The 60948-nt window shown below is 40.7% G+C and overlaps 4 protein-coding genes and 1 long non-coding RNA gene across 7 annotated transcripts; 3 read left to right on the top strand and 2 right to left on the bottom strand.

Moving 5' to 3' along the window:
- Positions 1–8508: 8508 nt before the first annotated feature.
- On the top strand, positions 8509–14059 carry LOC124271975. The gene is made up of 5 exons (XM_046707143.1): positions 8509–8705; positions 8969–9088; positions 10692–10773; positions 13309–13467; positions 13835–14059. Exons 1-5 carry the CDS (start codon positions 8568–8570, stop codon positions 13942–13944), a joined length of 609 nt encoding a protein of 202 aa, XP_046563099.1. The 5' UTR covers positions 8509–8567; the 3' UTR covers positions 13945–14059.
- Positions 14060–24924: 10865 nt separating this feature from the next.
- LOC124271979 lies at positions 24925–28070 on the top strand. Its single transcript, XM_046707147.1, has 5 exons — positions 24925–25065; positions 25333–25446; positions 26567–26648; positions 26844–27005; positions 27821–28070. Exons 1-5 carry the CDS (start codon positions 24931–24933, stop codon positions 27904–27906), a joined length of 579 nt encoding a protein of 192 aa, XP_046563103.1. The 5' UTR covers positions 24925–24930; the 3' UTR covers positions 27907–28070.
- A 4061-nt stretch (positions 28071–32131) lies between these two features.
- On the top strand, positions 32132–35896 carry LOC124271980. Of its 2 annotated transcripts, XM_046707149.1 has the most exons (6): positions 32132–32253; positions 32856–32961; positions 33196–33309; positions 34404–34485; positions 34688–34849; positions 35679–35896. In XM_046707149.1, the coding sequence occupies exons 2-6, from the start codon at positions 32902–32904 to the stop codon at positions 35762–35764; spliced, it is 504 nt and encodes a 167-aa protein (XP_046563105.1). In that variant the 5' UTR covers positions 32132–32253; positions 32856–32901; the 3' UTR covers positions 35765–35896. The 2 variants fall into 2 exon arrangements, with proteins under 2 accessions (XP_046563105.1, XP_046563104.1); XM_046707148.1 differs by lacking the exon at positions 32132–32253 and having other exon boundaries at positions 32789–32961.
- Positions 35897–39022: 3126 nt separating this feature from the next.
- LOC124271962 lies at positions 39023–59834 on the bottom strand. Its single transcript, XM_046707133.1, has 12 exons — positions 59782–59834; positions 59347–59422; positions 57187–57458; positions 54879–55093; positions 53857–54079; positions 52501–52740; positions 45066–45143; positions 44077–44131; positions 43201–43472; positions 42003–42214; positions 41108–41297; positions 39023–39387 (listed from the first exon to the last, which is right to left on the bottom strand). Exons 2-12 carry the CDS (start codon positions 59373–59375, stop codon positions 39167–39169), a joined length of 2007 nt encoding a protein of 668 aa, XP_046563089.1. The 5' UTR covers positions 59376–59422; positions 59782–59834; the 3' UTR covers positions 39023–39166.
- Positions 51163–52314, bottom strand: LOC124271981. 2 transcript variants are annotated; one of them, XR_006897192.1, is made up of 2 exons: positions 52288–52314; positions 51163–51933 (listed from the first exon to the last, which is right to left on the bottom strand). It is a non-coding gene; the product is annotated as an uncharacterized LOC124271981 (long non-coding RNA). The 2 variants fall into 2 exon arrangements; XR_006897193.1 differs by lacking the exon at positions 52288–52314 and adding an exon at positions 52207–52247.
- Positions 59835–60948: the final 1114 nt, after the last annotated feature.

Below are 60948 nucleotides of genomic sequence, written 5' to 3' on the forward strand. Positions count from 1 at the left end.
ACACAAACCACCAGGCTTACCTCACAGTGGGAGAAATGTTAAGCAAAAGTAAAGTGAGTGAAATATTATTTGGTATATTGTGCGTGGCATGGTTCCAGTTGGAGGTGCGTATATGCTGGGTAGAAAAGGACATGCTGTGTTTCCTGTTATGTGATTGTATAAAATGCGTAAATATTCACGCATGGAACAACAATTATGGTTTAATATGCCATTACAAAAAGGTGATTATGTGTACATTCCATGACAACTGATGTTCGGTAAGGTAATTAATTCACACAATAATAATAATGTTAATTTCGAAAAATTTCTGCAAACAAAAGAACATCAGGGGGAAAAAGTTCCTTCCGTTCCCCCAACCCTAAACCTAACTGTAAACCTAAACCTAAACCTAACTTAAATTTTGGACTTTGTCAATTTTGTGAGTTCTCTAGTTATTGTTGTGTTAATTTTTGTTAATAATTTAAGTATATATTAATTTATAAATATTATTTGGGATGGGGAAACGGAAGGAACTATTACCCATCAGGTCAATATATACAGTGAATACCAATATTAGCAGCTGGTGAAATAACAGCACTAACATGCCCTCTGCTACACCTACACATGACTGTTTCTTATGGGGAAAGGGTGCGCAGTATACGTAAGGCATCAACGTGAACATGCCTACGTTTATGCGTTCTTCAAAAGATAGTTTAAAAGGCTTGCCTACCTGGTCTTCTGTTGTCGCCCCATGCTATGTCTTGGCAGTGAAAACTGCCTCTGGGAGACTTCTGGTCCACTGGACTTCGTGTCCCCAGAACGTCTTCTTGGCAGGCTCCTGCTTCCTGAGGTCGTGTTGGAAACCCATTGGGAACCCCTCGGGAACCCCTCGGGCAGTCCTTTGCCCCCCCAGGTCATCATACAGTCCATACCGCCAGGTGACGATGGCGTCCTGGGCCCTAAAAGTAAAGGTAAAGAATATTTCACATCGCTGAAACTAGCTGCACAGAATATATTGAGAACATAAACAAATAAGCGTTTGTCATGAATATCGAATTAAAATATCGCAATACTTTACCAAGACGCGGCTCCACCCAGTACACCGCCCCCAAGGTGATAAGGACAGGATTCGCTGTCTTGGAACTACCTACTGAGGGAACTAGTAATTGTGGGTTAGCCCTAAGTTATGCCAAGGGAAGTCCCTATCTATCCTATCACCTAAATCTACCAGCAATGTCAGGGCTTACCTCCGGTGGATGCTGTCCACGTCTGTAGCGACCATAACTAGCTCGGCCGAAAAGCAGTGTCCTGAATGACGTCAGTATGTGTTAGGGTTCGTTTTATGTACTTCAAGACTTAGGGAGCAACCATTTGCTTTTCAGAGGGTAGGGTGGTTACCAAGAATGATCAAACCCATGATTTACTGCATAATCAGTATTTGCTTGCCTCACACTGTCGGAAAGGCTATATGGGACTCGAAATGTGGTAACAGTTCCTCCCGTTCCCCCATCCCAAATAATATTTATAAATATACTAAAATTATTAACAAAACTTAACACAACAATTACTAGAGAACTCACAAAATGACTAAAAGTCCAAAATTTAAGTTAGGGTTAGGTTTAGGGTTAGGATTAGAGTTAGGTTTAGGGTTGGGGGAACGGAAGGAGCTCTTTCCCGAAATGTCTGTTTGGAAACATGAAGTGAAATATAAATTTATAATATTGTTTATTAAAGTTTTACCTGATGTACTTTCACCTGCTTTTCAGAAGACTATGTTACATTGAAATGACTCAAAATACGGATAGTTAGGTGTATAAAAATTGTGTACATGTTAATGTTAGACGAAAATAAGTTGAGTTTATAAATATGGTTTTTTTAAATGCTCAACTCAAACTTCACATCCCCAACCCAGTCACCCCGTTTGAAAATGGTTGCTCCCAAATGTAAAACCTGTTTGAGAAAGGACGTACGTAATTTTGTAGAACATAGTGTACATATCCCAAGCCAGGTTCAAACGCTCGCTTGCGACCAAGCGTACTGCTGGAACAGACAAAGAGCAAGTAGACAACTTACATAACATAATCCCAGTCCCCGAACCCGAAACAATGGAACAAAATAACTCAAAGCACCTCAGTGACAAGCCTAAACACAGAGAAAGTTTAACGATTTAACATAACACGAGGAAGATCTGATAATAATTTCCTTTAGGAAGATTACTGGTTTCTTTATGAATTTTGTGAAGTAAATATATTTGGTTTCACATAACAAACGGTTGATATGATGCAGGTGTCACTCTTTCTAAATTCAAAATACAAGTAAGACCAATAGAGTGGCACAGGTGTATTGCAGGTGTCTCTCTTTCTCAATTAAAAATTAGAAGTAAGACCAAAAGTGACACAGGTGTATTGCGGGTGTCACTCTTTCTAAATTCAAAATTACAAGTAAGATCAAAAGTGACACAGGTGTATTGCAGGTGTCACTCTTTCTAAATTTAAAATCACAAGGTGTGAAGCTCATTTCGGGTGTCCCCCCACCGTAATTGTGCTGAGATATTGCTAAAAGCGGCGTAAAACCAAACTCACTCACTCACAGTGTTGAAATAGCTCCGGAGAACATATTACATAATCAATCAAGCTTGCCCCATTATGTCCAGTGAATGTAAAATCACTCACACCCTGATCACCCTCACATCTTCCATTCATTAAATAAATGTATAAAACTGCCCAAACACCTCAATAAATTTTACGAATTAGGATAGAGTATTTCTATAAGTACAAGAATGCCTCCGGACAGTCTACCAGCTGCAAATATTTTCTCAGCATCCTTCGTATAAATGATATAGTCAGCAAAAAACAGATTTCAGATCAAAACCGTTCATCCATGTTTCAGTCAACTCGATGATTTCATGTGATTATATAAACCGACAACAGTCATGATCATCAAGCTTTGATAAAAGTCCGGACACATTCCAGAATACAAAGTGCATTTTTGAGCAAGTATTTACACAACTATTTACACAACGCGTTGAACGAAGTGCCGCAGAATCAGATAGGCCCTGACGTTAAAGGGTAATGTGGGATTTTGATACATAGATCAACTAACACAATGGGTTGAACGAAGTGCCGTAGAATCCCATAGACCCTGACATTAAAGGGTAGTGTGGGATTTTGATACATAGATCAACTAACACAATGGGTTGAACGAAGAGCCGTAGAATCACATAGACCCTGATTTTAAAGGGTAGTGTGGGATTTTGATACATAGATCAACTAACACAATGGGTTGAACGAAGAGCCGTAGAATCACATGGACCCTGATTTTAAAGGGTAGTGTGGGATTTTGATACATGGATTATCTAAACCAGCCATTCATCTAGGTGCTTTGTTGTAAAGTTCATAAGTAAAGCAGAAGGTTTCCTTAATGACGCGTCTCGGACTTAAACTGAAAATTAAATTTAATTGTTGTAAACTACAGCTAAAACGAGCACAAGGGGCGCTAATTATAGTTCATTGTAACCGACGTTCGTTCTGCGCATTTCGACTAAAATATTAATATATATGGCCATTCAATAATGGACAAACTCGAGGAAGATGCAGTGATCAAGTACTTGCAGCAAAGGGGTTAACACAGGGGCGGATACAGCTTTTTGAGAAAGGGGGGTGGGGGGTGCACGCTATTGAGAAAAGGAAAGTGCACACTTCATTTCCACCCGAGTTTCAATGGTCATTTAACAAACTTTCTGGACAAAAAGAGGGGTGCGCACCCATGCACCCCTGCACAACCAACACCATAACCAAATGTTTATTATTCAATCATTTTTCTGAGTGTAATTTTGTCTCAGTATTATTCTTTTCTTGTCCGACTATTTCAAATATGTATCCAGCTATATTGGAACCGTGTACTGGAGCGGCGTTTATATAAGCCACTAGGCTTGTTCGCCTATCCAGGTTTCTGCATTGACGGAATAAAAATATGTTTAAACCACATGCACTGCAGAATGTGAAACCACATGTGCGTGTCAAATGTACATATCCAGCGTTCACAAATGCATTACTATTTGAATGTCACTGCATGCATAGACACGAGAATTAAAAAAACTAACAAGACTGCGACAGGTGAAGTGACTTTATAACAGTCGGCTGTTCCATGTGTGTCGGCCACTCAGCAGGTTGTGTGTATATCATTCGACAATATCGAAGCAGGTAATGCTACTCGTGGTCAAAATGTGTTACGTCATTCACGGTAAAACCTTCAAAAAGGTTTCACGTGTCAGTGAAGTACATTTCAAACATGACACATCGGCAACAAACAAACGTAGCTGATGTAATTTTAACTTGTACCATATATTCCCGTGTTTGTATCCAGCCCCGGGATCATGAAAGTGTCTTAAGTCTGAAAATTGCTTAGCACGAAATTTGTCTTTTTAAAGTTTGGTTGTATTTGCTTAGCTAAGACCCGGACTAAGACTGGATCATGAAACGGTCTCAGCAAAATCTTACCTGAGACTAAGCTTAAGTTGAAACGATCCCGGGAAAGTCCTCTGAATATGCAATCTATTTCTCTTAGAACGAAGCCGACGAACGAGTCTAATCACTTCAGCCATCTTTACTGCTACAAATATTGTCTTAAGTCTACTCAGGGGCAGTCTTTGGACATAAGGTCAAATTTGGTCTTAGATTTTAGATTTTCTCAATGATGGAGCTTCGTGATCCCCGATTTAAGACACAATTTAGTCTTACGTCTACATTTTAAGAATTAAGACAAAATGTGGACATAAGACACTTTCATGATCCTGGGGTCAGGGGACCAGTTGCCTTGCCTTTGCATGTGTGATTGGTGCAACCGGTGTGTCAGGATAACCTAAACTTTTCGCCATCACTGGTGTCACTGTTTGATAGTGGTGTTTATGCTTTCCTTAAATATTTTGAAAATACGTTCAAATGGCCCCAAAGAAGGGAAAGCTATTTTCACTGAAAGAGAGTTTGCTTTAAATAACACGATTTGTCACACTGTGAAGTAGTATTTCCCATTGTGAACATGTAGATAGATTTGATGACATTAAACTTTACACATTGTAAACTACGGCTGTAAGGATTTCATCACTGGCGCATGCATTCGTGACCAAGTCGTGTTATTCAGGGACATACCGAATAGCGACTCGTGCCTCTCTGGAAGGATTTCATATTGGTGTATAAACATCAGAACTACTTCAAACAAGAACGATTACTCAATTCCAAAAGTGATAAACATTACAGAAGCAATCGAAAACTGCTGCTTTTAAAAAATTAGAATATTTTCACCTGTTAAAAAGTATATGGTGATAATGATGATGATTTTTGTTGAATACACGTTCTTATGTAACTATTACCAGTTGTTCACTTTGTATTCCCAACTACGGTTTACAAATGTTTTTGTTTTTTTAACGTTTCATTTCAGCCGTAATAAGAGCAAATACTAACACCAAAATTGTTTAAATATATATCTCGAAGTGGAGAATTTATGGAGAGTCCTATCATGAATTACCAGTTGTCTGAACTTGCATGTTACCTTGCTGCCATACCCCAGGTTGAATTTAAGATGAATACGCTGACAAACTGTGAAGGAACCAAGAAACGTCAGACTGAAGTATGCCCAGTGAAGTGAAAAGTAAGCACAGTGATTAAGTTTAAAGTTGTTAGTTGTTTGAAAATATACTGAAAGGCAATAGAAACGTCGAAATATTGGAAATGATATTTAGGTATCAATGGAGTATTTAACCTATTTATTTAAAATAAACACCGGAAGTCAAGTTTTAGGAAAACATGAAGCCTGTTTGTGCCCAGTAAAGTATTGTTTGAGATTGAGGTTTGAAATGTTTTTGCTTGTGGAAAGGGAGGAGTTCGCACAAACACAATATTGAAATCGAGATGCACGTGCATCATTCAGGCATAAATTGTCGGCTTGAATGGCAATGGTTCACTTGTTTTCTGAACGCAGCAGCTATGGCTGAGTTAACGAGAGATCAACGACAACAAGCTATTGGACGTCTAGACGCTGGTCAACGTGTTCGAGTCATTGCTAATGACTTCAATTGCAGCGTACGAACGATAGAACCTTCTTAGAAACCCACATGGGTACAATGTGGCAGAAGCCCATTTCTGGTGTCCCCGCCGTGATGTTGCTGGAATATTGCTAAAAGCGGCGTAAAACCAAACTCAGTCAGTCAGTCAGTCTTAGACACCGATACAACGCCACCAAGATCACTGGTCGACCCCCTGTAACAACACGTCGCTAGGACCGTCATATCGTCCATCATCACCTCTCGTTAACCTAGCCATAGCTGCTGTGTTCAGAAAACAAGTGAACGATTGCCGTTGGCAATAATGGCTTGTCGGAATGACACGAGTAGTTACGAATGTCATATTGCAAGTTGGCGAGCGCAAAGGGAGCCGGGAACCATCTTAGTACCGAAAGTAGCGCCTTCACTACCCATCCTCTATGGTAAAACATACTTACTCACGGTTTGTATGGTCATGTGACAATACACGAACAACATACCGGTGTGCATGATGCAATGCACACTGAACTGACATCATGCTGTTCTAGAGAGCACACAGATGGTTCGGAGATAACAAGATCCAGCCCCGCTTGGTTGACCCAGTATTTAATCTTTGAATGTGTTTCTAATTTGACAGTGTTTGAGTCTACGACATAACATACATGTAAAGTGTATACAGACACACAAATAACTTGAAATTGACGGGTAATTGTGGTACATTAGAGTCGGGGTAAGGTCACCATGTGACCACTTTGGTGTCATGTACAGTGGACTCCCTCTAAACCGACATCGCTAGGGACTGGTGTCAAATGTCGGTTTCGAGGGGTGTCGGTTTGGAAGGAGTTTCTAGAAACTCTTAACAAGCACTTAACATGTAATTATCTGTTTGATAGGCATTGTGGAATTGGAAATGGAACTGGATTCTTATCCCGCTTTTCTACGAACATATTCAAAACAATCGGTATGCAGAGTAGACGTATTGAATTATGTTTCACAATCACTTTGTATCTCGCCCAAGAAAAGTTGACGAGTCTATTGTATCGTAGGGAGCATGACCCTTGTTTTAGTTAATCCGTTCCGTTCCGTATGACTGGTGGCCGTATGAAAAATGGGCATATGATGGGATACAACCGGCATTTCAAACGTTGGTGAGTAATTAGACCACCTCTCGTACAAGCGTGTTGATTGCTAAATGCACACCATGTTTTGGCTGATCCAATCTCTTGTGAAATTACAATGTCGGTTTAGAGAGAGTCAATTTGCACTAAAAACATGTTTTAGGAACGGATTTGAGTGTCGGAATACGGATGGATGTCGGATTAGAGGGATTTTGTTATACGATATTATATAGGTACAATATGTCGGTTTACAGGGAATGTCGGATAAGGGGCATGACAGTTTGTAGTGAGTCCACTGTATATGTATGCGTTTGTGTGTCTAATTGTCACAATAATTGTAAGGATCAAATTTTACTGTCATTACGTCAGCAGTGTAATTGTAAAGCAATTGCATATATCTCACGAAGGTCATGTTTTCATAACTGCATGGTAACATTCGTTCGTGTTAATTACAAATATATACGTGCAGTTTTCGTTGTATCAGTCTACGAAAATCCAACGGCGATGGTCTCTTTTGACAATTAGGCGTTTTCTTGAGTGAGTGAGTGAGTGAGTGAGTTTAGTTTTACGCCGCACTCAGCAATATTCCAGCTATGTTGCGGCGGTCTGTAAATAATCGAATCTGGACCAGACAATCCAGTGATCGACATCATGAGCCTCGATCTACGTAACTGGGAACCGATGACATGTGTCAACCAAGTCAGCGAGCCTGACCACCCGATACCGTTAGTCGCCTCTTACGACAAGCATGGGTTTCTTGATAATTATAACATGCCATCGCCAATTATGTACGCGTAATATTCGTTATGTCAGTTGACGAAAACCCAGCAGTTATTAGATGACTGTCACAGAACACTGACTGACCAAACGAATGAAAGAATATTACAGACAGAGGGCTTAAGGGTCTAATGAAGCCAAGGTTTGAGAGGCTAAGTCCAATCTCCATATTGAACAACAAGGAGAGTTCAATCTCCATATTGCTGTTGTTCCTCTGCCTGAAGGGGAGTTGATGGGTCACGGGTCACTTTGAAGAATATCGTCCGCAGGTGAACATATTTATACATACATGTATTTATACATTCCAAGCGCTTCAGGTAAGACTCCAGCATACTGCGAAATATGTACTGAATGTTAATCTTACACTGATAAGATGCGTTTGGTCGAACCAGTTCTATCATTTGTTTGTAATGAGTAACCTACACATGTTGGCCCTTAAGTTAAAACTAATCACCATTTATCTTAAACGGTTCTCTGTTCGGTCACTGGTTTCACTTCTCACGCATCACGCTAATCTGGAACATTTGTCTTCTAACTATGAAACAATAGAAAAACTGTTCCTGAATATGACAACTGATTGTATAAACAATCGCGCAAACGTTCCCATAGACTATAAAACTGGCAGTCAGCTTGTTACAGTTATACCATTCTACGTCATGATGTCCACCAAGCTGCTTCTGCTGGTCACTCTATCTTGTCTGGCGGCCGTCACGGCTCATGGAACATTTTGTTGTATGAGTGGTACATGGTCAGCAACGATGTCGGACATCCAAGTTATCGCCAGTGGACAACATGTAAGTTGATGTTAGCGTCATTGTTATGTGCACCGTTTGCAGTTTGTAACAGTACAGGTGAATGAGTTGTTCACAACATTGTTGCAGCGATAACAATATAGACGCAATTCCTCAAACACCTGACAACTATTATTATTGTATTTGCACAAAGTTATCAAAAGAAAATCATCAAAATGCATCATGTAAAATAGTTTGGAGATTCGACCATATTGACACGGTTCATATATCCAGTATATTTTTGTATATTTGAATTCATACTTCAGATAACGTCCGACTACTACTACGACAGCTACCATCTGACCGTCGCCATCCAGTACTACGACTTCGGAACGTCCACGCGTAAGCGTGTGTTTAGGAACAGGGTTGTTACAGACTACGCGAAGGTAGTTCCATACATTTCTTGATCGGGTTAATATGTGTGCTTGCCTATCAGTTTCAGTGTTTCTAATACCTATCTCTCCAGCTGTCTCCTCAAGCATGTTACCTGTTAAGCGTTGGATCTTTATCTTATAATCTGTTCTTGTACCTACAGTTCCTTGTTGTGTGACTCGGGTATATCCCAAATTGCAATAGCTGTGGTTCCAATTTCTAATTGCTGCTTAATTCACACAACATCCCCACATTTCTTTGAAAATTTGTTCACATTGGATCCCACAGTTCTTTGACGTTTAGTTCAAACTGGATCCCACAGTTCTTTCGTGTTTAGTTAACTCTGGATCCCACAGTTCTTTGACGTTTAGTTCAAACTGGATCCCACAGTTGTTTCAAACTGTGTTTTTCGTGTTTAGTTAACTCTGGATCCCATTTAGTTCAGGATTGTTTCTTTCGTGTTTAGTTAACTCTGGATCCCACAGTTCCTTGACGTTTAGTTCAAACTGGATCCCACAGTTCTTTCGTGTTTAGTTAACTCTGGATCCCACAGTTCTTTGACGTTTAGTTCAAACTGGATCCCACAGTTGTTTCGTGTTTAGTTAACTCTCGATCCCAGATCAGTTGTTTCGTGTTTAGTTAACTCTGGATCCCATAGTTCCTTGACGTTTAGTTCAAACTGGATCCCACAGTTCTTTCGTGTTTAGTTAACTCTGGATCCCACAGTTCTTTGACGTTTAGCTCACACTGGATCCCATAGTTCCTTGGAGTTTTGATGTCACTGGATCCCACAGTTCTTTCATGTATAGTTCACACATGATCCAACAGTTCTTTGACGATTAGTTCACATTAGATCCAACAGTTCTTTCATGTTTAGTCCACATTGGATCCCACAGTACTTTCAAGTTTAGTTCACACTGGCTCCCACAGTTTTGTGGTGTTTAGTTCACACTGGATCCCACAGTTCTTTCGTTCTTAGTTCACACTGGAGCCCACAGTTCTTTGGTGTTTAGTTCACACTGGATCCCATAGTTCTTTGGTGTTTAGTTCATACTGGAACCCATAGTTCTTTGGTGTTTAGTTCATACTGGAACCCACAGTTCTTTGGCGTTAAGTTCACACTCGATCCCACAGTTCTTTGGCGTTTAGTTCACTCTGGCTCTTACTGCGAATTGTTTAGTTAGCATTTATTCCTGTATCTCACTAATGTTTACTTGACACTGTATCTTGGTATCTACGTTTCATTAAAGTTTAGTTTGGTTTAGTTTTGGCTCAGTTTCGTTTTTAAAGTTCACTGTTGTAAGTCTCAAGGGTACATTGGCATGGGTTAATCAGCTTCCTGCGTTCCATTTCTGCTTCTGCGTTTATCATTGTAACCGTTATAAAAATAATAACGTTTACTCTCTATGTTAGCGTGGTGGTCGGGTAGCTCATCGGTTGAGGCGTTCGCTCATGACACCGAAGACCTGGTTTCGATTTCCCACATGGGCACAATGTGTGAAGTCCATTTCTGGTGATACTACTATAGCATTGCTAACAGTGACATCAAACTGAACTCACCCAATATATGTTTGCACATGTGATATATACGTGGTAATTGACTCTGTGATGTTTCAGAGAGTACGCTACTACATTGCGGCTGATGGCACATGTACAAAAGGAAACATCACAGAAACCATGCTCCCAAACTGCATCCCAGGTAGGTGCCTTTGACAACAGTTCCTTTGATGTATAATTAATGTTCACCTCCTAAACTACGGCTATCAATAACATCTGTGAAACTGTTCACTGTTACAATTGCCTATTATATTTTATTTTCAAAACACTCATCTGTCTGACGTGTGAGTGTTTGTGTGGAAACGATCGAACCATTTACGCACAGAGTTAACTAATAGCCTAACGTACTGTCAGAAATAGAAAAAAACACTTTTTTTTTTTTACATTTATATCGATAATTTATGTAGTTAAAATGTGAAAGTGTGCAATATATGTTTAACTATGCTCGGTCTAACTACCGCCTTATTGGTAGGGAGATATGAATCGTGAAAAAACGGACTTCACTGAGGAGAGATTAGTGCAGAAATGAGCAATGCGTATTTTTCTACGTCCAAGGGGTCTTATTTGGAAAGGACCGCCTCCTTGGTGTAGTGGTTAGAGCGTCCGTCCGGAGAGCGAAAGGTTCGATCCCCGACCGCGTCATACCAGACGTTAGTATATGGTACTTGTTGGTCCCTACCTGGCGCTCAGCATTAATGGGTACAACAAGGACTGGTCGGCTCGGAGTATAATGTGTCTGAGTGGGGTATTCATGCTTCACTGCGGCATGGTATCTCCACCAAAACAAGGGTCTTTCGGCACCACATTCGGCGAGTTTGTCGATCACGTTGTGTCAGGATAGGCCGTATGGTGGGTCGTCGTGGTCTGATCCCGTGATGACTTAAACGTTGTCGAACTGTGTTAGGATGGATACGGATGGGATGGTTCGGGCAGTCATCGCTGCAGTCTGAAACCTGTGGCGAAGATGGGTCACCCTTATCCATCTGTCCTGTCTTGGCGTTGTTACACGTGGACGTCCAGAACGTGGCCGATCGATGACGTCATTTGTGTTCTGGTAGCGTCTCACCAGTGCAGAAATGGTGTTCTGGTGGCAGTGGAAATGTGCAGCCACTTGTCGTTGAGACATTCCCCCACGGACCATCCCAATGGCCTCATGACGTTGTGCAGAGGTGGCCTTGGCATGCTATGCGTTTCAATAGCCGTTTAATGTTTTGAACGATTGCAAGGGCAGGGGTTGAGCTTTCCAAAGTGACAGTATTGTGTGGCATTCATTTGCTCTGTTTCTCTTTCCCGGAATGCACGTGCAACAACGTATTGCACGTCTCAAGGACGAACCCACTGACGTCACAGAACGTGGCACGTGCATGCATGTTGGATACATATCACTAAGCTCTGAGTTTAAATCCTTATGTGTCTACACAGGTTTGATAAATTTAGATTTTAAATTTTTATATGCACAGTTTCTTTATGTGCCTAATATATTTATTAACTGTGTGTCATACTGAATTTTTGAAATAATAGAAACCCTCAAACATTTTGCTAGAACAGTGTATTTATCAAACGAATTAATCTTGTTATGTACAATTGTGCCACCCCGATAACAGCGAAAAGCAATTAACCGTGCAGGGTAACCATAATTAAAACCTGATTACAGGGCTGAAAACTAGTGGTGTGACGATTCATCGAGCCATGTACCGCCGATACAGTGAATCGATACAAACTTTTACAAGGTTGTATATCCCGATACAATACTTCACATGAGCCACGATACATCGATGTTTAACTTTGAATATTGCCGAATCGCGATATCTGTCGAGAACAAATACTTACGTTTGTTCAAGGATTACAATACGTGCTTACTTATTTTCCCTTCATAAACATTTTCTCGGAAATTCTTGCGCCAAGAACTGTGTCAGTCATAGAGCTCACATGTTATCAACATTCACAAAGTCCGTGTATAAACTTATTATCTTGTTTCCGAATGAACATTGAACAACGCTGGCGGAATTTGACGAAAAACTTTAAAATTGGTTTTGTTTTGATCTTAGGGTGTTTTATAGTTGGTGTTAGAATTTAGTATCGTGATATGTATCGTATCGCCACCCTTACATCGGGATTCGTATCGTATCGCAGCTTCAGTGCACGATACTTTGGCAATATAAAATTTTAGTATCGTAATAAATCGTATCGCAGGTTGTATGCCAATATCAGCACTACTGAAAACTCCACGGATGTTTGATGCAAAGGAACGTTGACGACGTCAGAATTAAAAAATGAAACATATTCGATTTCGGCGATTCTTTAGATCTACGACGTCAAGTAAACGTGAAAATGAGGAAAATAGGAACGGATTTGTTGACGATATGAAAAAAACACAAGAAAGACTTATTCAGATATGAAAATATTTGAAAGTAGTCTGATGACAGACTTCTAGGAGGGGTCATTTTGGATATGGACGGGAACACTCATGATCTCTACATAGCAATTTGTTATATTTGAGTTCATTTTGTATCAAGTATTAAATATTATGACCTTGGGTTTTCCATATATATATTCTCATCTCCCTCGCCGTGTATGTGAGTTATCGGTGTTTCGTGACCATTCAGGGCATATGACAAAGGGTCAAATAATCTACCTACGTATTCTTTTATGTCTAACACCCTCTTCTGTCATCCAGTCACATCTACATACCTTGGCACCAGCTATATCGGTACCAAGAAAAATGGGGTGAAATACGACAGTTGGCAGATAGCTCTGGCAGGCCTCAATGCCACTGTGAGCTACACCAACCCCGACTGCATCCTAGTAGGGATGGCGGTCGTTGGCACACCAACAGGTAGGTACCCATTGTGTAAGAATCCGACAAAATCCGCTAAAATTGTGTTATACATGTATATTAAATAGACATTTGCTTTAGCTTTGAAAATACCTAAATATTTAGAATAACATAGTTACATCTTTTGGAATTTTTACTTTTAAATTTGAAAATAAGAATCATCTCCCTCCCGCCAAAACTGTTTTTTGCACCAGTAAAGAACTGGAAATTTCATTTTGTTTGCACTGTTCAACATTTGCTGAGGACCAAGGGATGTTTCAAGTAAAACCTTTGCGAATAGTGTGAGTGAGTAGTTAAGTCATGAAGATACTTCAAAACTGATGGCATGTATTCACCTGGTTTCTTAGAAAACAATTGTTTGTTTCAGTTCCAGTAAATCAAGCGCTCTTCTTCAGCGGATACAAGCTCGGCATTCAAAATCCTTCTGTCTTTGACGTTCCAATTTCCTGTTATCGTCCCAGGCCCAGGCCGATATAATCATGGCTCGCCGTTTATCCGTTATCACTGCCCATCTTATTGCTGCTACTGTACAAAATAGCATTTCATACAGATATGAATAGGTTTCTGTGACAATAAATGTTTATAGCGTTCAGTTCTTATATTCATTTGTACATTTGAAATGCATTATGTTTCAGGTGTATCTAGTACATTGTGGGATTTCAATTCAGCTCTGTTTTGGAAACAAGAATTGCATGTTAATAGATTACCTTCGTCCGGATGATAACGCTAGTACACAAACAGTTCTTGACCGTGGCCATTTATTGGCACGATTATGAATGGGGCATCCTTACGTTACCCGTTTGCAGAAGTGTGCGCACGCACGCACGCACACACACATATCCTCATCCTCATCCTCATAGTCATCATCATTTGGAAGGTAACAGTTCTGACCATGCGATGCTGGCAACGTGCTGAACATTTACGAGTCTTGTTTAGGCGTGCACACGTCAGAATATTGTTACCAAAACATGGCATGTTTTCAATCTGTCATCAGATTGTAGGTCCGATACCAACAACACACAACGTCGATGGTTGCCACTATGGACGCCCATGGGCAACAAACCCAATCATGGAGATTCTTGACAGAACGGTGACATTTGCTGCAAACGGACACTAAGATAAGGAACCAGTGGCAACAGGTATGTGGTGGAAACGTTCGTTGGCAAATAGTCCCATGGCGCAGACGGCGTGCACGACGTCCGCGTGTCATCCCACAACATACTGTACGTCATTTGATGGGACGGCACTAGGCTAATCGACGTTTGGCTAATATAATCTTTTCTGGCAGATAGAAGTTCACTCTGAACCGTCGTTTTCATGGTTAGAGATTGGATACGTTGTTGACTGGCGCTTTGATCTCCAAAAATATATTTTGATAGAAGTTTAATCTGAGAAGAGGAGACCCACTGAAGTGAAAATCGCAACGGCCATGGGACAGTATGTAAAAAAGCAATAAAGGAGTTTTCCGATTCCAAAATGTTTCAAATTTGCTGATGACGGAAGGTGAAGAACGGGACATATTGGAAATCGACCTGAAAACTCGTGATGTCTACATGACGAGATATACCCATATATGTGCGGTGTGACATGGATGTCGGGATGACTTGAAAAATACAGGGTCATGATCTTGTTGTATGTCAGAATGTCAGTAGTCGTTACAACGCCCTCTTCCTCCCCCAAGCCGCAGCTAAATACCTAGGCTCCAGCTATATCGGTATCGAGACCAATGGGATAAAATAGAACGCCTCACGAAGCAACTTTTACTAAGGATAACCTTAACTCCCATTCTTAATTTTGCACTAAGGTTACCTTTGTGACATACGATCAACTTAGTGCTTTGTGAAAGGAGGCCCTGGACTATGCGATATATCTGTTAAGCATGAGCGAATGTGAGAGAATTTACACAAAGGGCTAAGGATATTTATTCTCAAATGTGGAAACATCAATTATCAACTCTGAGTGAAACAAGGTTGTATCTTCATATTAAGGAAACTCTGTGCATCGAGAAATACTTAACTAACATTGATGTTAAGAAGTTAAGAATTGCATTTACACGTTTCCGTCTCAGTTCACATATACTTATGATTGAAAAGGAAGATGGAGTGTGCCTAAAATCCCATTTGCTGATAGATATGCCCCTTTTGTACTAACGAAATAAAAGATCACTTGATTTGTCCAAAATATCAAGAAATACGCCAACAATATTTACAGAATATTCTATTTAAAAACATAAGTATGTTCAAATTTATCAAATTGTTAAAATGTGAAAACAGGTTTGAAGTATTTAAAGCTACGAAGTGTATCGTTTACACATATCCTCACTCTTGGGCAATAATGATAATAATATGATTGTTGTCAATATGCGTACCTCGCCATCTGCACAGGCAAGTATACAATTGATCTAAACTGTATTGGTCTTTGATCTTGCCTCGCCTCGCCTCGCCTCGCCTTGTTATATACTAAACCTTTACATAAACCTCGAGTTGTTTTTTTGTTTTGTTTTGTTTTGTTTTTTAATGATGAAATGATGGCGTGTCTTTTATTTATGGAAACATTTTCGTGTATTATTTCCCCATGATACCATGTCCATGGATGCAGTTCCGACATCGTTCTTATGAACGGAGAGTCGCAGACTCCGGGATGATGACGTGTCAATGACGTCATACTGTCTTCTCCATTTCCCGGTTTAAACGTCACCCGAGTCGTCGTCCATATCCGTGATTATATGGCGCTCTTCTGCATGGTCTTCTTTGATTGTCTGGTCCCAAGACATCTTCTGTATTGGGAGCTGCATTCCCGACGACGATGTTGCATGCCGCCGATGCACCGTGACCACGCTCCGGAATGGAGGGTTTTCTGCCCAAGGTGTTAGGTCAAGATCTGGCAGGTCCCTGCATCTGACCAGAGGGTTTGTAATATAGTCCGTTACATGGAGTGCATATGGCTAGATTAGAGCCAGTCTGGCGTTATCACAGACAACCTTGGCAATCGTCACAGACTGGAGAGAGCGGAGCTGACCTATAGAGAAGCGGACTGGATCTATTGCCCTCTCGTACCAAAACCTGTCCCCCTCTTTGAGGAGCTGGAACTAAGTGCCAATGATGCATGCATCAATTGGTCCGACGATACCGCGTGGGAGGTGGCGTTCACTGATGGCGCCAGGGAACACATCCACGTCGGCAGTGTGATTTGTATGGAGAAGTGTCATGGATTCACTTGTATAGCCGTTCAAGAAGCCGAGCTGCGTCACTTGGATCATCAACAAGCCCGTTGAACCCAGTTCCAAAGTTGAGTTACATTCCAGAGCATACTCCTTCCTCTACTTTTTTTTCATATATATTTGCCGGACCGTTCAATAATGATTTCAGGTGAGGTCTACACATGTGACAACTGAAAATGGCATTGAATTGAGACGAATGCTATTCTTTCATACCTCAATGTTTCCCACCAGTTAAATATTTTGAAATTAGTGAAATTAGAATTTATAGCTTTCTTTTTTTTCACCAACCAACAGGAATGTTTGGGAAATAGGAAAGTAAACCAAGACGATAAAGTTTACGTTAAATGATAAAAAGATATTGCCCTTCCTCCAGCCAAATACTGAATGTTTCGGCCATGGAGACGGTTCATCGTATTCCTAACCAGATATTTCCTTACACCAATATGTTGGAATGGGTTGGAGGAAATCTGCAAGAACTGACGTTGGTCGTCAGCGGTAATATATGGATCGGATACAAGACAAATGTTATGGATAACAACTTCTATATTTGTTTCACACGACGTTTCTGGGCTAGGTCTTGGCCTTTCTTCAGGCGGATTATCATTGAAGGAGGGACAAGAAGTAGCCAAGAAACGTAGTGAGAAACAAATAAGGAACATTTGTCTTGTATCACTACACCAACAGTTTACTTCTAAATGCCTTTGTAGAATTACTTGGATCGGATGGTCAAACCCGGTTACTGCCTGGGTCGTTGCTCGTGTCAATCGGTGGATTGTCTGGTCCGGATTTGAACAGTACCAGACCACCGTCATAGCATTGCTGAAACATTGCAGAACGTGCCTGTGACGTGTTATTTCAGAGGATGGTAAAATGGATGCCATGGGATGATCAGGTTTCTCATACAACTGTTATTTCAGCTCAAAGTAAATTATGTATGTACATTCATACATACATACATACATACATACATACATGCATGCATGCATGCACATACATACATACATACATACATACATACATACATACATACATACATACGCACGCACGCACATACATACATACATCATTACATACATACATGCATGCATGCACATACATACATACATACATACGTACGTACGTACGTACGTATAGCGCCGATATCCAGCTCAGCTCAGCTGCTTAAAGGCGCTTTGTGCTCTACTTCAGCAGATATAATCTGGGCATTCGAAGTCCTGCTGCTGCAGTCCCATTTCCCTGTGCTTTGGGACCTACATGATTCTACTTCACCTGTTAACCGTTGTCACTGCCGATTTCGATTTTGCTACTTTAGAAATTAGTATTTCATGCAGATATAGGAACAAATATGAATATGTCTCTGTGACAATAAATGATCTTCAGCACTTAGCTCTGATATGTATACACATCACATATTTTTCAGACGTATTAAGTCCACTAATTTGAAATGGTGTTCATTTCTTAGTCTGTTAATGAGTCGTTTCCTTCAACGAATATCTACTTAAATACAAAATGAAAGTTTTGAAACACATTGGTCCATTTCGGATGGTCCCGCCAGTAGACACACAGTTTTTTAAATGGCGTCCATTGACAGGACACGGAGTGGGGCCTTCATCACATGTAATCCTTAGAATGACCTAACGGACTGCTTACTTGATGATTACTGGAAAACAATTTTCCAGGAAAGTTTACTGACTTGATAAGCTTCACATTTAGTTGGTATTCAACAATAGTAAATCGACTGCATTCACACAAATACATTGACACAAATAACAATAACAAATAACAATGATGCATGAACTACAGGTATGCATGCGCCCTTTGCAAGAGTAAATTAAATACATGCAAATATACCCTGCAAAAATATACTAAGCGTCATTGATAAAGGGTCAAATGATATATAGCACAAAAATAAACAAAAGTTTCTCGGAAATAATAGAATGTTTAATGTGTTGACAAACCTGACACATCGTGACATACACACAAAACAACATCAGCAAACATCAGTTGTATAAACCAACCCCTAAAATTAAAATAACAACATGAAGCACTCGGTGATTCAATATCTTGTGTACCCTCCTTGCGCATCCAAGACACAGGCACACCTTGTTATCATGCTCCTTATCAAGTTCATAAAGAAAGCTTGCGGAATCGCATTCCATTCCTCTACTAGAGCTCTGAGGAGTCCTGGTAGATCCACTGGTGCTGGGTGACGTGTGGACACACGTCGGCCGAGTTCATCCAAGGCATGCTCAATTGAGTTGAGATCTGGCGAGCATGCTTACCACTCCCCACCGCTCTACACTCTGCTTCCAAAAGAAATCCGTAACTATGTTGACCCTATGAGGCCTAGCGTTGTCGTCTTGCAGTAAAGAGGGTCGACTATAAAAATCATGCATAGCTTGCAGGAATGGTACCGCTAAAAGAGCCAGGATGTCGTCCCGATAATGCTGTCTGGTAAGATTACCGTCGACCACGTGCAGTGGAGTACGTCCAGTAGGAGTTATCCCTGCCCGAACCATGACCGACCCCCGTCCAAATAGGTTATACGTGGCCACGGTTGCATCTGTGATTGGCTCTCCACTGCGACAATAAGTTCTCTGCCTACCATCAATGCCGACAAATTAAATCTGCTTTAATCTTTGAAGAGCACACGAGATCATTGACGTTGATTCCAGCGGCCGTGATGTCTACTACATCTCAAATGCGCCTGCCGGTGACGTGGTGTTAGTGGTGGACGAACTGCAAGTCGCCTACAGCGGAGTTCGGCTGGCCTTAAACGCCAACTAACGGTGCTGCTGGATATCCCTACATTGTTGAAGTGTTCTGTCTGAAGATCCACTGCGTTAAGGAATTTGTTACGCAACGCAGTGTTAATTATGTGCCTTTCATCTCGCAACAGTTGTGACCTGGTCGAAGGGCATAGTCCAAGGAATATTTAATGTGTTGACAAATGTGACACATCTTGATTTCAAACAGGTAACTGAACAGTGAAAAAAGCATCAATGCATATGTATTGTCCTCCATTTTCCATGGGTAGAGCGACTTGTACGTGCAAATCATCGACGTAAGGTGGCAGGTGGATTTCCAAATTGACAATTGAAATACAGAATGTGCCATTTGTAACAGAATGTATAGGACGTTAAAGGACGTAATAATGGCATTTCAACGGCCTGGTAAAAAGATTCAGTTGTATATATTTCATACAGAAATGAAGATTTTACAACTTTTAAGAAATAGAGTTACCAATAGCTTGACCCTTCATTAATGACGCCGAGTACTAGTATATATGAACTGCAGGTATATATGACTAGTAACATTAGTAGATGAATTACACACATATATACCCAGTAAAAATATTAGATGAACGTCATGTATAAACTCCCTGAAATGGGAGTAGATGACTAACCAACGTTGTGTGGCTTGTGCTTTCGGTTGATGTATACTCAGAGGCAAAAGTTGTTTGTTAATATCAGCAATATTCCAGCTATATGGCAGCGGTCTGTACATAATCGAGTCTGGACCAGACAATCCAGTGATCAACAGCATGAACATCGATCTATGCAAATGGGATACGATGACATGTTTGCTTAAAATCTTATTAAGATAGAATTTCGGCGTACGTTCGGATGCATTTTGGATATGAGAAGTTTTAAATAAACTTCTTAAAGTGATTTGCACCATAACACATAATAACACTGACACGTAAATCTGTTCTTGTAGAGTTGGTTGCTCAAAATAGAAAGACATTACACAATGCACCAGACTATACATAGTTCACCTGTTGGTATTAGTTACGACTCCCTTTACACCATCAAGTGACAACATACAAACACAGTACTTTGACAGATATGTATTGATCAAAATTTATTATTTCGAAAGGAACAGAAAGCACTTTGGGACGACACATGAACTTCGGTTGTGTGAAGCTACAGAACGTGAAAACCAACACGATCCTGAACAACACATACCACGCCAGTAACCTCAAAATCTACTCCAGTGACCCACCCACTAACGACAACGCCAAAAGCCCATTCTGTTGACGATCCGAAGCGACTCAGAGATGAACTGAAGTCAGGCTACCATACAGACCTCACTACCAAACAAATCAGGTCAACCCGTTTGTTCAACCCTATCCCACAAAATGGTCGAAGGAATTTGGCGGCTGCATTAAGCCTGAAGTCTTCAAAGGACATTTATTACGGAAGATCAACAGACTTGACAGCACCCCGACGGACATACAGAACCAAAGGCGACGGCAACCGCTACTTCCGCTGCATCAGTTACAGCCTGACAGGATCCGAAGACAGTCACAGCATTTGCCTTTGCAAAAGTTTCGTTTTTGGTTTAACGCAACACTCGGCAATAATTCTGCAAGCGTCTGGACCAGACAATCCAGTGATGGTGAGCATCCATAATTATATGTGTCAACCAAGTCAGCGATCCTGACCACCCGATACCGTGAGTCGTATATGGGTTCCTGAAGACCAATTCTAATCCGGATCTTCACTGATCAAAAGTTGTGGTGGTATGACATTCTTTCGTCGGTAATGTTGGGAATAAAGCTTCTGATTTGAACTAGTGACAGAATGTGAAAAGGATCGAAGAAACGCAACAAAACAGTTGTTTGGGTTCGACATACCAGGCAACTGACTACTGGAGAGCTATAGGTACGCATCGGTCCTCTATCTCGCAAAGTGACTTTATTGGTCGATTCAATGTCCATAGAAATACCATTTGTCACTTATGACGACATTTACAGCAAAACAAATAAATGTTATAGACCTTCCTCGATGTGGCCACCAACCAGAAACGACCCCATGTTCAGACAGGTGGATTTGAACCACGCACCCCGGACACAGGTTCCAACCACCAACCCATACAGTCCATACCATACCTAGCTACATTTTGTATTTGCGAGACCAGTTGCTGCGCGTCTACCGCATCCGAGCTAAACGCCCAGGTTAACGGCAATCCTGACGCCAGAACATCTCCATCACGTCGACGTCTCCAGTGGAACTGACAACACTTGCGATGGGAGAACGTGTGTGAAGAAGAATCACATTTCTTTCTTCACCGAGATAAGGCAGGACACGTGTCTACATGTGAACGTTACATCAGGCCATTTGTTCTGGAAGCATACCGTTTGGGAGTGGGGGCCGTTGTGATCTGTTGTTGGATAACAGTTGCAGGACGCCAATGGTTGTGACTTGAATGCTGTCAGGTATCGAGAAGAAATTTTACCAATGGCCACTTTATCGTTTTTGCAACAGTACGACCTTGGGGGAACGTTTCTATACAATAACGCCAGACCCCATGCTGCTGTATAGCAGTATAGCAGCATGTAAGTCAGAACAGTATCACTGTGTTACCCTGGCTCACATGATGCCCCGATTTGCCGCCTAATCCGAATCCTCCAACAACGCTGCAGGAACACCGCCAAATGTGTCCTCGGATACGGAATGATCTTCCCCGGGACTTGTAGTGTAGTGACCTCAGTGAGGCGAAGGTGCCAGGCCTGCGTCGATGCATAAGGTGGGTGCACTCGTTTCTGACCGTGTGAACTGGCTTGTGAACCCATCTGCCAAGTTCGCTGTTCTTATGTACTTTTGATCGTTACGGTACCCTGAAACATTGGTATTACCATGTAACAACATTTTGCGGCAGTAAACGTTTGACACTGATTCTGTTTGTTGTTTGTGTATCTCCATAACTTTTGAACTTTAGAACATTACATTGCACTGAACTGACCTCATGTTGTCCTAGAGAGCACGCAGATGGTACAAGGTCCAGGCGCGTTTGGTTGATTCAGTTCTTAATCATGGAATTTGTTTTTAATGTTATCGTAAAAGCTTCCGGAAGAGAAATGTCCACCATTACCAGGACCACAACAGTGCAGTTGGTGGCAGTAGTGTGCCATACGTGGACTTTGATGTGTTTAGACTTAGTGCTGGAATGTACTAAAACCCTACAGGCGTCTCCGGTGAGACCTGGAACAGTATCGAAAGATCTGGTAGGATTTCTGGGTATATAAGGAGTTAACTCTTTCCTCTCTTCTCACACTACATCCCAAACCACAAGACGACCAGCATTGTATACTGAACCGCAAAAGAAACGCAAGTTTATTTAGAAATGTGAATATTTCTGAATCTGTGGAACAAACAATCTTAACACTACGAAAAAACAACAGACAAGTGATTGTTGAAGAAATGATCTCTGGTGAAAACAACACTCAAGTTTACTGTAAAAGCATATGTTATCACTCCACCCTCACACACCAAAAATGTCACGAAACAGTGTGTCAATCAGTAGCGCGTGTTACCACCATTGGCTGCAATGCAGGCAGCACAACGACGTCTCATCGAGTCAACAAGTGTCTGAAAGAAGGCTTGGGGAATTTGATTCCATTCCCTGACCAATCTGGCTTCCAAATCTCTAAGGTTTTGAGGTTGAGCAGCTGTCTGTATCCGTCTACCAATTTCATCCCACACATGCTCGATTGGTGCCATATCCGGGGACAGAGAGGGCCAGGGCAGTACAGCAATGTTGTTCCCTCTGAGGAAGTCCATAGAGACCCGTGCAGTGTGAGGGCGAGCATTGTCCTGCTGGAACGTCTGGAGCTGAGGTTGGGCCTGGAAGAGCGGTACAGCGTGGTGTTGAAATACCTGGTCTCTGTAGACTACAGCAGTCACACGTTGACGAAACACGTGTAAACGTGTTCTGTGGCGGTAGCTGAAGCCACCCCATACCATGAGTCTTCCACCTCTCCAGCGGTCAGCTTCCACAACGCAACAGTTGGCGTAACGTTCATTACGTCGTCTCCATACACGTAATCGGCCATCGGCGTGGGACAAGTTGAATCTGGACTCATCAGAAAACAACACTTGTTGCCATTGTTGACGTCGCCAACGCTGGTGTTGTCGCGCCCACTGTAAACGATTTTGGCGGTGACGTTGCGTCAGAATCGGTCCGACGTAAGGACGGCGACATCTGATCCCTGCTGCCCTCAGACGACGACGAACAGTGTCTGCAGAGATGTGACGTTGTGGCCCTTGAATGGTTGCAGCTGTCTGTGTTGCTCGTTGCTGTCGGTTACGCAGATGAGTAACCCGGATGTGACGATCTTGCGCTGGCGTTGTTACCCTGGGACGTCCTGAACGTGGTCGGTCTGGAACATTACCGGTTTGACGATACCTTGCGGATAGTCTTGTGATTGTTGTCACGTGACATCTGAAGTGCCTGGCCACTTTAGTTGGTGTGGATCCGGTCTGCAACATTCCAACGGCGATTCATCGTTGCTGTTCAGTTAGACGTGGCATGTTTTCTCCGCGTTGTCACAGTCAATTTTGTGTTCTATGGTGTTTTTTGAATGACCTGCCTTATAAAGCTTCAAACTGGAGTGAAATGCACGCATTTTTGTGTGAAACACAAAAACTTCATGCAAAAAACACGAAAACATGAAAATGATTGCGTTTGGGCGATATGGTCAAGAATCAGCGGCAACAACGGCAAAACCATCTTCGAATGCTTGGTTCTATAATGGTATACTTTGTTGTCCTAAAAGGAATGCATTTGGAACGTATGTTTTGAAAATAGTAACTTGCGTTTCTTTTGCGGTTCAGTATATTTTAGGATGATCATCGTACTTTGGATGCCCTCTGAGTAGCTCATTCTTCCAAGTTGAATAATCGTTGAAAGGGGAATACCATCCCTGTCTTTGTTACGATGATCATTTCTCTTGTATTATATTACCTTTGAATTTACACTGCTGCTCTCTGGTGTACTGCCATAGTGATACCTTTGTAATGATTTGTAAACTTCGGTAATTTTAGATACCGTTGGTAATTACACACCATTTTCTTTCCATTTTGTTGGTTTCACACCTAGACCTTTTACGGACTTGTTCCCGGTTAACCCTTTCGTTTCAACTTGCAAATGAACACGTAGCATACTTCAGTGATTGTTTGAAGCTATGGAGGTTGACAGAGGGCAATGTTGTTTCTTTCTGCTGAGGAGCCAGGAGAAATCAGTTATGGAATAGTTTCCAACTGTAGACATGCTGAAAGTCAATACATTCAATTATTGGAAAATATCCACACAACGTGAGTCTTACGCCCACTGAAGGAAAAGAACTATGTTCCTGAATATAGCAATGGGATGAAAAAACAATCGCTCAAACGTTCCCAGAGACTATAAAACTAGCAGTCAGTTTGTGACGACAGTTTTCTTTCCTGTTTTTTGCCCTGATGTCCACCATGCTGTTTCTTGTGGTCAGTCTGTCTTGTCTGGCGGCCGTTACGGCTCAGGGAACACCTTGTTGTATGGCCAGTAAATGGTCAGCAACGATGTCGGACATCCAAGCTATAGCCAGTGGAAATATGGTAAGCTGACTTTAACATCATTTTCAGGAATACATTTTATGTTTCCAAGTGTGCAATTCCTTGGATCAAAACCCTACATCGGTTATGTTTTAAAACCATAAGTGCATTTCCTCAAACACCTAATTACACAAAGCAATATTCCAGCCATATTACAATCACAAAGCAACACCATAATGTGAGACATTGTGATGTTGATGTTCAAATCTAACTGGTATTTAGACACGTGCGCGTTACCCCTTCCTTTATTTTACATATTACATACTTCAGGTTACGTCCAACTACTACTACGACAACGACAACATGGCCACCGCCATCCAGTACTACGAGTTTGGAACCCCAACGCCTGTGTTGAGGAACAGGGTTGTTACATCATACTCCAAGGTACTTGTTAAATGCATCGTGTAATCCATGTGACAGAGTAATATCTGTAGCCTATGAGTGCGTTTCTATTAAGTTCAACAATTCTGATGTTTATCTATCCAGCTATGTGTTGCCGCCTTATCGAAATATCCCTCTTTCACATTATCTGTTTATGGGTTGGGTGTTTGTTGCCTTATCAGGTCAAGAGTTCTTGCTGTGTGACTCAGTAGACTATATTCAGCTTATTAATGTTGTTTCATTCTGGTACCAAAGGTTCACTGACGTTCACATTGCTGCTACTCTAGTTCCTACTTCTCTAATGTTCATCCTGATTCCTGCAGCTCATGGACGTTCACTTTGGATCTTGACCGTTTATTGATGTTCAGATCCTCGCTCGTTTCCACAACTATGGCCGTATACTTTACACGTGTCTTTTCTGGACATTGATGACCTGTTCACATTGGTTTCTACTGCCCATTGATGCTTAGTTCACACTGGTTAAAACTGTTTACTGAAAAAAAAATGGTCCCCACAGATTGTTGCCGTTTGTTTATTCCTACAACAAATGCAATGTTTGGTTCACTTTGGCAACTACAGTTCGTTCACATTTAGTTCACCCTGAAAATTGCAATTCAATTATGTTTCATTCACATGTATTCCTCCAATTCACCGATGTTTAGTATTCTTTAGTTCTATTTCGGATTTAGGTCACTTTCCTACTTACTGCTAATTGAGATTTCGTTCGTTCTGGTTCTTACAGCTCATGTGCTCTCATCACTAATATTAGGTTCAAACTGGTTCCAATCACAGTTTACTGATTTTAACTTCTCTCTGGTACCTACAGTTCACTGAGGCATGGTTCCGTCTGGCACATACAGGCCACTGGGATTTGGTGTAATCGTATTCTGACAGTTCACTGTTATGTGTTTCAACTCATTTCTTTACTAACGTGGTTTAATTGGGTTCCTTCCTTCTGTTTCTGACAATTCACTGATGTTTGATTCAATTGTGGTATGATGAATCCAGTTCCTAAAGTTCATTGCTGTGTGGTTCATTCTAGCGAACATTGTACAATTGTGTATATTTACCTGATGTTTTCGCACCTTGGGTCATATAGGTAACTGACATTGTGACCTTTCAGAATGTACGCTACAACATTGACGCTGACGGCGCATGCACAAAAGAAGACATCTCAGATACCATGGTCCCAAAGTGCATCCCAGGTAGGTGCCTTACATAACTCTGATTTTCTTGTAGATTTACATGTTTTACCTCCTAAACTCCTGTTACCATCTCTTAAACATATCACAGTTACAATTGTAGTTTAAGTGTTTAAAGTTATGTTTTGTCTTGAATTTGCACGGACGTACTCCTTCATATTAAACAATTATTAAAATACCCCCTCTTCTTCCATCCAGCCACGGCTACTTACCTTGGTTCTAACTACGTTGGTACTGAGGAAAATGGGCTGAAGTATGATGGCTGGCAGATACCTCTGGGTAGCCTCAACATCACAGTCAGCTTCTCCAACCCCGACTGCATCCCAATAGTTCAGGCTGTCACTGGCACAGCATCATCATGTAGGTACCCAATGTGTATATACAAGCATTACATACCCGGAATATAAGAAATTTCGGTCAAACGCGGAGTTCATTGTTCTATGCTGCCAATGTCATAAGTATGGTGCAATGACTCACCATCTTACTGCAATCTTAGCAGGTTTTCGCTTAATGGGTCCGGCCCGAGCGATAACTACCTATCACATTTGCGTTTGAACAATCGGATTGGACGATCCGACAAAAGGTGTTATTAGTGAATATATTACTTTTTCACAGTGATGTGGTTTGAATATTCCTATTAAGATATAAATCAGGTTTATGTATCATGTGTAATATGTATATTTGTGTTTATGTATACCTCAAGTGGGATTGGATGATTTGCCGAAAGAAACAAGAATTGTTAATTATTCAGGAATATTCAACCCAGCGATCTGGATTCGTGTGCCATTCTTGGTAGATGAGGGCTGGACTTTTAAGTTCAATGAATTTTGCTATTGATTTATATATTTTGAATTATGGTCCACAGAAATATAAAAATGAAGGTCATGTAGGGTCATGTTCTTAACCAGATATTGTTTTATACATCAACTTCACTGTGGTATTATTTACACAAGTAGGTCGGAGTAGGTTAGAATAGATCTCTTGCCAGCTATGCTGGTTGTATTCGCCGACCAAATGTATCTGTTGTTTAGCCTTGGTAATAATTTATTGTGTGACATTTTACGTCGACGGCGTCGATCTTGGATTCGAACCCGAACCCGTGTTTGACGGTGTCTTAACTCAAAAGTGACTTCATGATTTCGTCAAGGTGTTTATACTATAACTGTTTCTTTCAGCTCCAGTTAATTTAGCTCTCTTCTTCAACGGATACAAGGTCGGCATTACCAATCCTGCTGCCTTCGACGTCCCAATTTCCTGTTAGACCAGGAACTACGGTAATCACAATTCACCGTTGATCCCAGGTTAATGTCCCTTTCAATTCAGCAGCTTGGTCTTTCATGTAAACATGAACAAAATGAATACTAGTATGTATCTGTGACAATAAACAATAGTTGCTCTGATCTGTTCATGATGCATTTTTTCACATTTATTTAGTTTGTTTTCTAATTTGGGTTTCGTTCATTTCTACTACACAGTTTGATGTAGCATTTCTTTCAGTAACTATTTTCAAGTATTTCATGTCTTGTAACAGCTATTGATAGTGACGACAACATAAACAAGTTTTTGATTGTCACCATTGTCGCCAGTGCCCGTTTGCAAAATTGACATCCAGGATTATAACTGAAACACAGCATTTATTGACGTGATTTTCATATTCAAGCTGAAAGTTTCAAAAATTCTATAAAAACCTTCCTAGAAAATACTCCAAAGTATAACCTGAATCTTAAGCCATGCATATTCTTCTTTTATGCACTAAAACTGTTTTAATCATTTGTATGTATATAATATTGTAACGCTTTGAGCATACATTATGTATGGAATTCAGCGCGATAAAACTACACATATTATTTATCATAGCTGACTGATTTATGTATGCAACAGTAGATGGTTCATCTAACCACCCATACTACAATGCTAAGTATTGAAATATGCTGATGTTCAAACGGAAGCATAGACCTGGCATTTTGGGGTTATTATTTTGACAGACTTTGTGTGCCTGTTGCCAAAACATAACATCTGTCCTTTACAGTGTTGTGCGTGGAAAATGATGGAAATTGATTTTGTTGAATCGCATGTACATTTTATGCGCCTTAATACAAACGCGCACATCAAATATGTCAAGATTATGAGCAGCGGGTCGAGAACGAGATTTTGGAATGTCCCAAATGTGAGCATCGAACGGCTATATTGCCAGAACGTTGGACTGTACAAAGCACACCATCATCAGACTAATGAGGCGCGTCAATCGGGCTGGACAGACAACTGACTGTCAGAAGTGGAAGACCGAGAGTGACCACGCCGCAAGATGACAGCAATGGAACACATGTGCAGGAAGAGTAAATCGTTGGGGTTTCTTGTGTTGTTAAAGCATCAATTTTGTTGTGTTTTTTTATTGGTGTGTTGGGTTTGTATTGCTAGTTTTATTTTATTTTATCTTATTTCTATTAATGTTTATTTTTTATAGAAAAATTGTTTGGGATGTGTGTGTTTCTCTTTGGTTGCTTTGTTGTTTTGTTTTGTGTGTTGTTGCTTTTTGGGGAGGGGCTTTTATTTGGGGTTTTGGGGTGGTTTGGGTTTTGTTTGTGACCTGCAACAATAGCAGGTTTAACCTCATATCATTGTACCTGTTTGACCTACAAAACACATGAACGCCACCGGCGTATCTGTGAAAGTCATCAGCCGGAAACACCAGGTGTACTACATTCCGGTTTGAAGCTCACTACGTGTACAGACTTTGTCCCTGGTATTTGGACAAATATGAAGAACAGGGTCAGAGGTCCACTTTACATCCAGAATAGAAGAGAGTTGCCTGTGCCACCAGTGAATGTCCAATACAGTTGCTTGTGCCATTTAATGTCATCAAAGGAGTCATTTGAACCAATTTTGCTTGTGCCAACTCCATACACCACTAGTGAATGTCAAGTTTGAGGAAGACATGAATCGTGATCATATTGCCTGTACTAATGTATTACCCAAAAGGAGTATTGTTTTTTTGAGATTGAGGTTAGAAATGTTTTGTTTGTGGAAAGGTATTGTTTGAAGAGTTTGTTTTGCATGTGGAAAGGGAAGAGTTTGCAAACAACATTGAAATCGAGAAGCACGTGCATCATGCATGCATTCAGGCATAAACTGCCAACTTAAATGGCAATCGTTCACATGTTTTCTGAACACAGCAGCTATATTTTCGATTTCCTGATTAACACATTAACATGGTTTCTGGCTACTCTGTCGCTGAGCCTTGGCCTCCTTAACATCTGATGAGTACCTGGAACCATCCCGTTAAGGGATTTGTTTCATCTCCAAAGGCGCATAAATGTTCAGACATTTCGAGAGTGAGTCACACAGGAAGTCGGAGATATCATCATCATCACTCGGAGGCTTGGTAACAATGGAAGATTTCATGAAATCTGCCATTGTTAGTATTTAACAATAGTAATTCAACTGCATTCATATATATACATTGTCACAAATAACTGTAACATGTAATATTCCCTGTAGCAATAGGAGATGAACCACATGGAGGTATACTCTATAACAGTATTGCATGAACTACAGGTATACAGGTATTTATCAGGTAAATTAACTGCATGCAAATATACCCTGCAAAAGTATATGAGCTGCAGATATATATAACCGGTAACATTAGTAGATGAATAAAAGACATATATATCCTGTGAAAATATGAGATGAACGTCATGTATAAATTCCCTGAAATGAGAGTACATGTAGATGGCTAACATACGTTGTGCGGCTTATGCTTTCGGTTGATGTATACTCAGAGGCAAAAGTTGTTTGTTGTTTAACCCCACATTCAGCAATATTCCAGCTATATGGCGGCGGTCTCTAAATAATCGAGTCTGGACCAGATAATCGTGATCAACATCATGAACATCGATCTACGCAAATGATGCGATGACATGTGTCAACCAAGTCAGCGAGTCTGACCACCCGATCCCGTGGGACGCATGGTTTACTGCAAACCAAATCTGATCCGGATCTTCACTGTTTTGGTATAACATTCTATCATCGGTAATCTGGAGAATAGAGATTCAATGTCCATAAATATACCATTTGTCACTTATGAGGACGTTTACAGCAAAACAAATAAAGTAATAAAGACCTTCCTCGATGTGGCCACCAACCAGAAACGACCCCATGTCAAGACAGATAGATTTGCATCACGCACCTCGGATACAAGTTCCAACCAGCAACCCTTCCAGCACATCGTTTGGAGGTGGGGGCGTTGTGATCTGTGGTTGGATCACACTTGCAGGACGCCAATGGTTATGACTTGAATGCTGTGAGTTTCGCAGAAGAATTTCTGCCAATGGCCGCTTAACCGTTTTTGCAACAGTACGACCTTGGAGTAATGTTTCTATGCAATAATGCCAGACCCCACGTTGCTCTAGCTGTATAATTGCATCTTAGTCAGAACAATATTATTGTGTTACCCAGGGCCTAGATTTTCAAAGCTCTCTTAGCGCTAAGATAGTCGTAAGTTAATGGTAATGTATGGCACTTACGACTGTCTTAGCGCGAAGAGAGCAACGAAAATCTAGGCCCTGGTTCACAAGGTGCCCCGATTTGTCACCTCATCTGAATCCTCCAACAACGCTGCAGGAACTCCGCCAAATGCCTCCTCGGATATGGAATGAACTTCCCGGGGCTTTCATCGATGTGTAGTGGCCTAAATGAGGCGAAGGTGCCAGGCCTGTATCGATGCACAAGGTGGGTACACTGACTACTGACCGTGTTAACTGGTTTCTGAACCCATTTTCTGTTGTGGCTCATACTTGTGGACTTTTGTTGTTCTGACGGAATTTTGAAACATTTGACTTACCATGTAACAACATGTCATTTTGCGACAGTAAAGGTTTGACACTGGTTCTGTTTGTCGTTTGTGTTTATCATCCAAAACTGTGTTCCACAGGAGATATCGCTTGTGTGAGATCAAACGATATCTCCTAGGAGATATCGTTTTGACAATAGATTTTGTACAATGCCCTGACAATGCTATGACGTCATGTACTTGATGACATCACAATGCTATGACATCGCTGCACTGCAAGTCTAATGGCAGTACCATGTTCAGAGATGTACATTTTTCATTGAAAATTAATGAAGAGTGATTTTGGGATGATAAATAGAATCTCACCCTCGTGTCTTCTGATATCAAATATATCAACACTCGTTGATAAAGTAAAAATATCCTCGGCAAGCCTCGGATATTTGTAACTTTATCAACTCGTGTTGATATAATTGATATCAGAAGACACTTGGGTGAGATTTTCTATATCTCAATAACTTTTGAACTTTAGTATACATTACGAACCCTGCACTGAATGACCTCCTTTTCTTCTAGAGAGCACGCAGATGGTACGGAGATAACAAGATCCAGGCGCGTTTGGTTGACCCAGTACTTGGAATGTGTTTTTAATTTGATGGTTAAAAAAGTCCCATGTCCACCATTACCAGGGCACCAACAGTGCAGCATTTGGCAGCAGTGGTGGGCTATGCTTCGACTTTGATGTATTTAGACTTAGTGCTGGAATGTACTAAAACCCTACAGACATCTCATGTGAGACTTGGAACAGTATCGAAAGACCTGGTAGGATTTTTTGGTATATAAGAGGAGAGAACTCTTGCTTCTGGTCTCACATAACATCTCAAGAAGACCAGGCCAGCACTGTATTTTGTGATGATAATCATTCTTTTGATACCCTCTGAGTAGCTCTTTCTTGCAGCTGGATAAATGATGAAAGTGGAATATAACCATCCCTCCATTTGTACTGATTATTAAACTTCGTTTATTTTAGATACAGTGACTATTTACACAGCATTTCCTTCGTCCTTTTCTTTTTTGAACTTGGGAATCAACACTTAGCATACTTTACTGATCGTCTGAAGATTTGTAGGTTGATAGAGGGCAATGTTGTTGGGGTTTTTCTTCAGAAGTTGGAGCCAAGACAAAATCAGCTATGTAATATTTTCCATGCTGAAAATCAATACATTCCATCATTGCAAAATATCCACATAATATTAATGCTACGCACACTGAGTGAAAATAACTCTGTTCCTGAATATAGCAATGCAATGTAAAAACAATCGTTCAAACGTTCCCAGAGACTATAAAACTAGCAGTCAGCTTGTGACGACAGTTTTCTTTCCTGTTTTTGCCCTGATGTCCACCATGCTGTTTCTTCTTGTCAGTCTATCTTGTCTGGCGGCCGTTACGGCTCAGGGAACACCTTGTTGTATGGCCAGTAAATGGTCAGCAACGATGTCGGACATACAAGCTATAGCCAGTGGAAATATGGTAAGCTGATGATTTTAGCATCATTTTCAGGAATACATTTTATGTTTCCAAATGTGCAATTCCTTGGATCAAAACCCTACATCGGTTATGTTTTAAAACCATAAGTGCATTTCCTCAAACACCTAATTACACAAAGCAATATTCCAGCGATATTACAATCACAAAGCAACACCACAATTTGTGTAGACACGTGCGCGTTACCCCTTCCTTTATTTTACATATTACATACTTCAGGTTACGTCCAACTACTACTACGACAGCGACAACATGGCCACCGCCATCCAGTACTACGAGTTTGGAACCCCAACGCCTGTATTGAGGAACAGGGTTGTTACATCATACTCCAAGGTACTTGTTAAATGCATCGTGTAATCCATGTGACAGAGTAATATTTGTAGCCTATGAGTGCGTTTCTATTAAGTTCAACAATTCTGATGTTTATCTATCCAGCTATCTCCTGCCGCCTTATCGAAATGACATTATCTCTTTATGGGTTGGGTTTTATTTGCCTTATCAGGTCAAGAGTTCTTGCTGTATGACTCAGTAAACTATATACAGCTTATCGATGTTGTTTCATTCTGGTACCAAAGGTTCGCTGGCGTTTGGATTGCTGCTACTCTAGTTCCTACTTCTCTGGTGTTCATCCTGATTCCAGCAGCTCATGGACGTTAACTTTTGATCTTGAGCGTTCATTGATGTTCAGATCCTCGCTCGTTTCCACAACTATGGCCGTATACTTTACACGTGCTTTTTCTGGACATTGATGACTTGTTCACATTGGTTTCTACTGCCCATTGATGCTTAGTTCACACTGGTTAAAACTGTTTACTGAAAAGAAAATGGTCCCCACAGATTGTTGCCGTTTATTCCTACAACAAATGTAATGTTTGGTTCACTTTGGCAACTACAGTTCGTTCACATTTAGTTCACCCTGAAAATTGCAATTCAATTATGTTTAATTCACATGTATTCCTCCAATTCCGATGTTTAGTATTCTTTAGTTCTATTTTGCGTTTAGGTTACTTTCCTACTTACTGCTAATTGAGATTTCGTTCGTTCTGGTTCTTACAGCTCATGTGCTCTCATCACTGATATTAGGTTCAAACTGGTTCCAATCACAGTATACTGATTTTAACTTCTCTCTGGTACTTACAGTTCACTGAGGCATGGTTCCGTCTGGCACATACAGGCCACTGGGATTTGGTGTAATCGTATTCTGACAGTTCACTGTTATGTGTTTCAACTCATTTCTTTAATAACGTGGTTTAATTGGGTTCCTTCCTTCTGTTCACTGATGTTTGATTCAATTGTGGTATGATGAATCCAGTTCCTAAAGTTCATTGCTGTGTGGTTCATTCTAGCGAACATTGTACAATTGTGTATATTTACCTGATGTTTTCGCAACTTGGGTCATATAGGTAACTGACATTGTGACCTTTCAGAATGTACGTTACAACATTGACGCTGACGGCACATGCACAAAAGAAGACATCTCAGATACCATGGTCCCAAAGTGCATCCCAGGTAGGTGCCTTACATAACTCTGATTTTCTTGTAGATTTACATGTTTTACCTTCTAAACGTCTGTTACCATCTCTTAAACATATCACAGTTACAAATGTAGTTTAAGTGTTTAAAGTTATGTTTTGTCTTGAATTTGGGATTATTGCACGAACGCACTCCTTCATATTAAACAATTATTACAATACCCTCTTCTTCCATCCAGCCACGGCTACTTACCTTGGTTCTAACTACGTTGGTACTGAGGAAAATGGGCTGAAGTATGATGGCTGGCAGATACCTCTGGGTAGCCTCAACATCACTGTCAGCTTCTCCAACCCCGACTGCATCCCAATAGTTCAGGCTGTCACTGGCACAGCATCATCATGTAGGTACCCAATGTGTATATACAAGCATTACATACCCGGAATATAAGAAATTTCGGTCAAACGCGGAGTTCATTGTTCTATGCTGCCAGTGTCATAAGTATGGTGCAATGACTCACCATCTTACAGCAATCATAGCAGGTTTTCGCTTAATGGGTCCGGTCCGAGCTATAACTACCTATCACATTTGCGTTTGAACAATCGGATTGGACGATCCGACAAAAGGTGTTATTAGTGAATATATTACTTTTTCACAGTGATGTGGTTTGAATATTCCTATTAAGATATAAATCAGGTTTATGTATCATGTGTAATATGTATATTTGTGTTTATGTATACCTCAAGTGGGATTGGATGATTTGCCGAAAGAAACAAGAATTGTTAATTATTCAGGAATATTCAACCCAGCGATCTGGATTTCGTGTGCCATTCTTGGTAGATGAGGGCTGGACTTTTAAGTTCAATGAATTTTGCTATTGATTTATATATATTTTAGAATTATGGTCCACAGAAATATAACAAATGTGGCTTTTGAAGATCATGTAGGGTCATGTTCTTAACCAGATATTGTTTTATACATCAACTTCACTGTGGTATTATTTACACAAGTAGGTCGGAGTAGGTTAGAATAGATCTCTTGCCAGCTATGCTGGTTGTATTCGCCGACCAAATGTATCTGTTGTTTAGCCTTGGTAATAATTTATTGTGTTACATTTTACGTCGACGGCGTCGATCTTGGCTTCGAACCCGAACCCGTGTTTGACGGTGTCTTAACTCAAAAGTGACTTCATGATTTCGTCAAGGTGTTTATACTATAACTGTTTCTTTCAGCTCCAGTTAATTTAGCTCTCTTCTTCAACGGATACAAGGTCGGCATTACCAATCCTGCTGCCTTCGACGTCCCAATTTCTTGTTAGACCAGGAAATACGGTAATCACAATTCACCGTTGATCCCAGGTTAATGTCCATTTCAATTCAGCAGCTTGGTCTTTCATGTAAATATGAACAGAAATGAATACTAGTATGTATCTGTGACATAGTTGCTCTGATCTGTCATGATGCATTTTTTCACATTTATTTAGTTTGTTTTCTAATTTGGGTTTCGTTCATTTCTACTACACAGTTTGATGTAGCATTTCAAGTATTTCATGTTTTGTAACAGCTATTGATAGTGACGCCAACATAAACAAGTTCTTGATTGTCACCATTGTCGCCAGTGCCCGTTTGACATCCAGGATTATAACTGAAACACAGTATTTATTGACGTGATCTTCGTACTCAAGCTGAAAATTTCAAACATTCTATAAAAACCTTCCTAGAAAATACTCCAAAGTATAACCTGAATCTGAAGCCATGCATATTCTTCTTTTATGCACTAAAAACTGTTTTTAATCATTTGTATGTATATAATATTGTAACGCTTTGAGCATACATTATGTATGGAATTCAGCGCGATATAACTACACATATTATTTATCATACTGACTGATTTATGTATGCAACAGTAGTTGGTTCATCTATCCATCCATACTACAATGCTAAGTATTGAAACATGCTGATGTTCAAAAGAAAGCATAGACCTGGCATTTTGGGGTTATGTTCGTTTGGGGTTAAGTCAATATTTTGAAAAATGTTTCAGTTGTGACTTACACTGGACAGACTTTGTGTGCATGTTGCCAAAACATAATACTTTACAGTGCTGTGCGTGGAATATCATGGACATTGATTTTGTTGAATCGCATGTACATTTAATATACAAACGCGCGCATCAAATATGTCAAGATTATGAGCAGCGGAACGAGAACGAGATTTTGGAATGTCCCAGATGGGGGCTACGAACAGATTTTGTGCCAGAACGTTCGACTGTACAAGGCAGACCATCATCAGACTAATGAGGCGCGCCAATCGGGCTGGACAGACATCTAACTGTCAGAAGTGGAAGACCGAGAGTGACCACGCCGCAAGATGACAGCACTGGAACACATGTACAGGAAGAGTAAATCGTTGGGGTTTCTTGTGTTGAAGTTATTTTGTTTTGTTAAGGCATCAACTTTGTTGTGTTTTTTATGTGTGTGTTGGGTTGTATTGATAGTTTTATTTTATTTTATCTTATTTCTATTAATGTTTATTTTTTATAAAAAAAATTGTTTGGGATGTGTGTGTTTCTGTTTGGTTGCTGTTGTTTTGTTTTTTGTTGTTGCTTTTTTTGTTTCGTTTATTTGGGGGTTTTGGGGGGTGGTTTGGTTTTTGTTTGTGACCTGCAACAATAGCAGGTTTAACCTCATATCAGTGTACCTGTTTGACCTACAATTAAACATGAACGCCACCGGCGTATCTGTGAAGGTCATCAGCCGGAAACACCAGGTGTACTACATTCCGGTGTGAAGCTCTGTACGTGTTCAGACTTTGTCCCTGGTATTTGGACAAATATGAAGAACAGGGTCAGAGGTCCACTTTACATCCAGAATAGAAGAGAGTTGCTTGTGCCACCAGTGAATGTCCAGTACAGTTGCTTGTGTCACCAGTGAATGTCCAATAGAGTTGCCTGTGCCACCAGTGAATGTCCAATACAGTTGCCTGTGCCACCAGTGAATGTTCAATACAGTTGCTTGTGTCGCCAGTGAATGTTCAATACGGTTGCTTGTGTCACCAGTGAATATTCAATACGGTTGCTTGTGTCACCAATGAATGCCCAATAGAGATGCTTGTGTCGTCAGTGAATGTTCAATACGGTTGCCTGTGTCGCCAGTGAATGTTCAATACAGTTGCCTGTGTCTGAGAATCTCTGTGTATATGCTAACGATTTAGAACACTTAATATGTATATGAATGTATTCTTGTGTCTAAATATACCTTCTTTGACGCAGCAGCCAATGATATTCGACATATTCGTGGCATATTGGAATCTGCAGTAAACCAACAGGTGACCGATAGTGTGAACAAACGCTACCCCGCCGGTAGTGACCTAGAACCATCGGGAAGACCTACTTTCAACCAGCATAGAATACTGGAGACTAGTGTTGCTCCAGCGTCTGCAGGCAATCACAAATATACCTCATGCTTGTTTGGTTTCTCATAGGACAATCTATGTTCCAGACAGTAAACTTCCCGTAAGGTATATCTTCAGTCGAGTATCTGTGTGTTCGTTTAGTGTGCGTTCGAATGTATATGTCTTTATACTTCAACAGTAGCTATAAAGCATATTAATGTTTAGATAATATACACATCTACTTTTCATAGTTTAATGGTTCGAAATAATTGAACTTAATCACTGTTCAATTTATCATTCATCCCTTGAATTGAAATAAGAAGCAGTATTGAATAATCAGGAAATGGTCGTTAATTATATTTAAAATCCTTTGAAGCCTGAAGACGAGATGGACAGTGTAGTCAATTAATGTCACGAGAAATATGATTAAATGTAACTTCAATACACACAAATGACCCCTTCTCTGAAAATATACAACATTTATGGCACCAACTGTTAACACTCCTGATGTATATCTCTTAAAAATAGCTTACAATATTTCCATAATATAACTCCCCATGGAAACACTATGCACGTGAACATTACACTAATCATAGATATAGTTGTGTATGACCAAATTATAAACACATATGACGAGGGACGTTACTATGGAAACATTACTGATAGGTATCTCTTAGACAAGCGTCATTCATGACAAAGTTCCTGACATTTCAAGCTGTATAAAATATGCTGAAAAACAGGAACAAGGGATATAACTCTGTAATAACATATTTACAAATTTTCGAAGTCATTTGAGACTAAACAGTAACGTTTCTGAACCAACATTAATAGTTTTTTTAGAACATTGCCCCATTGAGACGCAGAGTGACGGAAGAACGGACAGACAAGCATAGTCTGTTCTTGTATCCTCTGCTTCACTTCTTACAGATACCGCCTTCGTGGTGTAATGGTTAGAGCGTCCGCCCGGAGAGCCTAAGGTCGCGGGTGGGTAGCCTAGTGGTTAAAGCGTTCGCTCGTCACGCCGAAGCGTCGGATTCGATTCCCCACATGGGTACAATGTGTAAAGCCCATTTCTGGTGTCCCCTCGCCGTGATATTGATGGAATATTGCTAAAAGCGGCGTAAAACTAAACTCACTCACTCACTCACTCTTTGGGGAATAGCGACAAGTGACGACAAACAATTGAATCAGCAAGGCATTATGTAAGTTTACTTGTAAATAAATCAAAGTATATAGAAAATAAACGTAACACAGACATATTGCACTTAATGTGACACCAATGAGAAAGTCGGAATGATGTAACCGGTACAGAGCAGTGGAAACACCCCTCCTCAGCTGTAACGTTTGGGAGTGAAGTACACGTCTTTTGTGAGCTTAGTAATTATACACGGCACTTGTTTCTTTCCATCCTTCGACTGGAGCTGCGTCATAGCTCCGCATACCCTCGTGAGGACTCTTGTGAGAGATGTGGCCTCAGCGTTGGTGCTGAGAAACGTGTCCGAGAGGCATCTTGTAAACCAGGAACCGTCTGTGCGCCGCCAGGCCGCGAAACCTGTAAGGGGACATAAATTAATCATCATCTGTATTGTATTTCTATCATCTGTGTGTGCGTCAACGTGGGCATGTGTGACTGTTACAATGTTCCAGTGTTGTTCCAGTGTTATACCAGAAGGACATTTGCTGAAGACGAGATATTACTCTGGGCCTAAGTTTGTCTTTTTTCCGCCTGAATCTCTGGATCTCTGGACAAGCAAGGCTACAGAAGACCTGTTAAAACCTGTAATCGGGCGTGTGCATAATTGAACAAACAAAGATAATAAAACAGAACGACCTCACTTTCATGCATGACAGATACTGGAAGAGAGCAAGCTGTCGACATTCAGGTTATGAATACACAGTAATCTGAAGCTCTGACGGAAATAAGGAAATGGTAAACCCTTTCACAATCAAACATTTCATACTTTTGTTAGAGAAAGGTATGTTTAATATGTCATTGTTTGGGGAATTTTTAATCAGACCTTCCGGAGATCCAAGCAGAGAAACAAGCAAACTTGGGTTTGAGACGATCGGAGTTATATATAGTAGCAATAGCAATTAGCAAGCAATTCGGCGGTTTCATATTAATTTTCAACTCGCTATGCGCATGACTGGAGCGTGTAAAAAATCCACTGGCCTGGTTCCGGTTTGGTCGTATGTTTACCGATAGTGTAAACACACTCTAAAGAAATCTAAAATCAAAACAAATATTTAGCTTTATGTCGAATGCAACTGACCCCAATTCATTTATGAAACAAAGACTGGGATTAGTTATATAAATAGCTTAATTTATGTTCACATGCTCTTGTATAAAGACATCTCACCACCACCGTCCTTCCCGCACATCCTCTTCTCACAACTAAAAAAAACCTCCGAAGCAATTGCAACCAAAATAGAACATCGTTTATTGAAAAGCATAGGCAAATGGAAGTATGAACTTAGCTATGAACTGTTGTCACACGTAAATAATCTTAATAAGAGCTTTTCTTTAGCGTGTGTTTCCACTATCGGTAAACAAACAAACGACCAAACTGGAAATCTGCAGTGGATATTTTTACACGCTCTGCGCATGCGCACAGCGAGACGAACAGTAATGTGAAACCACCGAATGCTTGTTGTGAGAATCTAACGGGATAGGGCTGTTAGATTTGCTGACTCGGCTGATGCATGTCATGGTAAATTGATTAATTGAAATTGCATTCAAATTGATTATATCGATGTTCGTTAAGTCAATCAAAGGTTTGTGTGTCTGGTCCTCAATATTATTTACAGACGCGGACGTTTTGTTGGAATATTGGAATATTAAACAAGCATACATATAGGACCCGTAAGTAGGTCAAGGAACTTCGCGAGACCTTAGTACTTCCGGTGACAAACAACGTTTCACAGCTTTTCGAATGGTCTCATGGTTGTCAGTTGACAGTAAAGTTGCAGGAATAACAAATTTACGATCTAACCATCCCCAAATTAGCCAACTATTACGACTGTCAACAGCTGTGACAGCCAAGCATGGTTGTACACTTGGTCCGGTCTAGTAAAGTCATATTTGGCGGTTGCGCAATATGGAACCAGAACTGGTTCTTGAATATACGCTTGTCACCGGAAATGTGGTACCGAAGGTAAGCTGGGCACCGTCTCGCATATCTCAAGTTGGCGCGCGCAAAGGGAGCCGGGAACCAGCTTGTATCGGAAGAAGAACCTCGCGAGACTTACAGGCCTCATACGAGTACACATACCTGGAGGCGAGGCGTACATCACAAGGAAATGAGGATCGATGGGGGGACAGAGCGGAGAGGGATTACTTCCCTTCTTTGAATGCTCTTTCACTCTGGCGTCGTTAGTACACTGCCCAGGATCTTGTGGAGTTAGGTTCAGTTTAGATATCATGATCTCTTGGCCATCGTCCAACAGCTCACCTCGACATGCCTGTAACACAATGGGGGATGAAATGGACCATTGAACCATGTATTCAGTTCAAGCGATTCACGATGTTGAGATGCGCCCCTTAGATGTCTGTGAGTCTATCCTGATGCTTCGATTGTCACACCCCAGTAGTGGCTATCCCACAATTGGTCATTATCAAGTGAAGTCTTGACAATTCTGACAAGCGATTGGCGAAACAGAAATCATGTCCCCATGCCTAAGTCGCAACCTTATTTTAGTTTACTTAAGAAATACTATAAAACATTCCAGGGAGAGTAAACCACGTTAGGCCAAGCCCCAAGTGGTTCATTCTCCTTGTTTTGTATTATTGTATCTTTTCTCCTTACAGGGATTGACGGGCGGTACCTCTAGCGTTTGGGTTGAAGCGTTCTGCTCGTCACGCCAAGAACAGCTCCTCGATTCTCCATGGATTAATGTGTGAGTGCCCATTTCTGGTGTCCCCGAGTGATAGCTGCTGAGTTTAATTTTGCTAAAAATATTCCAGCGTATGGCGGCATACTGTCACTCACTATCGAGGATTGACATACCTCCAGTATCCTTTGGAACATCGATCGCGCATCGCCATTGCCCAGCAAAGAAGTACAATTCCTTATCCTCTAGTGATTAACGTAGTGCTATTCATGACGTCATCGAGTACCGAGCGTAGCTAAATCACCTTAGACATACATTATATCAAAGTATAATCACCTGTATAAAGAATAACCGGGGCTTCCCTCTAAGTCCGGGGCACTTGGCGTCTGAGAATATGTCCAGCAGCACCTTCGTAAGGACAAGGTCGCCGCCGATACCCATAATGGCGTCTTCTGATGGTGAGCCTTCCTTGATGGTCACTTCGTCGCCATGGGAACCAATGGCGCATGCAAAGCAGTCGGCTCGCTCATGGTCCGGAAAACATGCAACTGAAATGGAAATGATTGTCTTGAAGATAATGGACATCACTTCATATCTATGTATGTGTGCAGGCTCCGTCATAATACTTACACACCGGAAACCTGGGCCCACATGCGCAGAGCACCCTTTACATACCAATGTGCTAGCACTATACTATGGTAGAGTGACTGGAAGAAGGCTTTGATTCATGCTTCCGGTATCAGCTAAGATCTTACGGGGTGACAATATGAATATCTTAAGACTTGTCGCACTTAAGCAATAGTGCATATATTATTGATGATATATCCCACATAGATTTTCTTGTTATGCATTCATGTGACTACTTTTACTTGTACAAAAACAGAAGGAGATTGTGAAAACATATATGGAAGGGAACAAATAATGTTTATAGAAAGGTGTTCAATAAATATATAAAACGTATGAATTACCTTATTAAACGCTGACATTTGATAAATGATTACTTTTGTTGGTTATGTTTTATACATGTGCGTTCCTAGCGTCTCGTGTGTATTTCCTCGTTAAAAATAGAATTGTTTGTATATAAACTTCATGTATTAAAAACCCTCTCGACTTATTCAGTTTTAGGTTATAATTTTTATTGTGGTTTACAATTATCTCTGCCTGTAATCTGCACGTCAAACCTGTTCGCCCGCAGAGCTTATCAATGCCTGGAGTAAAATCTAGAATTCACGGTTGTGAAATATCACTGTTTGCATCGCTATGAGTAAAATCTGCATTTGTGTTTTATTTGTGTTTTCGCTTTTTGGGTCCAGGACAACACTATATTTATGACCTTGCCAGCGTTTAATACTGTATGGTTTGTTATCAGTTGTGCTTTCAATCTCCACTCAAAAACAGTACATGCATGGATGGTCTTAGCATATGCTTGTTGTTTTCGTTTACGACGCATTCAGCAATATTCAAGCCATGTTGCGGGGGTCTGTAATATTCATCGAGTCTAGACCAGACAATCAAGTGATCAAGATCATCTTACCCATCTTGAGTGTCGCCACCATTTCATCGACAGTCAGATCGTTGTAGATGACAATGTCAAAGCCGTAGCAGGTAAACATCTTTGTCAGCCTGATGACGTCGATTTCTGAGCCGTCGCGGCCATGTCGAGGATTGACGAATTTTTTGTTGTTGATGATGACGGCGATACCACGTCGGGGATGACGGAAGTCATACGTATTCGACTCCATGATGCCTGGCGGTGACTTCCGGTTATCGCAATTTTTAGCCCCGTTTTTACCTCCTTTGTCAGTCCTAAACGACACAGATATGAATGAGTGAGTGGCACCAGCCAGGTTAGCAGTTTCAGAAAGACATATATAATCATGCACACGAGGCCGCTTGGTGTGGAAGAAAGCTCAAGGTGCTGCAGGTCTTAGACGATTCTTTGATTTGAACGACTAAGGGACCGTCAATAATTATGGCTAGGTGAGGTGGGGTGGGGGGTTGTTAATCATTTTAAGGGGATGGGATTTTGTTCTGGGGAGGTAGTGGGGTCATCAATTTTGTACACGTACTAGGGGGGGTCAGCAATTTTGTCCATAAAGATAATATTAAAAAATTATGCTTTAAAAATATGGGAAGGAGGAAGGAGGTCATTGATCTTGCACATGACATGCAGGGTGTCACTTACTTTGTACATAAATTTTAATTCTCCATATAAATCATCATCACACACACACACACCCACACTCCACCCCACCCACCCACCCACCTACCACCTCCTAGCCATAAATTCTGAACGGTCCCTACGGACACAGGTTTGTGAATGAGAGGAGGAGGGTACAATAACAATAAAAACAGGACAGGCCCGTGCAGGAAATCATTGATGATCGGTGATCAATATTTGCGTAGTTACCCCATGAAGAACTTCTTTATCTTTGTCGTGGTGAGCCCATCAGCATTTTCATTGTCTGAAAGGATGCAGGTGTTAATCGTCATATCATCAGAATGATATTAATTAAAGTAACACATATATATATCTTAACACTTCAACCTTAAGGACCGTAAGAACACGGTGATTTATTTCATTAAGTTTTCTGAATGTATAGTTCAGATTCTAAGATTTGATTTGTGTAATATCGTGTGCGCCTACGGACGTTCAGTTCCATCCATGATGCCTTGACTCAAACGGTGTTACTTTTATAAAATAATTCGTGTTCACGTTGTGAATTTATTAACAGGTATCTTAAACAAAATAGTTTCAAATATTTGGATAAAACAGGATGCCGTCTTGAGACGAAACATGTTTGAATACAAAAGAATACATTTAGAAAGATCTAACTGCGTGAATAGAGTGTTCAAAACATGAACTAAGGAGAAAAAAGGAACATGGCGCCCTACTATTCGCCATTTGATATTTGTTTACCTGTAGTGACAAAACCGGATATTTTTATCAGTTAAAATAATAATGACTCAATTTTATAATCTTGCAACGTTTCATTTCTTGTGCAAGGCAAGTTTATTTTTTAACAGTTTGGTGTTGTTGTTTTTTAAATTTCCAGCAATAATGATCACACAGAACATGGTCAACAAGAGTTGTTTGAGAAATGGCCATTGGTTTGATACTCAACAATTCATTTGAAATCAATCGTATTCAACGATGACATAATACTTTATGTTTATGTAACGAATGGCGTGGCGTCGAACTGATCTGACGTTCGAATGTCCAATTGAAAAGCAAAAGTTCCTGAACACAGCTTTAACATAAGTTTTAACTCGGTCCGGGCTAGCGGGCTAGCGTTAATTTCATCCCTGGAATAAGAGGAGTTATTTTTCTAACTAGATGGATTCCCAGTGATGTACGTTTACTGTAACAAGCTGTAATTTCACATGCAGTCAACGCACCTGAAGTCGTCTCCTCTTTCTGCTCCGTGTTCTCCACTTCGTCCATTGTGATCGACGTTGATGTGATCACAGTCGAGATTTGAATTCAAAATTTCTGGAAAGTAATGTTGATAATCATTTGAATAGGTGGTATAGATAACGAGAAACACGGAACTTAAAGTTTGAGGAAAATGTATAGTGTAAAGCAGCCATGCTGATATTGGCTTATTCAATTTCATTTCAACATTTTCAAAAGGTGTTATCGTGCCTGAATACGGTGAAATGGTGGTGGAATAGATTATGAAACTGCTTTTCTATTTATTCACGCACATACAAGCACACATACACGTACAAACGAACACACACGCGTTTTTGTCTGTGTGTGTGCGTGCGTGCGTGCGTGCGTGCGTGCGTGCGTGCGTGTGTGTGTGTCCCTAAGAGCGGACTGAGTTGGTTATACACCGTATACAGCAATTGCCTATCCTACGCAGCATATAAACTTATAAAATACCGAGTCATTATATTCGTTTCAAATATATTTGTATCTTTATACAGTTTCTGTCAAGACTGTTCGCGGTTGATCATAGTCACTGCACTGTATTGGGTACTCTCCCTTAGTTTCGCCAGGATCCACCAGATCCCAAATTCGTACTATCGACACCAAACTCGCTTAGATGGTAAACCGGATTGATAAACATGAGCGTTCTCTGTCACTTCAAGTTTAAATCGGACACAGCGTGATATAACTGAAATGTTTCCTCACCGACGTATCGAAATGTTGCACGAAGTAGATGCCGCCAATTGCCTTGAGACAAAAGTACAGGTTTCATATCGATGGGAGAAATGTTCACATTCTACAAATTTCTAATAACGAAGCTCAGGACCAATGCTCAGATGTACTGTTCTAGTCCATAATAACGCTTCCCTCTAACAACCGATAAACCCATCTTTATCCAATAGTCAAAGGATGAATCCACTACGTAATAACTTCTTTGAGTGGCATATTTAGAAGTTGCTGAATCAGATAAGGAACAAACTTTATGGATGAACAATTTCTTTATTCGGAAGATGCGACGTTTCGATACAGATTCTTGTATCGTTGTCAAGCAAGTACCATAGAGTTTGTTCCTTATTCCTTACGTAAGACACTTTCGTAACTCTGGTAGGTTGTTAATCAGTAGGAGAGATCAATATTACGATGGCTATGTCTGGATACGTACTATCCATTGATTACAATCATCTCGCAATTGCTTACACCATGTGTCATTGTCAAACTAAACACTTAAATTTGATGCTGATTGCACTGAAAATTGGTTCGGTTATTTTGAGGACACATCTATGTAACAACCTAAAGGTGAGCGAGTTCAGTTTGGCGGTGCTTTACACAGAGAGAGCCAAAGTGAGTAAGTTCTTAGAGCTCGAAAAGGTTGGGGAAACCCTCCAAGAATATGAACATAAACCATCACGAAGGCGATTTGGTTATTTAAACCCACGATAACAGGGTTCAGAGTTGCCCAAGGGACGCAACTCTGCTCGGCTAAAGACTACTCTACTGAAATCGGGTCCTGTTGAAGCACTCGCGAATCTCCATCATCATCATCATCCTAACCATCAACGACTACTCCACCCATGGCCCTCATCTTAAACGTACTTTGGATTCTGCAAAATGATGGGAACGTTATCGTCATATTCGAGCCTGGAGATTGGTGGTAATGACCACCCATGTACCTTAAATAGAAAGAAGAAAATGATATTGAATAGGTGCGGAGGTAGACTAAGGCTTAGTCTCTGAATATATATAATTTTGATAGTAACAAACAAGCCCATTTATATTAAAAAGGAGCCCTAGGGAGACCAGAGATTCAGAACCTGAGGAAATCTAGACTTGCTTTATTTAGGGCTTTAGCACTGCAGAGAGGGCTTGGCAGTAGGGAAATTAATGTGGTTCAGGGACTGTGAGACAGACTAGTGCGGAGGCAAAGGGAACTTGACTGAAGAGTGATCATGTTTACATCTCTTGATGTCTCCACAATCTCAACAATCTGGCGACATGTACAAATAACAACACATATCCTTAAAATCTTTACGAAATCCATTTCATCGTCTAGCATTGTTATTTACTTATAAGTCGCAATATTTGTCCCTATGTTTCATACCTATAATAATTTGTTTATCAAATATTATTTTACTTTAAGCATGTCACTACATGCCTCAGTACATAACATATTTATTGTGAGTGTCTTAGAAATCTATTGAGACTGGGTAACAGGACTTTCCCTGTGTAAATATTGTATTATTGTTCCCTATCACGCGATATTATGAAGAATATATTCTATTCATCCAATTGTTCAGCGTCAGATCAAAGGGTGACTGTGCCTCACGGCAGTAACACGACTTTTCATATTTTCCGCATGGTTCAACTGCGATAGTTTGTCATGTGTCCCTATTAAAGCTATTCCAATGGTGGTTTGGCAAGTAAATGTGATGTTATAGCTCTCCGCGTTGACCCACCAGTCATTGGATGAGTCATGTACCATTAAGAATAAAGATATACTATGTAGCGGGACGTCGTCTTACTGGGTTTGTGCTCTACATTGTTTAGGCTATCATTGATATTGCAGCGGTCGTGCTCCAACTAGCGCAAATGAAAGGGCGACAGTGCTTGTTGTCGGTCGAAAGGGTAATAAAGCTTCGACGCAGGCAATGCGAAAAACGAGTCATTATTCATGGACATCCGATTTTCCGTCCAAACATACTCGACACCGACAAATATCCCTGCGCTAAATAAAGTTAGCATGACAGGGTAAAGTAAAGAACAAATATTATGTATGAGATCACATAATAATCATTCTGCACCGAATCCCATGAGTATTTAAGGAACACTCAAGTCTCTATATATACTCATGGAAACGAATAAAGGAACACCTGAAAGTACAAGTGTTCCTTTATTCTTTTCCAGGTTTCTTCACAAGCTTTGTATTGCGCTGTAGGGTGAAATTCTGGAAACGAATAAAGGAACACTTGCTTCTCTTGTTTCCCGTGTTCCCTATTCGTTTCCATGAGTATATATCAGGCCAATAGCTGATCTGAGATTGGGTGAATATAAGCTACTAGAGTTAAGAAGGGCGTGAGTACACTCTACTACGCAGCTGCTATAAGCAGGGCACAGCTATAAGCTAGTTGAGACTTAAGTTCGTATATTTAGCATATATATCATATATATAAAATCATAGTACAATCATGAAACACTCAAAACATAAAACAGTAAGTTTGTCGTGCTTGCTCGTCAGCGTAATAGGGGCGATGGGGTAGCCTAGTGGTTAAAGCGTTCGCTCGTCACGCCGAAAACCGGGGTTCGATGGGTTCAGTGTGCGAAGTCCATTTCTGGTGTCACCCGCCGTGATATTGCTGGAATACTGCTAAAATCGGTGTAAAACAATACTCACTCATTCACTCATCAGCTCTTTAATCTCCAGTCTCGTTGTCACAGTGCCTGATGAACTTCACTGAATAATCATTAACGTATAGGACGCAACTACCCTTAGTCTGTCATACAGACCCTGAAACAAATATATCCTAGAAAGCCCATGCAATTCTAGCATTCTAGCAAATCTAGATTTCCACAGTTTCAGGATATGAAGAAAGTCTCGCAGGGCTCCATTTCATTATATATTTTTGTATTATTATGAACTGTGTTTTCTGTAAAATATGTTCATTTCAGAGACTAGGTGTTAGTCTACACTGTCCTATATACTTACACTTATTGTATTTCAATTATCCAAAGATTTTAACTTAATGGTTACATGTAAGCCTAAAAAGGACGTGGGTCAGTAGAAGTGCTGGGGTGGGTGGGGGTGGGGGGTTGCACTAGCGCTGAACCGCTGAAGTCGTTAATTTAACTGAAATCATTCTATTCTGGGTCTCCACGTGGGAATGAGGAAGTGGTTAATTTCCACTACTTGTCAGTAACGCGTATGATAGCTGTAACTAGCGGTAAACTCACTTATTAACTCGTTTAATTCAACATATGCAGTATGTAATCGCAATATATTACAAACATCATTGGCCGACCTGGACCGCGTATGTAGGTCGAAAGTAACACATTAGCAGATATAGCGTCCCAATCATAGCGTCTGTAATTTCACGCCTCTAATTGCTGCAGCTGGGTTTCACAAACACTTCCCTCCACGCGATCATAAGCTGTCGCGAACCTTTAACAAATATGTCAGATAGTGTTCTGCACAAAAGGACTAGTTGTTTCAGTACCATCCTTAGTGAAGGAGACCTATTTACATCACAAGTAAAACTTCCTTTTTTAAATATCCTCCGACAAACTGCATCGCCAAAAAGCATCTTACAACAAGCTCGTTATATGTGTTTACAGTCACAGATCAACACGTACCTTTGTGTGTGATGTTGTGCCCTATTTAAGCTGTAGGTCAGATATCGTGATAGATGAACCTTGAAGCTGCTATCTCCGCCGTCGTTCCAGCCTCTTTGTTTACCATTCCTCCGCCATTTTGACTGAAGCCTGGTCACGTGAGAAGCTTGGCATCACATTCCAAGCAAAATCGATTGGCGGGTCACGTGACGTCTCAAAGTTTCAATCCCGACTAACCGCAACTCGCTGTAAGATGAAATGCACAGCCGGTGATGGTGGTTTCGCATGAGTTGCTGCAATTGGATATTGCCATAGGCCCCTTACTGGGCTCGTCAATAATGCATTTGTTTGTATGTATCTCACTCAGCCTACGAGTCTGAATGTCTTGTTGAAGTTATCACAGGTGATACACTTATCGAGTCATAGTGATAATACAACAGATTACTAATCTTATATGAAGTGGATAGTCAGCAATTTCCGTTTCCGTTTTGTTGAAAAGGTGCATATCATCACTGGTATTTCCTGTGTCCCTTGGTACTTGTTTGTCCCTGCCTGGCGCTCGGCATTAATGGGCACAACAAGGACTGGTCGGCTCGGAGTCAGTATAATGTATCTGAGTGGGGTATTCATGCTTCACTGCGGCATGGTATCTCAGTGGGCTAGCACTATAAAACCAGCTTAAGTCTGGGCTAGTACAAGCAGCCGCACATACACATACACACGCATGCACGTCGTCATATGAGCGAAATATTCTCAAGCACGACGTTAAACCCAATTTCACCTCACCTCACCTGTGTCCCTCGAGCTATGTCTGACGTGGAACATACTGGTGATTGTATATGTTTAGAAACAGGGAGCTAAAGGATAACATTGAGAATTGGAATGACTGTCCAGTTGTAAACAACACACACGCACAACACACTTATACACACATACACACACGCTTATACACACACGAACACACACATACACACACGCTTATACACACACGAACACACACATACACACACGCTTATACACACGCTTATACACACACGAACACACACGCAGAGGAAAATGAACACATAAAACCATGTTAAAACCTTTTTTCCTAAATTCTGTATTCATCTGTTGGGATTTTTTCCAGTTTAAACATTCGCATATTGACTTTGTGCATCCTTCTTCTCGCGTTAATATTCCCGGACTCCAAACTCTTGGACTGGTGTTCGATGCGTTGCAATGAATGATGTTTGCTATACCAGAGCTCCTCTAAACATCTCATACCAATAGATCCTCAACTGCTGCCTTGAGCGTACACCACGAGCGCAGTTTGTTGTCCATTGTCATCAGCTATCAGCGCTAATGAACTGCTGATTAACTGTTAAGCGTTGGCTTTCATTCAACGCAAATTAAGCGTTGGCTTCCGTTTGTCCTTTGCAAATCACCTATCAACGCCAGTTAACTCCCTTTGCTAAGCCTCCACCTCCGATGTCTTATTACTTTTGTAGTTCTTACATGTACGCTTATACTCTGTGTTCTTCATAATAAAGCAGTTGACTTCTATAAAACTCTCTTCCTTATGATATTATGCTATTTGGATGATAGGAATTCTGAGGGCTGTACAAGGTGACACTGTCGTCGATTCCACAGTATTCGTTGAGAAAGATGAATTTCCTGGAAACGGTAACCGGGGATTAAGGTGTTTACTACTTTGGAATTTGACATTGTGGAAGGAGAATGGAAAAATGAACATGAAAATGAAGTAACTTGCAATTTATTTCCGCACTGAAAACCACTTCAGGTATATCAAAGAATTTTACAGCATGGCAGTGAAGTGTCACTGTTCGTACGAACATGACCATAGTGCTGACAATGTCAAAGTAACCATCGCATTCTGGGACTTCAAAGGGAGGCAATTCTGTACAAGACAGGTTACGTTCATGAATGCCACAATATCCCTATTATCTGATAAGTAACTTTGCCTGCAAAGAGGCTGTTATTCCATAACACACCACAAAACTAGTGTGGTGTTCACAAGAAACACACATGGTGTAAATAGAATAAAATATGTTTAACATCGACCCAAAACAACTGATGTCAACAGAGGTCATATTCATTTTGAAAATATATGTCTCATTTTTACATACAAATCACAATGACTGGTGTCATTTTCACATATAAAACAACTAGTGTCCCTTTCACATATGAAACAACTAGTGTCCCTTTCACATATGAAACAACTAAAGTCCTCTTTGCATACAAAACAACTGGTGTCATTTTCACACACAAAACAACTAGTGCCCTATCACATATGAAACAACTGGTGTTATTTTCACATATTAAACAACTGCTTTCACATGTAAACAACTGGTGTCATTTTCACATATAAAATAACTAGTGTCACTTTCACATACAAAACAACTGCTTTCACTTTCACATATAAAATAACTAGTGTCACTTTCACATACAAATCAACTGATGTCACTTTCACATATAAAATAACTAGTGTCACTTTCACATACAAAACAACTGCTTTCACTTTCACACAAAACTGGTGTCATTTTCACATATAAAATAACTGGTGTCATTTTGATATATAAAACGATTGTTGTCATATTCATATATACGACTGCTGTTACTTTCACATGCATGCACTTACAAATCAGCTGGTATCATTTTCACACATAAAACACCAGGTGTCACATTCACATATAAATCAACCACTGTCACATTCACATATAAATCAACCACTGTCACATTCACATATAAATCAACCACTGTCACATTCACATATAAATCAACTACTGTCACATTCACATATAAATCAACTACTGTCACATTCACATATAAATCAACCACTGTCACATTCACATATAAATCAACTACTGTCACATTCACATATAAATCAACCACTGTCACATTCACATATAAATCAACCACTGTCACGTTCACATATAAATCAACCACTGTCACATTCACATATAAATCAACCACTGTCACATTCACATATAAATCAACCACTGTCACATTCACATATAAATCAACCACTGTCACATTTTAACGCAAAACAAAGAATGTCAATATCTCAGGTGAGTCATACTCCAACAGGTTTGTGTCTGAAACACACATCCTTGGTCAACATGGACATGATGCAGGGCATCTGCTTCATCCCGCCCGTGGAGTCCGTGGTCTTGGACTTGAAGTGTATCGCCATCTCGTGGCTCGTCCTGGTCAGTGTCCGGAGGAGAGAGACATGTTCCTGGTGCATGGTCTCAAACACGTGCTTCAGATACTGGATGAAGTAACTCCCGTCCCTGCCCCTCCATGCAGAGTACCCTGTGAAACAGAGTACGTCGTGTTAGGCCACATAAAATAAATTTCTTGTTTCTCGTCACTTTTTTTTTTAAAATGGGTAGGTAGGGCGGATTGTATTTTTATATTTTAATATTTTGTTTTCTGATTTTCTATACAATGTTGGTCAAAACTTGGAATGTCGGAAGCTGAGACGGATTTCGGAAGTTTGCCAGCTTCATACAGCAAATTTACCAGTGCATGAATTTAAAAAGAATCAGGGTCGGGCGGTAATGAGAAACAAATAACTATTTTTATGTGGCCTAACAGAGGCGTTTTATGATTGTAGTTTTGTTGTTATTTATCTGAAAGATTTCTTAAGTTCTCATTTATTAAGGGGCAGTTGGGTGCCCCAGTGGTTAAAGCGTTCGCTCGTCACGCCGAAGACCCGGGTTCGATTCTCCACATGGGTACAATGTGTGAAGCCCATTTCTGGTGTCCCCCGCCGTGATAATGCTGGAATATTGCAAAAAGCGGCGGACAATCTCATAACAACCTAGCATTAACGGGCTTTCCTTTAAACCAAAGGAGACCATTTCAAGGTGTTCGTCTTCACCTGTACGTCTGATTACTCTATCTTGAAAACACAGTGCAGACAGTTTTGTAACGATATAACGATAAATATCGAGCCACAGGATTATTTTCTTCACCGTGTCATATCTGAACGTTAACCCGACAAAACATATGTGTCCACAAGGCGACAAGCAACGAGTTAAAGGATGCAGTCACTTTTCAAAATGGTGTGAGAGACGTACTGAGTTGCAAAACATTAAAGTTATGAAAGCTTCCATGTTTCAACAGGAACCGAACCGTTATTATAATATATTGTGAATTCTGTTTGATTTACGTATTAGCGAAACAGTCTTAAGCGTTGTTACTGTAAGTTCTTAAAAACAGTTGCCGCATCACAAGGGCAGAGTTTCACATATTGACTGAAGTGTTTTAAAATCTCTTCCTATGAAATATGTTTTGCCGCGAATGAACAGCTCCTTAAAATGATATTTCTATTTATATATTTATAATCAACAATCGACTATGGATTTACCGATGGGAACACAGCAGAATCTAGATATATAGGAAAAGCAGAATTATCATATTCACCTGGTGGAGTTGCATAAACAACCAAGAAGTCCTTATAGAGCGGGGTAGGGGAGACAACTATGTCTTCACTTTGATCGCTAAAACTTCTCATTCGACTTTCGTATGGTTGAGAGGCATCGTCTTCGCCTCTCACTGTAACTCTCCGGTGTATATATTGCCCGGGGGTGATGGGTCTCCTGACAGTGACCTCCTGACCCTGGTCCAAGTCGTCACCACGACACGCCTGTAAACGAATAACCCGAACTGCATTCATATGTAAACGAATGTCCAGCTGAAATATACTCGTATGAGACCGACTGAACGTATATGTCATACCCTAATGGAATTATTTTAACATACACAACATAATAAATCGGAATTAAAGTTAGATGAATGTTAGGTGAAGACTGGTCACGAGCGTACTAAACAGGAACCCTCCAGTAGTATTTGATTAATGCTACACACTAATAGTTTTCAAGTTTGTTTACACATGTGAAACTCGGATAAAAACAAGCTCTCATGTCTCCTTTCCACTCGTAAACAAAATAAAAAACGACAAGCAGGCATCTGTGCACGTGCATATCGGGTGGATTTTATAGCATTATTTTGAATAGGATTCTGTTTAAAGTTGGATAAAAGCAACCCATAGTATATTTACCAAGGTATATATCCGTTTGCCTCTTATTTAAAGGGGCGGCGGGGTAACCTAGCGGTTAAAGCGTTCGCTCGTCATGCCGAAGACCCGGGTTCGATTCCCCACATGGGTATAATGTGTGAAGCCCATTTCTGGTGTTCCCCGCAGCGATATTGCTGAAATATTGCTAAAAGCGGCGTAAAACTAAACTCACTCAATCAATCACTTATTTAAAAGTAATTAACATATTGTCCAGCGGATTTCAGTGGTATATTTTCGAAAGTTAAAATGTAAAATAATTCACAGTCGGTTTCACACCTGGTCCTTATTATCTGATGATCATTATCCGGCGTATTTATTTATCTCCATCGAGTGACCTCACACCTAGATGAAACCGTGGGACACTCACTTGAATAATGAATATTTTAGGCTTGTCCTTAAGCTGAGGGCATGTCTTCTCTCGGAGTAGATTCACCAAGACGCGCGTGTAGACTATGCTGCCGTCCACGCCGTGCAGGATGTCGTGGGGGATGCCGTGTCTGTCCTCCTCCTCCCCGCCGTGAGACAGGATGATACAGACGAAGCAATCGGCGTTGGCGTGGTCGTAGAAACGGTTTGAAGCGGCTGCAAAGTGGAAGCTTGTTATTACAGTGAACTCACTGGACTCCATGTTATCGTCTATACTTCCCATCAAAAGTTTAAAGGGGCGGTGGGGAAGCCTAGTGGTTAAAGCGTTGGCTCGTCACGCCGAAGACCCGGGTTCGATTCCCCACATGGGCACAATGTGTAAAGGCCATTTCTGGTGCCCCCGCCGTGATATTGCTGGAATATTGCTAAAAGCGGCGTAAAACTAAACTCAGTCAGTCAGTCAGGCAAAAGTTTAAACTCACAAGTGTAAATACAGCCACTTACTTCAGGCAACTGTTATAAACTAAATTTGGCAAAATATTCCTTACTGTTTAAAGGTACTGTTTACACATGAACTGACTTATTGTAAAACAAATTCGTAATGTTGAAAATAGTATTGCCACGAGTTCAGTAAATGATAAATATCAGTGAAAATTGGCGAACTCTTAGCAAAACTTCACATCAAAACGCAGCTGTTAACATGCACGATATTTGCACATGCTTTTCAGAAGTTTGATGCATGATCCTCGTGCAATTAATCTGCACAAAGTTTGCAGTTGGTTCTCTCCAGTTAGTGGAGAAATCAATCTTCGATGTAACCATATGTAAAACATACAATCAAGTGAGTGTTTTAAGCGAGTCTAAACTGTTGATGGGAATTATATATATTGCTTGTTATCAAATGACTAAACTACATCGGGGACATCGGAGCTCAGTAATTTGCGCTGTGTCATTGCACCCCGAAGGTGAGGTGAAGTGGGTTTTACGTCGTGCTTGAGAATATTTCGCTCATATGACGACGTGCATGCATGTGTATGTGTATGTGCAGCTGTTTGTACTAGTCCAGACTGAAGCTGGTTTTATAGTGCTAGCCCACTGAGATACCATGCCGCAGTGAAGCATGAATACCCCACTCAGACTCATTATACTGACTCCGAGCCGACCAGTCCTTGTTGTACCCATTAATGCCGAGCGCCAGGCAGGGACCAGCAAGTACCATATTTTAACGTCTTTTGGTATGACGGGGTCGGGGATCGAACCCGCGACCTTCCGCTCTCCGGGCGGACGCTCTAACCACTACACCACGGAGGCGGTCTTGCAACCCGAAGTGCTCATAACATCATTCTTGGGTTTGTCTTGACTACACTCCATAAATTTAGTTGACTGTAAAATAAATAGTACGCGTTTGACCGAGGTGTATACCACAAGAAAATACTAGTACGGATCCTGCTGACCAGCAAACCTCCATCGGACGGACGTTTACTGCTGATAACGTCTACATTTACATACGAATAAAGATCAATCGCCCACCAAAGGATTTGTTACACAGGACGTTTATCCTTCGAACAGCAGTGCCCGTGCGGATTCCGGGTTAAACTTCCCAAGTAATTTATAGTAAGTGAGTGAATTTAGTTTTACGCCGCACTCAGCAATATTCCAGCGATATGACGGCGGTCTGTAAAGAATTTCGACTGGACCAGACAATCCAGTGATCAACAGCATGAGCATCGATCTACGCAATTGGGATACGATGACATGTGTCAACCAAGTCAGCGAGCCTGACCACCCGATTCTGCTAGTCGCCTCTTACAACAAGCAAGGGTTACTGAAGATCAATTCTAACCCGGATCTTCACGGGTAAGTAACTCATAGTGGTCGAAAGAGGTGACCAAGTGGATCAGGTGGTCAGACTCGCTGACCTGTCTAATTGCATGTTTTCGGAACCGGATGACGTGGATCGATGGTCGCAGTATCAATCCCTGGTATATCTGGGCCAGAATATTTTATTTACAAGTCGCTTGTGTACTGTTCACATTAACCGGGTGCATATGAAAAGAGACTCTCTCACTGACCATACTCGTTTCCTATACCCATACACACGCATGGGTATTCCTACACACTGGACCGAGATCCGGGTTAGAACTGATCTTGCTGAGTGCGGCGTAAAACTAAACTCACTCACTCCTACACACTGAGTCAGAGAGAATGAGACAGAGAGATGGAGAGAGGAGGAGGAGGTGGGAAGAGACAGAGAGATGGAGAGAGGAGGAGGAGGTGGGAGTAAAGAGACAGAGATAGAGCTTCCTTACCTTCTTCAAGTTTTGTGACCATTTCCTCAGCTGTGAGATCATACCATATTTGCACGTCAAATTCCAACAGATCTTTAAAAATCTTGAACAGCCTGCTTGTGTCGTGTTTAGCGCCCGACCTTGGCTTGTTTCCTGTTTCTGTCATGTAGTTGATGTTGTTGATGATGATGGCGCGACCGCGCTTTGTATGGAAGAAGTTGTATTCGTTGTCAGTCTCCAGCAATCGCAGTTGTCCTGGTGTCAGCGGAAGACTGTCAACCTCATCAAAATCCCTGTCAATATCATGTTGATAAATAAATTCAGGTGTAACTGTGATCGCTGAGAAATTCTCACCAAGCTATGGTTCCATATTTGTACTCATACACTAACCCCCTCCATTCATACAATATATCAATATACACGTATATCGGTAGACATTATGGAGATCTCGACTCATTGGCTATAACCCCGGAGTCCTTGAAGTTTGTAAAACCTACGTCTTAAGCACAAACAGTGATACTTAAGTTGAAAACTTTTAATAAAATTTGAAACAAAAATATACATGCATTACATTCAGCCATAATCTCGCGCTACAGATCAACACAAAGTATTGTTATATGAACCTGTACAGATATAAACCTTATAATGGAATGTATGAACCTTAAGTGACAGAAGTAACAAACAAAGCAGGAGTGATTATTTTTAGTTTCGTATTTTTAGTAGTGTATCGTATTTTTAGTTTCGTATCACTGGGCTGTGCTTATAACGACTATGCTCCCAGTCGATCTCCTAAACAAGCGCTTCAATGGAAACTTGATTTAAGCCATAGGCTAATTTAATATCTTTTACTGAAAAGAGTGAGTGAGTGAGTGAGTTGGGTTTTACGCCGCTTTTAGCAATATTCAAGCAATATCACGGCGGGGGACACCAGAAATGGGCTTCACACATTGTACCCATGTGGGGAATCGAACCCGGGGCCTTCGGCGTGACGAGCGAGCGCTTTAACCACTATAGGCTACCCCACGGCCCCTTTACTGAATTGAAGTCTAACAACATAACACTGACATAACACTGTAGTATTAGGAGTTTTAGTTGGCAAAATGGCAAACAAAACCTGATATACTGATCCTAAAGTGTACGTTATTTCATGACATATAATATATATTCATTGTTCGCAAATATGTATCATAATAACTTGGGTGAAATATATAATCATCCAAAAGAACAAACACTGTAATGTCGAAGTTTGATTTGTCGAGTTCCCTGCTCATTCCTAATTCACTCATCATTTTCCGAATGTGTCGAGCCTCAGGTAACTCGAAGTATTTAGCCCATCGACACAATGATGTTTGACTGTAGTGTTATCTCCCAACTTACATTTCCTTTAAACTGTCACTGTTAACACGATATCTGATAACATAGAAAGTCATTGCCTTTCTTTTGCCTGATAGAGGAAGTTGTCTCGTGTGCATTAACCACGTTTTTTTCTGCAGGTGTGGGGACGGTGGGGTAGCCTAGTGGTTAAAGCGTTGGCTCGTCACGCCGAAGACCCGGGTTCGAATCCCCACATGGGTACAATGTGTGAAGCCCATTTCTGGTGTCACCCGCCGTGATATTGTTGGAATATTGCTAAAAGCGGCGTAAAACCAAACTCGGTCAGTCAGTCAGTCTGCAGGTGTGGGAGTTTTGTTTCCCAGGTGTGTGCACGTGCATGGCGGTGACAGCTATCGCGTGTTTTCGTCCGATATAGTATAGCTGACCCGACTGAATCATTAATGGCAGACATTGTAGGCATGAACCCGTTCTAATTGTTTACTCGAAATATGCGTTTTCGTCTATGATGATTCTGTATATTATAAGGGGAGGCGGGGTAGCCCAAGTCACACTGAAGACCCGGGTTCGATTGCCCACATGGGTACAATATGTGAAGCCCATTACTGGAATCGATATTGCTGGAATATGGCTACAAGCTGCGTAAAATCATACCCACTTACTCACACACCGTATATACTCATGCCAATAATGGTTGTCACACCCCACCCCACACCCCACCACACCCTCCTCTCCAATAAAACAAATTGAAGGGGGTGACAACCATTATTGGCATGAGTATATTATAAACATGCAAAATTGGCTTTAAGTTCCAAAACAGGAAATATTACAATTATGGGATTTACTCACATTTTTGGGAGAATTTCCTTGAAACTCATGGCGTCTTGTTTTCACTTTGCCGCGTCCATTCTTGAGTAAAGGATTTCTGAAATTGATATATCTCTATATTGGTAATGATACACATTCACACCTAATGATCACAGCTAAATGTATGTTTTCGTATAAAGTATATAAGCTATATGATCTTATTCATTTTTTATGTGTAGATATTTGTTTAGGATTTATCTCAGCAGGTAATATCTACAATGCATTACCTGTTATCATCGTGAAACATAATAGACAAAATGGCGTTGAAAATAGATCTGACACTTCCTTGTTAAACGTATTGATTTCATTTGTATTTACGAGTCGGTGAGATCTATAAATACGCTAGAGCCTAAAGGTGCGCTGATACGTACTTCTGTGCACTTGGTGACTCGTTAACAAAGAAGTAGTCGTATTCACGGATCAGCAAGAGTCCTGTCAGATGAAAGTTACGTTATCAGGCCTGAATCCATATAGTAAACAAACACAAATACCTCGTATTGGTTTACAAAAATACAAAAATGGCTTCAATGTTGAACAGATGTCAAGCAATTAAAAAGCCACTTCCCAAACCCAACTCATTGTGACGTTTTTCCGTATGATATATATAAGCGATGAGTTCAAATTTTACACTGTAGTATATACATAGCCAGAACAGTGGCTTGAGAATTTTCCGTGACTTTCTGAAATAGCTCGTTGTTTTATAATTCAAACGTGTGTAGGATCGGACAGATTACCAGTCACAGCCAGCGATGTTCAATTTTTCAAACATATCTTTTTCTGCTCACTCCGACCACATGATGTATATCAACCTAACAATTAGTGGTTGTGTTAGTTTGTTTTCACACAAAAATAATTCCTACAACTAGCCCTGGACTGACAAACTGCTACCAGAAAGAAGAGCATGGCGCCCAGCTTTGATTAAATTTCCACGTGACGCCAAAATCACAATAGTTGTATCAAACTTTCTCTTCCTGGACACCTGTTTACCCTTGTTTGACACCCGTTTACCCGTGTACTCAAATATCAGCTTGTAGCTACTATAGGGTCTCCGTACACACGAAGCTGTCATGCGAAACGGGGACGACCTACCCACTGTACACTCGAAAACTGTGTGAATAAACAAGACATTGACCTACGATCGACATGCCCGTGTTATATACGTATTTCTGAGTGAGAATCTATAACCTTTAAGCTTTATTATTTTGACTTTAAGAACTGTATACTTCCTGTGTTTACTGGGCATAGCGAAACGACATAAACATTGAACTCACCTGTGATGGTCGTCGTTGAATTTGCCCAAACTAGAATGAAGCGGGTGTATTGTGTCTCCGTGTATAGATGTGTTTATCTGTAATAATGAAGGAACAGCTATATATAGACATGCAACTACCGGTTTTCGGAAAATCCAACGTTTACATGTGACATGTTATATAGACCTGAAGTCTTTTGTTGTCGTGAAGTCTATATCACATGACAGAGGTGCCGACGATATTATTCGAGTTACCCCCTTACATATAGCACCCGCAGGGGGAAGAACGGGTAGATTTCATTGTTGCGAAAAAGGTTGGGCACGTCCTCAATACT

Source organism: Haliotis rubra, unplaced genomic scaffold, assembly GCF_003918875.1.
Source record: "Haliotis rubra isolate DU_JTF1 unplaced genomic scaffold, ASM391887v1 Scf165, whole genome shotgun sequence".
Taxonomy (NCBI): Eukaryota; Metazoa; Mollusca; class Gastropoda; order Lepetellida; family Haliotidae; genus Haliotis; species Haliotis rubra.

Excerpts from the sequence above, each read along its gene's own strand:
- LOC124271975 (XM_046707143.1), top strand. The coding sequence starts at position 8,568 with ATGATGTCCACCAAGCTGCTTCTGCTGGTCACTCTATCTTGTCTGGCG. Across the intron at positions 8,706-8,968 it reads TTATCGCCAGTGGACAACAT|ATAACGTCCGACTACTACTA; the intron begins GTAAGTTGATGT and ends TTCATACTTCAG. Across the intron at positions 9,089-10,691 it reads TTGTTACAGACTACGCGAAG|AGAGTACGCTACTACATTGC; the intron begins GTAGTTCCATAC and ends GTGATGTTTCAG.
- LOC124271979 (XM_046707147.1), top strand. The coding sequence starts at position 24,931 with ATGTCCACCATGCTGTTTCTTGTGGTCAGTCTGTCTTGTCTGGCGGCC. Across the intron at positions 25,066-25,332 it reads CTATAGCCAGTGGAAATATG|GTTACGTCCAACTACTACTA; the intron begins GTAAGCTGACTT and ends TACATACTTCAG. Across the intron at positions 26,649-26,843 it reads GGTCCCAAAGTGCATCCCAG|CCACGGCTACTTACCTTGGT; the intron begins GTAGGTGCCTTA and ends TCTTCCATCCAG.
- LOC124271980 (XM_046707148.1), top strand. The coding sequence starts at position 32,827 with ATGTCCACCATGCTGTTTCTTCTTGTCAGTCTATCTTGTCTGGCGGCC. Across the intron at positions 32,962-33,195 it reads CTATAGCCAGTGGAAATATG|GTTACGTCCAACTACTACTA; the intron begins GTAAGCTGATGA and ends TACATACTTCAG. Across the intron at positions 33,310-34,403 it reads TTGTTACATCATACTCCAAG|AATGTACGTTACAACATTGA; the intron begins GTACTTGTTAAA and ends GTGACCTTTCAG.
- LOC124271962 (XM_046707133.1), bottom strand. The coding sequence starts at position 59,375 with ATGAGTTTCAAGGAAATTCTCCCAAAAAT. Across the intron at positions 43,473-44,076 it reads ATAAAGAAGTTCTTCATGGG|GACTGACAAAGGAGGTAAAA; the intron begins GTAACTACGCAA and ends TGTGTCGTTTAG. Across the intron at positions 39,388-41,107 it reads GATGTACGCCTCGCCTCCAG|GTTTCGCGGCCTGGCGGCGC; the intron begins GTATGTGTACTC and ends GTCCCCTTACAG.